The 66,396-nt window shown below is 52.5% G+C and overlaps 5 protein-coding genes and 6 long non-coding RNA genes across 13 annotated transcripts; all 11 read right to left on the reverse strand.

Annotated features, from left to right (window-relative positions):
* Nucleotides 1–19,574: 19,574 nt before the first annotated feature.
* LOC135280352 (ring-infected erythrocyte surface antigen-like) lies at nucleotides 19,575–20,460 on the reverse strand. 2 transcript variants are annotated; one of them, XR_010347341.1, is made up of 3 exons: nucleotides 20,344–20,460; nucleotides 20,011–20,233; nucleotides 19,575–19,736 (listed from the first exon to the last, which is right to left on the reverse strand). XR_010347341.1 is itself a non-coding variant. In XM_064388172.1 (2 exons), the coding sequence occupies exons 1-2, from the start codon at nucleotides 20,365–20,367 to the stop codon at nucleotides 20,027–20,029; spliced, it is 231 nt and encodes a 76-aa protein (XP_064244242.1). In that variant the 5' UTR covers nucleotides 20,368–20,460; the 3' UTR covers nucleotides 19,961–20,026. The 2 variants fall into 2 exon arrangements, 1 of the variants encoding a protein (XP_064244242.1); XM_064388172.1 differs by lacking the exon at nucleotides 19,575–19,736 and having other exon boundaries at nucleotides 19,961–20,233.
* Nucleotides 20,461–23,431: 2,971 nt separating this feature from the next.
* On the reverse strand, nucleotides 23,432–24,915 carry LOC135280328 (uncharacterized). Its single transcript, XR_010347330.1, has 3 exons — nucleotides 24,778–24,915; nucleotides 24,478–24,667; nucleotides 23,432–24,215 (listed from the first exon to the last, which is right to left on the reverse strand). It is a non-coding gene; the product is annotated as an uncharacterized LOC135280328 (long non-coding RNA).
* Nucleotides 24,916–27,333: 2,418 nt separating this feature from the next.
* Nucleotides 27,334–28,219, reverse strand: LOC135280349 (ring-infected erythrocyte surface antigen-like). Of its 2 annotated transcripts, XR_010347338.1 has the most exons (3): nucleotides 28,103–28,219; nucleotides 27,770–27,992; nucleotides 27,334–27,495 (listed from the first exon to the last, which is right to left on the reverse strand). XR_010347338.1 is itself a non-coding variant. In XM_064388163.1 (2 exons), exons 1-2 carry the CDS (start codon nucleotides 28,124–28,126, stop codon nucleotides 27,786–27,788), a joined length of 231 nt encoding a protein of 76 aa, XP_064244233.1. In that variant the 5' UTR covers nucleotides 28,127–28,219; the 3' UTR covers nucleotides 27,720–27,785. The 2 variants fall into 2 exon arrangements, 1 of the variants encoding a protein (XP_064244233.1); XM_064388163.1 differs by lacking the exon at nucleotides 27,334–27,495 and having other exon boundaries at nucleotides 27,720–27,992.
* Nucleotides 28,220–31,190: 2,971 nt separating this feature from the next.
* On the reverse strand, nucleotides 31,191–32,674 carry LOC135280329 (uncharacterized). Its single transcript, XR_010347331.1, has 3 exons — nucleotides 32,537–32,674; nucleotides 32,237–32,426; nucleotides 31,191–31,974 (listed from the first exon to the last, which is right to left on the reverse strand). It is a non-coding gene; the product is annotated as an uncharacterized LOC135280329 (long non-coding RNA).
* A 2,949-nt stretch (nucleotides 32,675–35,623) lies between these two features.
* Nucleotides 35,624–37,094, reverse strand: LOC135280326 (uncharacterized). Its single transcript, XR_010347328.1, has 3 exons — nucleotides 36,970–37,094; nucleotides 36,670–36,859; nucleotides 35,624–36,407 (listed from the first exon to the last, which is right to left on the reverse strand). It is a non-coding gene; the product is annotated as an uncharacterized LOC135280326 (long non-coding RNA).
* A 2,430-nt stretch (nucleotides 37,095–39,524) lies between these two features.
* On the reverse strand, nucleotides 39,525–40,401 carry LOC135280394 (ring-infected erythrocyte surface antigen-like). The gene is made up of 3 exons (XM_064388239.1): nucleotides 40,294–40,401; nucleotides 39,961–40,183; nucleotides 39,525–39,686 (listed from the first exon to the last, which is right to left on the reverse strand). Exons 1-2 carry the CDS (start codon nucleotides 40,315–40,317, stop codon nucleotides 39,977–39,979), a joined length of 231 nt encoding a protein of 76 aa, XP_064244309.1. The 5' UTR covers nucleotides 40,318–40,401; the 3' UTR covers nucleotides 39,525–39,686; nucleotides 39,961–39,976.
* Nucleotides 40,402–43,381: 2,980 nt separating this feature from the next.
* On the reverse strand, nucleotides 43,382–44,844 carry LOC135280335 (uncharacterized). The gene is made up of 3 exons (XR_010347335.1): nucleotides 44,728–44,844; nucleotides 44,428–44,617; nucleotides 43,382–44,165 (listed from the first exon to the last, which is right to left on the reverse strand). It is a non-coding gene; the product is annotated as an uncharacterized LOC135280335 (long non-coding RNA).
* A 2,832-nt stretch (nucleotides 44,845–47,676) lies between these two features.
* On the reverse strand, nucleotides 47,677–48,159 carry LOC135280353 (ring-infected erythrocyte surface antigen-like). Its single transcript, XM_064388173.1, has 2 exons — nucleotides 48,052–48,159; nucleotides 47,677–47,941 (listed from the first exon to the last, which is right to left on the reverse strand). The coding sequence occupies exons 1-2, from the start codon at nucleotides 48,073–48,075 to the stop codon at nucleotides 47,735–47,737; spliced, it is 231 nt and encodes a 76-aa protein (XP_064244243.1). The 5' UTR covers nucleotides 48,076–48,159; the 3' UTR covers nucleotides 47,677–47,734.
* A 2,980-nt stretch (nucleotides 48,160–51,139) lies between these two features.
* LOC135280327 (uncharacterized) lies at nucleotides 51,140–52,623 on the reverse strand. The gene is made up of 3 exons (XR_010347329.1): nucleotides 52,486–52,623; nucleotides 52,186–52,375; nucleotides 51,140–51,923 (listed from the first exon to the last, which is right to left on the reverse strand). It is a non-coding gene; the product is annotated as an uncharacterized LOC135280327 (long non-coding RNA).
* A 2,811-nt stretch (nucleotides 52,624–55,434) lies between these two features.
* On the reverse strand, nucleotides 55,435–55,917 carry LOC135280368 (ring-infected erythrocyte surface antigen-like). The gene is made up of 2 exons (XM_064388188.1): nucleotides 55,810–55,917; nucleotides 55,435–55,699 (listed from the first exon to the last, which is right to left on the reverse strand). Exons 1-2 carry the CDS (start codon nucleotides 55,831–55,833, stop codon nucleotides 55,493–55,495), a joined length of 231 nt encoding a protein of 76 aa, XP_064244258.1. The 5' UTR covers nucleotides 55,834–55,917; the 3' UTR covers nucleotides 55,435–55,492.
* A 2,980-nt stretch (nucleotides 55,918–58,897) lies between these two features.
* LOC135280324 (uncharacterized) lies at nucleotides 58,898–60,381 on the reverse strand. The gene is made up of 3 exons (XR_010347326.1): nucleotides 60,244–60,381; nucleotides 59,944–60,133; nucleotides 58,898–59,681 (listed from the first exon to the last, which is right to left on the reverse strand). It is a non-coding gene; the product is annotated as an uncharacterized LOC135280324 (long non-coding RNA).
* Between the last annotated feature and the right edge of the window lie 6,015 nt (nucleotides 60,382–66,396).

The raw sequence follows: 66,396 nt of genomic DNA on the forward strand, positions 1-66,396 counted from the left end.
GAGCACACTTGCTTCAAGTGCTGATGAACGAGGCCAGAGACGGGTCTTTGTGTGGAACTCCAAACACTGTGCATGGCGATGAAGAGGGTCCAGGGCCAGAGAGAAAATGAGGCTGGGGTCTGAGGGTTTCATATGGGGGGTGGAGAAGGGGCAAAGCCAGGACCAGCAGGGGAGAAGAGAGGGAAGAACATTCTCTGGAGAGTAGCTATAAGGAAAAAATGGCAGTTGAAGTGGGTGATAGCAAGAAAAGCTGCAGATTGCAAGAGGCTGCAAGTGGCCATGGGTGAGAGCCTTGCATTCATAGGGGTTTCTCTGTTTCACCTTGGTCCCCTTTGCCCTAAGGTATTACAGTTGCAATGAGAGGCCCCTGGGCCTCCACAAGTGCCCCCTTTTTGTTTTCAAGAATGAAGGCTTCTGCCATGGACTTTTGCAAGCGTTGAGCAAAACTGGATAGAATAAGCAACACAATGAATACAAGAAACAAAGTCCACAAAACAGTCTTAAGTAACGGTGAAAGCCAGCCTTTCATGCCCCAGTCTTTCAAAAGTCCAGTGAGCCAGTCGTTGTTGCCTTTTGTCTGGATCTTGTTGATTTGGTCTTTGAGCAGCTGGACGCTCTGGTATACTGAGTCCCTATGTGAGAAGAGGTTGACAAGCGTGGCCATGGGCAAGAAATTGTGGCTTGGCTGTGGAAGCAGCCAGCTGACGGCACGTGGCATAGTGAGGAGCTTTGCTGCTTGCGGCTGCCTGCTGCAGCGGCAACACAGGACAGCATCCTTGGACTTTAGCTAATTTAGTAGTGGGTGGAGGCTTGGGTGGCCTGAAAGTAAAGAGATAGGGAGATTGCAATGTGAAACTTAAATTCTGGTCCCACTAAACTTTCTCTTCTGTAAGGCAATGGTTTGAACTCAGCTTCTTAGAAGAATCAAATATAAATGCTACAATATAGTTTTTCCAAATGTTAAGTGATATATCCCGCTTAGTGGTGTCTGAGCTATCTTGGTGTTGGTCTGTGTGGTCCACGCTGCTTAGGAGATCTTCTTCTGTCCTTCTTCTTCTTCTTTTCCAGGCTGCTGCTGTCTCTCTTAGGCTTTCATTCTGTTCTTCTGATGGTGGCTCTGGTGTTTGCCTGGCCATTGGCAGAAGGGTTTGATGTTTTTTGCTGGGATCCATGTTGGGCCTGCTGCTGTAGAGACACAAGCGTATCCTCTCCCCCAAGTAATGAATGGGAAAGGGCCCATAATTTCTTTGGATTCAGGGTCTTTGATCAACACAGGCGGCTTTTCTTTTAACTGGGCTGCAGTCATATGAAATGCAAAAGGCCTGGTGACTGGGGGAGTTGGCTCCATAAATGAGGTGTTGAAAAAGTTGAGCACATCAAGGGCCTTGGCCAGTGTCTCAATGGGAGATATTATGTGGACTCCCTCTCTCGGCTGATCAAGGATCCTTTGGATGGAAGAGTGGGCCCTCTGGACTATGGAGTGTCCTGTGGCAGAGTGTGGTATGGCTGTGACATGTTTTGCAGCCCACTGGTGAGAAAATGTTTGGAATCAGTGGGAGGTATAAGCAGGACCAGGATCAGTTTTAATTTCCCGTGGAACTGGGAAGGTGGAATAGGCTCAAAAGGAACGTTTTACAGCATCTTTTGATTTCTCAACAGCATGGGCAGAGGCGAAAACCGCAGCATTGTCGGTGTGGATTGAGACAGGGTTGTATTTTAGTCTCCCAAAAGGGGCTTGGTGTGTGATGTGTGATTGCCCGATCTGGAGAGTCTTTAGTCCTCTTGGATTGAGTGCAGCTGTGACAGAAGCAAAGGCATGTTGCTGACAATTTGGGCAGGTGTTTGCCATGGATCTTGCCTGATCTTGGGTAATTTTAAAGATGCTGAGCGGTGCAGGAATGTTTGGATGGTAGAAGTGGTGGCGGGTCCTAGCCTGGTCAAAAACATTCCCTAGGGAGATTTGGAGAACCATTGCTGGGGCATCTGCTTTAGCATTGCCTACTATAAATGCAGGAAGGGTGGTATAAGATCTTGTGTGCATGATATAGTGTGGGTGTTGTCTGTGGGACAAAAGAGAAATGGAAGGGGAAAGCAAATGCTCTAGTTGGGGTTAGAAATGTCTTTGAAAATGGAATTTTCAGCCTGCTGCACTAGGCCATATATAGCTGCCGAATCAGTGATCAAATGAATAGGTTCTCTGAAAGTGGAGAAGGTCCTAAGGACTGCAGTCAATTCAGCAATTTGGGCAGGATGAGGATCCCCTGGCTTGGCTTTTGTCTCTTGAGCAATGCAGAGCCAGGGCAGTGCAGGGCAGGCTGGGAAGCAGAGCCCGGAGCCTTTGGAGGCTGCAAGCCTTAAACATAAGTCCCTGCAGCAGCCCAGATGCAGGTGCCAGAGTAGCCAAGGCTGCCATGGCCTTGAGAGCGGGAAGGTGGATTTTGCATCCCTGTGGCCTGATGGCGGCTCTGGAGCCAGGAGTGCCTGTGGCTGCAGCAGGAAGGGTGGCTGAAAGTTTCCTGCCTTGCTTTGGTGGCATGGCTGCAGGGATAACTGCAGTGAGAGCCCCCTCTGTGCTGGTGGCAGCTCAGCTCTTGGGGACGCCGCTGTGGCCCAGCCCAGGAGCAGCAGCAGTGCCCAGCGGCAGCAGTGGTGTCAGTGGGACCCCCTGTGCACAGGGACCCCCAGCCGTGGGGTGGCCGTGGCAGCAGCCCCAGGGAGCTCCAGCCCTGGGATCCTGGAACAAGTGGAAATCCCAAGTGTGCAAATGCTTCCTGTGCCCAAAGGAATGACAAAGAGAAGTGAGGTTTTAAAAAGAAGCAGTATTTATTTGCCAAAAATTGGCAAACTCTAGGGTTTACAGAACGCCTTTCATTAAAACAATCCTTGTAATAACAACAATAACAATAACAATCTAGAGGATTTATTTACATGGGATCCTAGGGACTAACAATCTTCAAAACATATTTACAGTGAAGTACTAAGGTGAACATATTTACAGAAATCTTCTACTATTTCAAACATATATACAGCGCCGTAATATCTACAGCCATCTTCTCCATCTGTCCTGGAAGAAAAGAAGAAGCAAAGTTGGAGTCTGCTGCCAGCACTGAGCCCAGCTGGGCTAGGATCAGGGCCCCAGGAGCTGGGACAGGGCTGGCAGGGCTGGTGTGGCCCCAGGCAAGTGCAGGGCAGGCCAGGGCTGGTGCTTGTGGCAGCACAATCCAGGCCCCCTGCGGGCAGCGTGTCCCTGAGCGGGGCCATCCAACCCAGCTGTGGGCAGGGCATAGGGAGCATCTGCCCGTCTTACTTGTGGGGCTCCATCTTCATCCAAGGACCATGGGCTCCTCCTCATCGTTCTCGTCAACTTCCATCTCCTCGATGTCATCCTCCACGTCTACTTCCATCTCCTCCACCAGCTCTTCCACGTCCACCTCCATCATTTCTTCCTCATCCTGCACCATGTCCACTTGCATCTCCTCCACAATGTCTCTGGCAGTCTGCAAGAGACAGCAAAATCTCGCAGTGGGGTTCCTGTCCCACACCATCCATTGCCACGTGGCTGCAGCCTGCTCAAGCAGGCTGCTTTCTGCCTGGAATGGCACTGTACCTCCACTGGCACAGCAGTGCTCATCCTGCTGGGATTGGCGCTCCAGAGCAGGCAGCAGGAAAATCCCAGGCGGCAGCAACAGCTCAGTAGTGACGGGCAGAGATCAGAGCGAGCGCCAACTGACCACTGGCAGCAGGCAGAGTGTCTGCTCTGCTGGTTTCCAGGTGCTGGACGTTCCACCTGGAACACTGTGGGAGCTGTGATGTCACAGAAGATTCAGGGCCGCTCCACACTGGGAGGTGGGCATGGTGGAATGATGAAATCCTTGAATGGTTTGGCTTGGAAGGGACCCTAAAGATCATCTGGTTCCTAGCTGAGCAAGCTGCCAGCACAGCAGGTTGTCTCGGCCCCTGTCCAAGCTGGCCTTGGATGTTCGTGGCCATGGGGTATGCACAGCCTCTCTGCACTGGTCCCAGTGTCAGGGACAAGCACCCTGACAGGAAAGAACTTCTTCCCATCATCAAATGGATTCCAGCTCTTGCAGTTTCATCCCATTCGCCCTTGTTCTGTCACTTCAGTTGCTGACAAAGAGTCCTGTCCCACTTCCCTGTGGGTCAGCCTGTTCCTGCAGGGTCACACATGTGGCTGAAGCTGCAGCCAGGAGAGAGAGAGAAGCCAAGCTGGCAGAGAGAGGAAATGGGGAAAGTGACATGAGAGATGAGCAAAGAACGAAAATGTAAAGACATGCAAGGCATTGGGTTGGGTGGGCTGTGGGATTCATGCCTTTTATTAGAGGCCAGGTTCTCTGGTGCACTCAATGACTGTGTGATTGCGGCGTGTCCACAGTGAGCCCGTGTGAGCGACCTGCACTGCCAGAGGCCGGAGCACACTTGCTTCAAGTGCTGATGAACGAGGCCAGAGACGGGTCTTTGTGTGCAACTCCAAAAGCTGTGCATTGCGATGAAGAGGGTCCAGGGCCAGAGAGAAAATGAGGCTGGGGTCTGAGGGTTTCATATGGGGGGGGGAGAAGGGGCAAAGCCAGGACCAGCAGGGGAGAAGAGAGGGAAGAACATTCTCTGGAGAGTAGATATAAGGAAAAAATGGCAGTTGAAGTGGGTGATAGCAAGAAAAGCTGCAGATTGCAAGAGGCTGCAAGTGGCCATGGGTGAGAGCCTTGCATTCAGAGGGGTTTCTCTGTTTCACCTTGGTCCCCTTTGCCCTAAGGTATTACAGTTGCAATGAGAGGCCCCTGGGCCTCCACAAGTGCCCCCTTTTTGTTTTCAAGAATGAAGGCTTCTGCCATGGACTTTTGCAAGCGTTGAGCAAAACTGGATAGAATAAGCAACACAATGAATACAAGAAACAAAGTCCACAAAAGAGTCTTAAGTAAAGGTGAAAGCCAGCCTTTCATGCCCCAGTCTTTCAAAAGTCCAGTGAGCCAGTCGTTGTTGCCTTTTGTCTGGATCTTGTTGATTTGGTCTTTGAGCAGCTGGACGCTCTGGTATACTGAGTCCCTATGTGAGAAGAGGTTGACAAGCGTGGCCATGGGCAAGAAATTGTGGCTTGGCTGTGGAAGCAGCCAGCTGAAGGCACGTGGCATAGTGAGGAGCTTTGCTGCTTGCGGCTGCCTGCTGCAGCGGCAACAAAGGACAGCATCCTTGGACTTTAGCTAATTTAGTAGTGGGTGGAGGCTTGGGTGGCCTGAAAGTAAAGAGATAGGGAGATTGCAATGTGAAACTTAAATTCTGGTCCCACTAAACTTCCTCTTCTGTAAGGCAATGGTTTGAACTCAACTTCTTAGAAGAATCAAATATAAATGCTACAATATAGTTTTTCCAAATGTTAAGTGATATATCCCGCTTAGTGGTGTCTGAGCTCTCTTGGTGTTGGTCTGTGTGGTCCACGCTGCTTAGGAGATCTTCTTCTGTCCTTCTTCTTCTTCTTTTCCAGGCTGCTGCTGTCTCTCTTAGGCTTTCATTCTGTTCTTCTGATGGTGGCTCTGGTGTTTGCCTGGCCATTGGCAGAAGGGTTTGATGTTTTTTGCTGGGATCCATGTTGGGCCTGCTGCTGTAGAGACACAAGCGTATCCTCTCCCCCAAGTAATGAATGGGAAAGGGCCCATAATTTCTTTGGATTCAGGGTCTTTGATCAACACAGGCGGCTTTTCTTTTAACTGGGCTGCAGTCATATGAAATGCAAAAGGCCTGGTGACTGGGGGAGTTGGCTCCATAAATGAGGTGTTGAAAAAGTTGAGCACATCAAGGGCCTTGGCCAGTGTCTCAATGGGAGATATTATGTGGACTCCCTCTCTCGGCTGATCAAGGATCCTTTGGATGGAAGAGTGGGCCCTCTGGACTATGGAGTGTCCTGTGGCAGAGTGTGGTATGGCTGTGACATGTTTTGCAGCCCACTGGTGAGAAAATGTTTGGAATCAGTGGGAGGTATAAGCAGGACCAGGATCAGTTTTAATTTCCTGTGGAACTGGGAAGGTGGAATAGGCTCAAAAGGAACGTTTTACAGCATCTTTTGATTTCTCAACAGCATGGGCAGAGGCGAAAACCGCAGCGTTGTCGGTGTGGATTGAGACAGGGTTGTATTTTAGTCTCCCAAAAGGGGCTTGGTGTGTGATGTGTGATTGCCCGATCTGGAGAGTCTTTAGTCCTCTTGGATTGAGTGCAGCTGTGACAGAAGCAAAGGCATGTTGCTGACAATTTGGGCAGGTGTTTGCCATGGATCTTGCCTGATCTTGGGTAATTTTAAAGATGCTGAGCGGTGCAGGAATGTTTGGATGGTAGAAGTGGTGGCGGGTCCTAGCCTGGTCAAAAACATTCCCTAGGGAGATTTGGAGAACCATTGCTGGGGCATCTGCTTTAGCATTGCCTACTATAAATGCAGGAAGGGTGGTATAAGATCTTGTGTGCGTGATATAGTGTGGGTGTTGTCTGTGGGACAAAAGAGAAATGAAAGGGGAAAGCAAATGCTCTAGTTGGGGTTAGAAATGTCTTTGAAAATGGAATATTCGGCCTGCTGCACTAGGCCATAGATATCTGCCGAAACAGTGATCAAATGAATAGGTTCTTTGAAAGTGGAGAAGGTCCTAAGGACTGCAGTCAATTCAGCAATTTGGGCAGGATGAGGATCCCCTGGCTTGGCTTTTGTCTTTTGAGCAATGCAGAGCCAGGGCAGTGCAGGGCAGGCTGGGAAGCAGAGCCCGGAGCCTTTGGAGGCTGCAAGCCTTAAACATCAGCCCCTGCAGCAGCCCAGATGCAGGTGCCACAGTTGCCAAGGCTGCCATGGCCTTGAGAGCGGGAAGGTGGATTTTGCATCCCTGTGGCCTGATGGCGGCTCTGGAGCCAGGAGTGCCTGTGGCTGCAGCAGGAAGGGTGGCTGAAAGTTTCCTGCCTTGCTTTGGTGGCATGGCTGCAGGGGCCAGTGCAGTGAGAGCCCCCTCTGTGCTGGTGACAGCTCAGCTCTTGGGGATGCCGCTGTGCCCCAGCCCAGGAGCAGCAGCAGTGCCCTGCGCCAGCAGTGGTGTCAGTGGGACCCCCTGTGCACAGGGACCCCCCAGCCGCGGGGTGGCCGTGGCAGCAGCCCCAGGGAGCTCCAGCCCCGGGATCCCAGAACAAGTGAAAATTCCAAGTGTGCAAATGCTTCCTGTGCCCAAAGGAATGGCAAAGAGAAGCAAGGTTTTAAAAAGAAGCAGTATTTATTTGCCAAAGATTGGCAAACTCTAGGATTTACAGAACACTTTTCATTACAACAATCCTTATAACAACAACAACGATCTACTGAACATATTTACATGGGATCCTATGGAGTCACAATCTTCAAAACATTTTTACAGAGAACTACTAACATGTGAACATATTTACAGTAATCTTCTAACTTTTCCAACATATATACAGCGCCGTCATATCTCCAGCCATCATCTCCATGATGATGTCCTGGAAGGAAGAAAGAAGCAAAGCTGGCCTCTGCTGCCAGCACTGGGCCCAGCTGGGCTGGGAGCCGGGCCCTAGGAGCTGGGACAGGGCTGGCAGGGCTGGTGTGGCCCCAGGCAAGTGCAGGGCAGGCCAGGGCTGGTGCTTGTGGCAGCACAATCCAGGCCCCCTGCGGGCAGCGTGTCCCTGAGCGGGGCCATCCAGCCCAGCCCCAGGCTGGCGTCAGGGCAGCCACTGTGTCTGTGGGCAGGGCATGGGGAGCATCTGCCTGTCTTACTTGTGGGGCTCCATCTTCATCCAAGGACCATGGGCTCCTCCTCATCGTTCTCGTCAACTTCCATCTCCTCAATGTTCTCCTCTTCGACTTCCATCTCCTCAATGTTATCCTCCATGTCGACTTCCATGTCCTCAAGTGGTTCTTCTATGTCTACCTCCATCCTTTCTTCCTCACCTAGCACCATGTCCACTTGCATCTCCTCCTCAGTGTCTCTGGCAGTCTGCAAGAGACAGCACAATCTGACAGTGGGGTTCCTGTCCCACAGCATCCATTCCCACATGGCTGCAGCCTGCTCAAGCAAGGTGGCCCCTCCCTGGAATGGCACTGTACCTCCACTGGAGCAGCAGTGCTCATCCTGCTGGGGTTGGTGCTCCAGAGGAGGCGTCAGGAAAATCCCAGGCAGCAGCAGCAAGAGAGCGCTGACGGGCAGAGCGCAGAGCGAGCGCCAACTGACCACTGGCAGCAGGCAGAGTGTCTGCTCTGCTGGTTTCCAGGTGCTGGACGTTCCACCTGGAACACTGTGGGAGCTGTGATGTCACAGAAGATTCAGGGCCGCTCCACACTGGGAGATGGGCATGGTGGAATGATGAAATCCTTGAATGCTTTGGCTTGGAAGGGACCCTAAAGATCATCTGGTTCCAAGCTGAGCAAGCTGCCAGCACAGCAGGTTGTCTCGGCCCCTGTCCAAGCTGGCCTTGGATGTTCCTTGGCATGGGGTATGCACAGCCTCTCTGCACTGGTCCCCGTGTCAGGGACAAGCACCCTGAGAGGAAAGAACTTCTTCCCATCATGGAATGGATTCCAGCTCTTGCAGTTGGATCCCATTCCCCCTTGTTCTGTCACTTCAGTTCCTGACAAAGAGTCCTGTCCCACTTCCCTGTAGGTCAGGGTGTTCCGGCATGGTCCCACACATGTGCTTGCAGCCAGGAGAGAGAGAGAAGCCAAGCTGGCAGAGAGAGGAAATGGGGAAAGTGACATGAGAGATGAGAGAAGAAGGAAAAAGTAGAGACATGCAAGGCATTGGGTCGTGTGATTTGTGGGATTCATGCCTTTTATTAGAGGCCAGGTTCTCTGGTGCACTCAATGACTGTGTGATTGCGGCGTGTCCACAGTGAGCCCGTGTGAGCGACCTGCAGTGCCAGAGCCCGGAGCACACTTGCTTCAAGTGCTGATGAACGAGGCCAGAGACGGGTCTTTGTGTGGAACTCCAAACACTGTGCATGGCGATGAAGAGGGTCCAGGGCCAGAGAGAAAATGAGGCTGGGGTCTGAGGGTTTCATATGGGGGGTGGAGAAGGGGCAAAGCCAGGACCAGCAGGGGAGAAGAGAGGGAAGAACATTCTCTGGAGAGTAGCTATAAGGAAAAAATGGCAGTTGAAGTGGGTGATAGCAAGAAAAGCTGCAGATTGCAAGAGGCTGCAAGTGGCCATGGGTGAGAGCCTTGCATTCATAGGGGTTTCTCTGTTTCACCTTGGTCCCCTTTGCCCTAAGGTATTACAGTTGCAATGAGAGGCCCCTGGGCCTCCACAAGTGCCCCCTTTTTGTTTTCAAGAATGAAGGCTTCTGCCATGGACTTTTGCAAGCGTTGAGCAAAACTGGATAGAATAAGCAACACAATGAATACAAGAAACAAAGTCCACAAAACAGTCTTAAGTAACGGTGAAAGCCAGCCTTTCATGCCCCAGTCTTTCAAAAGTCCAGTGAGCCAGTCGTTGTTGCCTTTTGTCTGGATCTTGTTGATTTGGTCTTTGAGCAGCTGGACGCTCTGGTATACTGAGTCCCTATGTGAGAAGAGGTTGACAAGCGTGGCCATGGGCAAGAAATTGTGGCTTGGCTGTGGAAGCAGCCAGCTGACGGCACGTGGCATAGTGAGGAGCTTTGCTGCTTGCGGCTGCCTGCTGCAGCGGCAACACAGGACAGCATCCTTGGACTTTAGCTAATTTAGTAGTGGGTGGAGGCTTGGGTGGCCTGAAAGTAAAGAGATAGGGAGATTGCAATGTGAAACTTAAATTCTGGTCCCACTAAACTTTCTCTTCTGTAAGGCAATGGTTTGAACTCAGCTTCTTAGAAGAATCAAATATAAATGCTACAATATAGTTTTTCCAAATGTTAAGTGATATATCCCGCTTAGTGGTGTCTGAGCTATCTTGGTGTTGGTCTGTGTGGTCCACGCTGCTTAGGAGATCTTCTTCTGTCCTTCTTCTTCTTCTTTTCCAGGCTGCTGCTGTCTCTCTTAGGCTTTCATTCTGTTCTTCTGATGGTGGCTCTGGTGTTTGCCTGGCCATTGGCAGAAGGGTTTGATGTTTTTTGCTGGGATCCATGTTGGGCCTGCTGCTGTAGAGACACAAGCGTATCCTCTCCCCCAAGTAATGAATGGGAAAGGGCCCATAATTTCTTTGGATTCAGGGTCTTTGATCAACACAGGCGGCTTTTCTTTTAACTGGGCTGCAGTCATATGAAATGCAAAAGGCCTGGTGACTGGGGGAGTTGGCTCCATAAATGAGGTGTTGAAAAAGTTGAGCACATCAAGGGCCTTGGCCAGTGTCTCAATGGGAGATATTATGTGGACTCCCTCTCTCGGCTGATCAAGGATCCTTTGGATGGAAGAGTGGGCCCTCTGGACTATGGAGTGTCCTGTGGCAGAGTGTGGTATGGCTGTGACATGTTTTGCAGCCCACTGGTGAGAAAATGTTTGGAATCAGTGGGAGGTATAAGCAGGACCAGGATCAGTTTTAATTTCCCGTGGAACTGGGAAGGTGGAATAGGCTCAAAAGGAACGTTTTACAGCATCTTTTGATTTCTCAACAGCATGGGCAGAGGCGAAAACCGCAGCATTGTCGGTGTGGATTGAGACAGGGTTGTATTTTAGTCTCCCAAAAGGGGCTTGGTGTGTGATGTGTGATTGCCCGATCTGGAGAGTCTTTAGTCCTCTTGGATTGAGTGCAGCTGTGACAGAAGCAAAGGCATGTTGCTGACAATTTGGGCAGGTGTTTGCCATGGATCTTGCCTGATCTTGGGTAATTTTAAAGATGCTGAGCGGTGCAGGAATGTTTGGATGGTAGAAGTGGTGGCGGGTCCTAGCCTGGTCAAAAACATTCCCTAGGGAGATTTGGAGAACCATTGCTGGGGCATCTGCTTTAGCATTGCCTACTATAAATGCAGGAAGGGTGGTATAAGATCTTGTGTGCATGATATAGTGTGGGTGTTGTCTGTGGGACAAAAGAGAAATGGAAGGGGAAAGCAAATGCTCTAGTTGGGGTTAGAAATGTCTTTGAAAATGGAATTTTCAGCCTGCTGCACTAGGCCATAGATAGCTGCCGAATCAGTGATCAAATGAATAGGTTCTCTGAAAGTGGAGAAGGTCCTAAGGACTGCAGTCAATTCAGCAATTTGGGCAGGATGAGGATCCCCTGGCTTGGCTTTTGTCTCTTGAGCAATGCGGAGCCAGGGCAGTGCAGAGCAGGCCCGGAAGCAGAGCCCGGAGCCTTTGGAGGTTGCAAGCCTTAAACATCAGCCCCTGCAGCAGCCCAGATGCAGGTGCCACAGTTGCCAAGGCTGCCGTGGCCTTGAGAGCGGGAAGGTGGATTTTGCATCCCTGTGGCCTGATGGCGGCTGTGGAGCCAGGAGTGCCTGTGGCTGCAGCAGGAAGGGTGGCTGAAAGTTTCCTGCCTTGCTTTGGTGGCATGGCTGCAGGGGCCAGTGCAGTGAGAGCCCCCTCTGTGCTGGTGACAGCTCAGCTCTTGGGGACGCCGCTGTGCCCCAGCCCAGGAGCAGCAGCAGTGCCCTGCACCAGCAGTGGTGTCAGTGGGACCCCCTGTGCACAGGGACCCCCAGCCGCGGGGTGGCCGTGGCAGCAGCCCCAGGGAGCTCCAGCCCCGGGATCCCAGAACAAGTGGAAATCCCAACTGTGCAAAGGCTGCCTGTGCCCAAAGGAATGACAAAGAGAAGTGAGGTTTAAAAAGAAGCCGTATTTATTTGCCAAAGATTGCCAAACTCTAGGATTTACAGAGCACCTTTCATTACAACAATCCTTAGAACAACAACAACAACAATAACAATCTACAGGATTTATTTACATGGGATCCTAGGGACTAACAATCTTCAAAACATATTTACAGAGAACTACTAACCTAAGAACATATTTACAAAAATCTTCTAACTATTCAAACATATATACACAGGCGTAATATCTCCAGCCATCATCTGCATCAGGCCTGGAAGAAAGGAAGAAGCAAAGCTGGACTCTGCTGCCAGCACGGGGCACAGCTGGGCTGGGAGCTGGGCCCCAGGGGCTGGGACAGGGCTGGCAGGGCTGCTGTGGCCCCAGGCAAGCGCAGGGCAGGCCAGGGCTGGTGCTTGTGGCAGCACAATCCAGGCCCCCTGCGGGCAGCGTGTCCCTGAGCGGGGCCATCCAGCCCAGCCCCAGGCTGGCGTCAGGGCAGCCACTGTGTCTGTGGGCAGGGCATGGGGAGCATCTGCCTGTCTTACTTGTGGGGCTCCATCTTCATCCAAGGACCATGGGCTCCTCCTCAACCTTCTCGTCCACTTCGATCTCCTCAATGTTCTCTTCTTCATCCACTTCCATGTCCTCGATGTTTTCCTCCGCATCTACATCCATATCCTCAACCTGCTCTTTCACATCCACCTCCATCTTTTCATCCTCATTCTGCCTCATGTCCACTTCCATCTCCTCCACATTGTCTCTGATAGTCTGCAAGAGACAGCAAAATCTCACAGTGGGGTTCCTGTCCCACACCATCCTTTGCCACGTGGCTGCAGCCTGCTCAAGCAGGCTGCCACTTCCCTGGAATGGCACTGCACCTCCACTGGAGCAGCAGTGCTCATCCTGCTGGGGTTGGTGCTCCAGAGCAGGCGTCAGGAAAATCCCAGGCAGCAGCAGCAACAGCTGAATGCTGACGGGCAGAGTGCAGAGCGAGCGCCAACTGACCACTGGCAGCAGGCAGAGTGTCTGCTGTGGTCGTTTCCAGGTGCTGGACGTTCCACCTGGAACACTCTGGGAGCTGTGATGTCACAGAAGTTTCAGGGCCGCGCCACACTGGGAGATGGGCATGGAAGGATGATCAAATCCTTGAATGGTTTGGCTTGGAAGGGACCCTAAAGATCATCTGGTTCCAAGCTGAGCAAGCTGCCAGCACAGCAGGTTGTCTCGGCCCCTGTCCAAGCTGGCCTTGGATGTTCGTGGCCATGGGGTATGCACAGCCTCTCTGCACTGGTCCCAGTGTCAGGGACAAGCACCCTGACAGGAAAGAACTTCTTCCCGTCATCAAATGGATTCCAGCTCTTGCAGTTTCATCTCATTCCCCCTTGTTCTGTCACTTCAGTTCCTGGCGGAGAGTCCTCTCCCACTTCCCTGTGGGTCAGGCTGTTCCTGCAGGGTCACACATGTGGCTGAAGCTGCAGCCAGGAGAGAGAGAGAAGCCAAGCTGGCAGAGAGAGGAAATGGGGAAAGTCACACAAGAGATGAGCAAAGAAGGAAAATGTAAAGACATGCAAGGCATTGGGTTGGGTGGGCTGTGGGATTCATGACTTCTTTTAGAGGCCAGGTTCTCTGCTGCACTCAATGACTGTGTGATTGCGGCGTGTCCACAGTGAGCCCGTGTGAGCGAGCTGCACTGCCAGAGGCCGGAGCACACTTGCTTCAAGTGCTGATGAACGAGGCCAGAGACGGGTCTTTGTGTGGAACTCCAAACGCTGTGCATTGCCATGAAGAGTGTCCAGGGCCAGAGAGAAAATGAGGCTGGGGACTGAGGGTTTTATATGGGGGGGAGAAGGGGCGAAGCCAAGGCCAGCAGGCGACAAGAGAGGGAAGAACATTCTCTGGAGAGTAGATATAAGGAAAAAATGGCAGTTGAAGTGGGTGATGGCAACAAAAGCTGCAGATTGCAAGAGGCTGCAAGTGGCCATGGGTGAGAGCCTTGCATTCAGAGGGGTTTCTCTCTTTCACCTTGGTCCCCTTTGCCCTAAGGTATTACAGTTTCAATGAGAGGCCCCTGGGCCTCCACAAGTGCCCCCTTTTTGTTTTCAAGAATGAAAGCTTCTGCCATGGACTTTTGCAAGCGTTGAGCAAAACTGGATAAAATAAGCAACACAATGAATACAATGTCTCTGCTGCTGTAGAGACACAAGCATATACTCTCCCCCAAGTAATGAATGGGAAAGGGCCCATAATTTTTTTAGATTCAGGGTCTTTGATCAACACAGGTGGCTTTTCTTTTCACTGGGCTGCAGTGAAATTAAATGCCAATTGCCTGATGACTGGGGGAGTTGGCTCCATAAATGAGGTGTTGAAAAAGTTGAGCACATCAAGGGCCTTGGCCAGTGTCTCAATGGGAGATAATATGCGGACTCCCTGTCTCTGTTGATCAAGGATCCTTTGGATGGAAGAGTGGGCCCTCTGGACTATGGAGTGTCCTGTGGCAGAGTGTGGTATGGCTGTGACATGTTTTATAGCCCACTGGTCAGAAAATGGTTGGAATCAGTGGGAGGTATAAGAAGGACCATGATCAGTTTTGATTTCCTGTGGAACAGGGAAGGTGGAAAAAGCTAAAAAGGAACGTTTTATAGCACCTTTTGATTACTCACCAGCATGGGCAAAGGCGAAAACCGCAGCGTTGTCGGCGTCGATTCAGACGGGGATGTATTTTAGTCTCCCAAAGGGGGTTGGTGTGTGATGTGTGATTGCCCGATCTGGAGAGTCTTTAGTCCTCTTGGGTTGACTCCAGCTGTGACAGAAGCAAAGGCATGTTGCTGACAATTTGGGCAGGTGTTTGCCATGGATCTTGCCTGATCTTGGGTAATTTTAAAGATGCTGAGCGGTGCAGGAATGTTTGGATGGTAGAAGCGGTGGCGGATCCTAGCCTGGTCAAAAACATTCCATAGGGAGGTTTGGACAACCATTGCTGGGGCATCTGCTCTAGCATTGCCTACTATAAATGCAGGAAGGGTGGTATGAGACCTTGTGTACATGATATAGTGTGGGTGTTGTCTGTGGGACAAAAGAGAAATGAAAGGGGAAAGCAAATGCTCTAGTTGGGGTTAGAAATGTCTTTGAAAATGGAATTTTCGGCCCGCTGCACTAGGCCTTAGACATCTGCCGAATCAGTGATCAAATGAATAGGTTCTTTGAAAGTGGAGAAGGTCCAAAGGACTGCAGTCAATTCAGCAATTTGGGTAGGATGAGGATCCCCTGGCTTGGCTTTTGTCTCTTGAGCAATGCGGGCCCAGGGCAGTGCAGAGCAGGTTGGGAAGCAGAGCCCGGAGCCTTTGGAGGCTGCAAGGCTTAAACATCAGCCCCTGCAGCAGCCCAGATGCAGGTGCCACAGTTGCCAAGGCTGTCAAGGCCTTGAGAGTGGGAAGGTGGATTTTGCATCCCTGTGGCCTGATGGCGGCTCTGGAGCCAGGAGTGCCTGTGGCTGCAGCAGGAAGGGTGGCTGAAAGTTTCCTGCCTTGCTTTGGTGGCATGGCTGCAGGGATAACTGCAGTGAGAGCCCCCTCTGTGCTGGTGGCAGCTCAGCTCTTGGGGACGCCGCTGTGGCCCAGCCCAGGAGCAGCAGCAGTGCCCAGTGCCAGCAGTGGTGTCAGTGGGACCCCCTGTGCACAGGGACCCCCAGCCGTGGGGTGGCCGTGGCAGCAGCCCCAGGGAGCTCCAGCCCCGGGATCCCGGAACAAGTGGAAATCCCAACTGTGCAAACTCTGCCTGTGCCTCTTGGGTTTTCTTTGGTTGAGAGGATTTCGAGGTATGTTAGAAGTCTCTTTTTCTAACTTAGCTGTCGAAGGAAGAGTTGAGAAGTATGTGGTTCACGCTCTTACGGTTGATTTTTATGTTTTCTCTAAAACATTTTTTGTCTGGCCTGCTGAGGTTTGTTCAGCAGGGCTGCTTAAGGCACTCTTTTTGCCTCTCGGGTTGGTGTTATCTTTTATATTAAAAAGTGCGTATACTATGTTTAGAATAATGTTTTAATACCTATTACTTAAGTTAGATAGTGACTTTCTACTTGAAACCAATTTGTGGATGCTAACATCATCTTTCATGTGGATGCTAGGGAGAAGAAAGAGGAAGGACAGGGTACGCCCAAATTTTCTATCTTAGAACCTTTGACTTCTATGTAGAGAATTCCAGACTCTTTCGCACAAGGTTTAAAACCTCTTTGTACAGTGCTCTAAATGTTTTCCGTTAACTTTGTGATTACTATTACTAGACTATCTAAATTTTTGTGACTTTTAATTCTTGACATAAAGGTGGTAACTTGCTTTATGAGTTAAATTCAAAGGCACAGGGGTCTTTGGCTACATGCCAGGGTCTCCGAACCACCTGCCAGGGATTTAAAGCCCCCTGGCTGGGGCTGGAATCATTTAGGATGGTCAGGGGGACGTCCGGGTTTCTGACAGTGCCCAAAGGAATGAGAAAGAGAAGTGAAGTTTTATAAAGAAGTAGTATTTATTTGGCGAAGATCGGCAAACACGAGGATTTACAGAACACCTTTCATTACAACAATCCTTAGAACAACAACAAAAATCCACAGCACATATTTACATGGGATCCTATGGACTAACAATCTTCAAAATATATTGGCAGTGAACTACTAACCTAAGAACATATTTACAAAAATATTCTAACTTTTGAAACGTATATACACAGGCGTAATATGTACGGCCGTCATCTCCAGCAGTCCTGGAAGGAAGAAAGAAGCAAAGCTGGAGTCAGCTGCCAGCACTGGGCCCAGCTGGGCCCCAGGAGCTGGGACAGGGCTGGCAGGGCTGCTGTGGCCCCAGGCAAGTACAGGGCAGGCCAGGGCTGGTGCTTGTGCCAGCACAATCCAGGCCTCCTGCGGGCACCATGTCCCTGAGCGGGGCCATCCAGCCCAGCCCCAGCCTGGCGTCAGGGCAGCCACTGTGTCTGTGGGCAGGACATGGGGAGCATCTGCCTGTCTTACTTGTGGGGCTCCATCTTCATCCAAGGACCATGGGCTCCTCCTCATCCTTCTCGTCCACTTCCATCTCCTCGATGTCATCCTCCACATCTACTTCCATGTCCTCAACCTGCTCTTTCACATCCACCTCCATCTTTTCATCCTCATTCTGCCCCATGTCCACTTCCATCTCCTCCACATTGTCTCTGATAGTCTGCAAGAGACAGCACAATCTCACAGTGGGGTTCCTGTCCCACACCATCCTTTGCCACGTGGCTGCAGCCTGCTCAAGCAGGCTACCCCCTCCCTGGAATGGCACAGTACCTCCACTGGAGCAGCAGTGCTCATCCTGCTGGGGTTGGTGCTCCAGAGCAGGCGTCAGGAAAATCCCAGGCAGCAGCAGCAACAGCTGAGTGCTGACGGGCAGAGCGCAGAGCGAGCGACAACTGAGCGCTGGCAGCAGGCAGAGTGTCTGCTCTGCTGGTTTCCAGGTGCTGGACGTTCCACCTGGAACACTCTGGGAGCTGTGATGTCACAGAAGTTTCAGGGCCGCGCCACACTGGGAGATGGGCATGGAAGAATGATCAAATCCTTGAATGGTTTGGCTTGGAAGGGACCCTAAAGATCATCTGGTTCCAAGCTGAGCAAGCTGCCAGCACAGCAGGTTGCTGCGGCCCCAGTCCAGCCTGGCCTTGGATGTTCCTTGGCATGGGGTATGCACAGCCTCTCTGCACTGGTCCCAGTGTCAGGGACAAGCACCCTGACAGGAAAGAACTTCTTCCCATCATGGAATGGATTCCAGCTCTTGCAGTTTGATCCCATTCCTCCTTGTTCTGTCACTTCAGTTCCTGGCGGAGAGTCCTCTCCCACTTCCCTGTAGGTCAGGCTGTTCCTGCAGGGTCACACATGTGGCTGAAGCTGCAGGCAGGAGAGAGAGAAGCCAAGCTGCCAGCCAGAGCAAATGGGGAAAGTGACATGAAAGATGAGCAAAGAAGGAAAAAGTAGAGACATGCAAGGCATTGGGTTGGGTGGGCTGTGGGATTCATGCCTTTCATTAGAGGCCAGGTTCTCTGGTGCACTCAATGACTGTGTGATTGCGGCGTGTCCACAGTGAGCCCGTGTGAGCGAGCTGCACTCCCAGAGCCCAGAGCACACTTGCTTCAAGTGCTGATGAACGAGGCCAGAGACGGGTCTTTGTGTGGATCTCCAAACGCTGTGCATTGCGATGAAGAGGGTCCAGGGCCAGAGAGAAAATGAGGCTGGGGACTGAGGGTTTCATTCGCTGGGGAGAAGGGGTGAAGCACTGTAGTAAGCCAGGAGCAACAGGGGAGAAGAGAGGGGAGAACGTTCTCTGGAGAGTACATATAAGGTAAACACAAAGTTGATGATACCAAGAAAACCTGTTGCATCATCATGAGCCTGCAAATGTCCGAGGGCAAGATCATTGCATTCAGAGGGGAGTGTCTCACTTTGGTCATCTTTGCCCTGAGATATTAGAGTTCCAATGGCAGGCCCCTGGACCTCCACCAGACTGCCTCTTCCTGAGACTTCATTGCTGTGTTAGGAGCTCAGCAGTGCTGAAAGCAGAGCCCTGTCCTTTGGGATGGCAGTGGAAGTGGCCTGAGTGCACATTCAGAGCCACCTTCCAGGCTTCTGATGCCCCGACACCGCAAGGAAATTGGCAACGTGGCTTCTTTGAATGACATGTAGTCCTGTTTAATATCTGCAGCAAGTGGTGTGAAAGTGCTTTCTGAGGCTGCTCCTAGGGATCAGCTGTGAGGGGCTGAGGGCTGGCGTGAGCCCAGTGCTGTGTCCCACTGGGAGCAGCCCCACAGCCTCACGTGCACAGCAGGCAGTGCCAGAGGCCCTGGAGATCACAGCTGCCCTGCAGCCACCTTTGCAAAGGTGCTTTAAACATCAGCGGGTGCTGACTTTCCCCATGGAACCCTTGGTTCACTTCCTCTGGGGAATTTCTTTAGTCACGTATGTGGGATTTCCCACTGCCACCAGTGATGGGGATGCTCAGGGTGTGTGGGGCTTTGGGGGCAGCTGCCCGGGCAGGGGCTGAGCTGGGGGCCCTGTTGGGCCCATGGTCCCCAGCAGCAGCACCCACAGGGCCCAAAGCCTCCCACCCCCTGCCCAGCAGAGCCTGCCCTGTCTGTCCTGCTGTCACCCGAGTGGGGGACAGGAGCCAGTGGCCGCTGCCAGCAGTAGGAATGAGGGCAGGGTGAGGATCCCCTGGCTTGGCTTTTGTCTCTTGAGCAATGCGGGCCCAGGGCAGTGCAGAGCAGGCCCGGAAGCAGAGCCCGGAGCCTTTGGAGGCTGCAAGCCTTAAACATCAGCCCCTGCAGCAGCCCAGATGCAGGTGCCACAGTTGCCAAGGCTGCCGTGGCCTTGAGAGCGGGAAGGTGGATTTTGCATCCCTGTGGCCTGATGGCGGCTCTGGAGCCAGGAGTGGCTGTGGCTGCAGCAGGAAGGGTGGCTGAAAGTTTCCTGCCTTGCTTTGGTGGCATGGCTGCAGGGGCCAGTGCAGTGAGAGCCCCCTCTGTGCTGGTGGCAGCTCAGCTCTTGGGGATGCCGCTGTGCCCCAGCCCAGGAGCAGCAGCAGTGCCCAGTGCCAGCATTGGTGTCAGTGGGACCCCCTGTGCACAGGGACCCCCAGCCGTGGGGTGGCCGTGGCAGCAGCCCCAGGGAGCTCCAGCCCCGGGATCCCGGAACAAGTGGAAATCCCAAGTGTGCAAACGCTGCCTGTGCCCAAAGGAATGACAAAGAGAAGTGAGGTTTAAAAAGAAGCCGTATTTATTTGCCAAAGATTGCCAAACTCTAGGATTTACAGAGCACCTTTCATTACAACAATCCTTAGAACAACAACAACAACAATAACAATCTACAGGATTTATTTACATGGGATCCTAGGGACTAACAATCTTCAAAACATATTTACAGAGAGCTACTAACCTAAGAACATATTTACAAAAATCTTCTAACTATTCAAACATATATACACAGGCGTAATATCTCCAGCCATCATCTGCATCAGGCCTGGAAGAAAGGAAGAAGCAAAGCTGGACTCTGCTGCCAGCACGGGGCACAGCTGGGCTGGGAGCTGGGCCCCAGGGGCTGGGACAGGGCTGGCAGGGCTGCTGTGGCCCCAGGCAAGCGCAGGGCAGGCCAGGGCTGGTGCTTGTGGCAGCACAATCCAGGCCCCCTGCGGGCAGCGTGTCCCTGAGCGGGGCCATCCAGCCCAGCCCCAGCCTGGCGTCAGGGCAGCCACTGTGTCTGTGGGCAGGGCATGGGGAGCATCTGCCTGTCTTACTTGTGGGGCTCCATCTTCATCCAAGGACCATGGGCTCCTCCTCAACCTTCTCGTCCACTTCCATCTCCTCAATGTTCTCTTCTTCATCCACCTCCATGTCCTCGATGTTTTCCTCCGCATCTACATCCATGTCCTCAACCTGCTCTTTCACATCCACCTCCATCTTTTCATCCTCATTCTGCCCCATGTCCACTTCCATCTCCTCCACATTGTCTCTGATAGTCTGCAAGAGACAGCAAAATCTCACAGTGGGGTTCCTGTCCCACACCATCCTTTGCCACGTGGCTGCAGCCTGCTCAAGCAGGCTGCCACTTCCCTGGAATGGCACTGCACCTCCACTGGAGCAGCAGTGCTCATCCTGCTGGGGTTGGTGCTCCAGAGCAGGCGTCAGGAAAATCCCAGGCAGCAGCAGCAACAGCTGAATGCTGACGGGCAGAGTGCAGAGCGAGCGCCAACTGACCACTGGCAGCAGGCAGAGTGTCTGCTCTGCTGGTTTCCAGGTGCTGGACATTCCACCTGGAACACTCTGGGAGCTGTGATGTCACAGAAGTTTCAGGGCCGCGCCACACTGGGAGATGGGCATGGAAGGATGATCAAATCCTTGAATGGTTTGGCTTGGAAGGGACCCTAAAGATCATCTGGTTCCAAGCTGAGCAAGCTGCCAGCACAGCAGGTTGCTGCGGCCCCTGTCCAAGGTGGCCTTGGATGCTCCTTGGCATGGGGTATGCACAGCCTCTCTGCACTGGTCCCAGTGTCAGGGACAAGCACCCTGACAGGAAAGAACTTCTTCCCGTCATCAAATGGATTCCAGCTCTTGCAGTTTCATCCCATTCCCCCTTGTTCTGTCACTTCAGTTCCTGGCGGAGAGTCCTCTCCCACTTCCCTGTGGGTCAGGCTGTTCCTGCAGGGTCACACATGTGGCTGAAGCTGCAGGCAGGAGAGAGAGAAGCCAAGGTCCCAGAGAGAGGAAATGGGGAAAGTCACACGAGAGATGAGCAAAGAAGGAAAATGTAAAGACATGCAAGGCATTGGCTTGGGTGGGCTGCGGGATTCATGACTTCTTTTAGAGGCCAGCTTCTCTGGTGCACTCAATGACTGTGTGATTGCGGCGTGTCCACAGTGAGCCCGTGTGAGCGAGCTGCACTGCCAGAGGCCGGAGCACACTTGCTTCAAGTGCTGATGAACGAGGCCAGAGACGGGTCTTTGTGTGGAACTCCAAACGCTGTGCATTGCCATGAAGAGGGTCCAGGGCCAGAGAGAAAATGACGCTGGGGACTGAGGGTTTTATAAGGGGGGGAGAAGGGGCGAAGCCAGGGCCTGCAGGCGACAAGAGAGGGAAGAACATTCTCTGGAGAGTAGATATAAGGAAAAAATGGCAGTTGAAGTGGGTGATGGCAACAAAAGCTGCAGATTGCAAGAGCCTGCAAGTGGCCATGGGTGAGAGCCCTGCATTCAGAGGGGTTTCTCTGTTTCACCTTGGTCCCCTTTGCCCTAAGGTATTACAGTTTCAATGAGAGGCCCCTGGGCCTCCACAAGTGCCCCCTTTTTGTTTTCAAGAATGAAAGCTTCTGCCATGGACTTTTGCAAGCGTTGAGCAAAACTGGATAAAATAAGCAACACAATGAATACAATGTCTCTGCTGCTGTAGAGACACAAGCATATCCTCTCCCCCAAGTAATGAATGGGAAAGGGCCCATAATTTTTTTAGATTCAGGGTCTTTGATCAACACAGGTGGCTTTTCTTTTCACTGGGCTGCAGTGAAATTAAATGCCAATCGCCTGATGACTGGGGGAGTTGGCTCCATAAATGAGGTGTTGAAAAAGTTGAGCACATCAAGGGCCTTGGCCAGTGTCTCAATGGGAGATAATATGCGGACTCCCTGTCTCTGTTGATCAAGGATCCTTTGGATGGAAGAGTGGGCCCTCTGGACTATGGAGTGTCCTGTGGCAGAGTGTGGTATGGCTGTGACATGTTTTATAGCCCACTGGTCAGAAAATGGTTGGAATCAGTGGGAGGTATAAGCAGGACCATGATCAGTTTTGATTTCCTGTGGAACAGGGAAGGTGGAAAAAGCTAAAAAGGAACGTTTTATAGCACCTTTTGATTACTCACCAGCATGGGCAAAGGCGAAAACCGCAGCGTTGTCGGCGTCGATTCAGACGGGGATGTATTTTAGTCTCCCAACGGGGGTTGGTGTGTGATGTGTGATTGCCCGATCTGGAGAGTCTTTAGTCCTCTTGGGTTGACTCCAGCTGTGACAGAAGCAAAGGCATGTTGCTGACAATTTGGGCAGGTGTTTGCCATGGATCTTGCCTGATCTTGGGTAATTTTAAAGATGCTGAGCGGTGCAGGAATGTTTGGATGGTAGAAGCGGTGGCGGATCCTAGCCTGGTCAAAAACATTCCATAGGGAGGTTTGGACAACCATTGCTGGGGCATCTGCTTTAGCATTGCCTACTATAAATGCAGGAAGGGTGGTATGAGACCTTGTGTACATGATATAGTGTGGGTGTTGTCTGTGGGACAAAAGAGAAATGGAAGGGGAAAGCAAATGCTCTAGTTGGGGTTAGAAATGTCTTTGAAAATGGAATTTTCGGCCCGCTGCACTAGGCCTTAGACATCTGCCGAATCAGTGATCAAATGAATAGGTTCTTTGAAAGTGGAGAAGGTCCAAAGGACTGCAGTCAATTCAGCAGTTTGGGTAGGATGAGGATCCCCTGGCTTGGCTTTTGTCTCTTGAGCAATGCGGGCCCAGGGCAGTGCAGAGCAGGTTGGGAAGCAGAGCCCAGAGCCTTTGGAGGCTGCAAGCCTTAAACATCAGCCCCTGCAGCAGCCCAGATGCAGGTGCCACAGTTGCCAAGGCTGTCAAGGCCTTGAGAGCGGGAAGGTGGATTTTGCATCCCTGTGGCCTGATGGCGGCTCTGGAGCCAGGAGTCCCTGTGGCTGCAGCAGGAAGGGTGGCTGAAAGTTTCCTGCCTTGCTTTGGTGGCATGGCTGCAGGGGCCAGTGCAGTGAGAGCCCCCTCTGTGCTGGTGGCAGCTCAGCTCTTGGGGACGCCGCTGTGGCCCAGCCCAGGAGCAGCAGCAGTGCCCAGTGCCAGCAGTGGTGTCAGTGGGACCCCCTGTGCACAGGGACCCCCAGCCGTGGGGTGGCCGTGGCAGCAGCCCCAGGGAGCTCCAGCCCCGGGATCCCGGAACAAGTGGAAATCCCAACTGTGCAAACTCTGCCTGTGCCTCTTGGGTTTTCTTTGGTTGAGAGGATTTCGAGGTATGTTAGAAGTCTCTTTTTCTAACTTAGCTGTCGAAGGAAGAGTTGAGAAGTATGTGGTTCACGCTCTTACGGTTGATTTTTATGTTTTCTCTAAAACATTTTTTGTCTGGCCTGCTGAGGTTTGTTCAGCAGGGCTGCTTAAGGCACTCTTTTTGCCTCTCGGGTTGGTGTTATCTTTTATATTAAAAAGTGCGTATACTATGTTTAGAATAATGTTTTAATACCTATTACTTAAGTTAGATAGTGACTTTCTACTTGAAACCAATTTGTGGATGCTAACATCATCTTTCATGTGGATGCTAGGGAGAAGAAAGAGGAAGGACAGGGTACGCCCAAATTTTCTATCTTAGAACCTTTGACTTCTATGTAGAGAATTCCAGACTCTTTCGCACAAGGTTTAAAACCTCTTTGTACAGTGCTCTAAATGTTTTCCGTTAACTTTGTGATTACTATTACTAGACTATCTAAATTTTTGTGACTTTTAATTCTTGACATAAAGGTGGTAACTTGCTTTATGAGTTAAATTCAAAGGCACAGGGGTCTTTGGCTACATGCCAGGGTCTCCGAACCACCTGCCAGGGATTTAAAGCCCCCTGGCTGGGGCTGGAATCATTTAGGATGGTCAGGGGGACGTCCGGGTTTCTGACAGTGCCCAAAGGAATGAGAAAGAGAAGTGAAGTTTTATAAAGAAGTAGTATTTATTTGGCGAAGATCGGCAAACACGAGGATTTACAGAACACCTTTCATTACAACAATCCTTAGAACAACAACAACAACAATCCACAGCACATATTTACATGGGATCCTATGGACTAACAATCTTCAAAACATATTGGCAGTGAACTACTAACCTAAGAACATATTTACAAAAATATTCTAACTTTTGAAACGTATATACACAGGCGTAATATGTACGGCCGTCATCTCCAGCAGTCCTGGAAGGAAGAAAGAAGCAAAGCTGGAGTCAGCTGCCAGCACTGGGCCCAGCTGGGCCCCAGGAGCTGGGACAGGGCTGGCAGGGCTGCTGTGGCCCCAGGCAAGTACAGGGCAGGCCAGGGCTGGTGCTTGTGCCAGCACAATCCAGGCCTCCTGCGGGCACCATGTCCCTGAGCAGGGCCATCCAGCCCAGCCCCAGCCTGGCGTCAGGGCAGCCACTGTGTCTGTGGGCAGGACATGGGGAGCATCTGCCTGTCTTACTTGTGGGGCTCCATCTTCATCCAAGGACCATGGGCTCCTCCTCATCCTTCTCGTCCACTTCCATCTCCTCGATGTCATCCTCCACATCTACTTCCATGTCCTCAACCTGCTCTTTCACATCCACCTCCATCTTTTCATCCTCATTCTGCCCCATGTCCACTTCCATCTCCTCCACATTGTCTCTGATAGTCTGCAAGAGACAGCACAATCTCACAGTGGGGTTCCTGTCCCACACCATCCATTGCCACGTGGCTGCAGCCTGCTCAAGCAGGCTACCCCCTCCCTGGAATGGCACAGTACCTCCACTGGAGCAGCAGTGCTCATCCTGCTGGGGTTGGTGCTCCAGAGCAGGCGTCAGGAAAATCCCAGGCAGCAGCAGCAACAGCTGAGTGCTGACGGGCAGAGCGCAGAGCGAGCGACAACTGAGCGCTGGCAGCAGGCAGAGTGTCTGCTCTGCTGGTTTCCAGGTGCTGGACGTTCCACCTGGAACACTCTGGGAGCTGTGATGTCACAGAAGTTTCAGGGCCGCGCCACACTGGGAGATGGGCATGGAAGAATGATCAAATCCTTGAATGGTTTGGCTTGGAAGGGACCCTAAAGATCATCTGGTTCCAAGCTGAGCAAGCTGCCAGCACAGCAGGTTGCTGCGGCCCCAGTCCAGCCTGGCCTTGGATGTTCCTTGGCATGGGGTATGCACAGCCTCTCTGCACTGGTCCCAGTGTCAGGGACAAGCACCCTGACAGGAAAGAACTTCTTCCCATCATGGAATGGATTCCAGCTCTTGCAGTTTGATCCCATTCCTCCTTGTTCTGTCACTTCAGTTCCTGGCGGAGAGTCCTCTCCCACTTCCCTGTAGGTCAGGCTGTTCCTGCAGGGTCACACATGTGGCTGAAGCTGCAGGCAGGAGAGAGAGAAGCCAAGCTGCCAGCCAGAGCAAATGGGGAAAGTGACATGAAAGATGAGCAAAGAAGGAAAAAGTAGAGACATGCAAGGCATTGGGTTGGGTGGGCTGTGGGATTCATGCCTTTCATTAGAGGCCAGGTTCTCTGGTGCACTCAATGACTGTGTGATTGCGGCGTGTCCACAGTGAGCCCGTGTGAGCGAGCTGCACTCCCAGAGCCCAGAGCACACTTGCTTCAAGTGCTGATGAACGAGGCCAGAGACGGGTCTTTGTGTGGATCTCCAAACGCTGTGCATTGCGATGAAGAGGGTCCAGGGCCAGAGAGAAAATGAGGCTGGGGACTGAGGGTTTCATTCGCTGGGGAGAAGGGGTGAAGCACTGTAGTAAGCCAGGAGCAACAGGGGAGAAGAGAGGGGAGAACGTTCTCTGGAGAGTACATATAAGGTAAACACAAAGTTGATGATACCAAGAAAACCTGTTGCATCATCATGAGCCTGCAAATGTCCGAGGGCAAGATCATTGCATTCAGAGGGGAGTGTCTCACTTTGGTCATCTTTGCCCTGAGATATTAGAGTTCCAATGGCAGGCCCCTGGACCTCCACCAGACTGCCTCTTCCTGAGACTTCATTGCTGTGTTAGGAGCTCAGCAGTGCTGAAAGCAGAGCCCTGTCCTTTGGGATGGCAGTGGAAGTGGCCTGAGTGCACATTCAGAGCCACCTTCCAGGCTTCTGATGCCCCGACACCGCAAGGAAATTGGCAACGTGGCTTCTTTGAATGACATGTAGTCCTGTTTAATATCTGCAGCAAGTGGTGTGAAAGTGCTTTCTGAGGCTGCTCCTAGGGATCAGCTGTGAGGGGCTGAGGGCTGGCGTGAGCCCAGTGCTGTGTCCCACTGGGAGCAGCCCCACAGCCTCACGTGCACAGCAGGCAGTGCCAGAGGCCCTGGAGATCACAGCTGCCCTGCAGCCACCTTTGCAAAGGTGCTTTAAACATCAGCGGGTGCTGACTTTCCCCATGGAACCCTTGGTTCACTTCCTCTGGGGAATTTCTTTAGTCACGTATGTGGGATTTCCCACTGCCACCAGTGATGGGGATGCTCAGGGTGTGTGGGGCTTTGGGGGCAGCTGCCCGGGCAGGGGCTGAGCTGGGGGCCCTGTTGGGCCCATGGTCCCCAGCAGCAGCACCCACAGGGCCCAAAGCCTCCCACCCCCTGCCCAGCAGAGCCTGCCCTGTCTGTCCTGCTGTCACCCGAGTGGGGGACAGGAGCCAGTGGCCGCTGCCAGCAGTAGGAATGAGGGCAGGGTGAGGATCCCCTGGCTTGGCTTTTGTCTCTTGAGCAATGCGGGCCCAGGGCAGTGCAGAGCAGGCCCGGAAGCAGAGCCCGGAGCCTTTGGAGGCTGCAAGCCTTAAACATCAGCCCCTGCAGCAGCCCAGATGCAGGTGCCACAGTTGCCAAGGCTGCCGTGGCCTTGAGAGCGGGAAGGTGGATTTTGCATCCCTGTGGCCTGATGGCGGCTCTGGAGCCAGGAGTGGCTGTGGCTGCAGCAGGAAGGGTGGCTGAAAGTTTCCTGCCTTGCTTTGGTGGCATGGCTGCAGGGGCCAGTGCAGTGAGAGCCCCCTCTGTGCTGGTGGCAGCTCAGCTCTTGGGGATGCCGCTGTGCCCCAGCCCAGGAGCAGCAGCAGTGCCCAGTGCCAGCATTGGTGTCAGTGGGACCCCCTGTGCACAGGGACCCCCAGCCGTGGGGTGGCCGTGGCAGCAGCCCCAGGGAGCTCCAGCCCCGGGATCCCGGAACAAGTGGAAATCCCAACTGTGCAAACGCTGCCTGTGCCCAAAGGAATGACAAAGAGAAGTGAGGTTTAAAAAGAAGCCGTATTTATTTGCCAAAGATTGCCAAACTCTAGGATTTACAGAGCACCTTTCATTACAACAATCCTTAGAACAACAACAACAACAATAACAATCTACAGGATTTATTTACATGGGATCCTAGGGACTAACAATCTTCAAAACATATTTACAGAGAGCTACTAACCTAAGAACATATTTACAAAAATCTTCTAACTATTCAAACATATATACACAGGCGTAATATCTCCAGCCATCATCTGCATCAGGCCTGGAAGAAAGGAAGAAGCAAAGCTGGACTCTGCTGCCAGCACGGGGCACAGCTGGGCTGGGAGCTGGGCCCCAGGGGCTGGGACAGGGCTGGCAGGGCTGCTGTGGCCCCAGGCAAGCGCAGGGCAGGCCAGGGCTGGTGCTTGTGGCAGCACAATCCAGGCCCCCTGCGGGCAGCGTGTCCCTGAGCGGGGCCATCCAGCCCAGCCCCAGCCTGGCGTCAGGGCAGCCACTGTGTCTGTGGGCAGGGCATGGGGAGCATCTGCCTGTCTTACTTGTGGGGCTCCATCTTCATCCAAGGACCATGGGCTCCTCCTCAACCTTCTCGTCCACTTCCATCTCCTCAATGTTCTCTTCTTCATCCACCTCCATGTCCTCGATGTTTTCCTCCGCATCTACATCCATGTCCTCAACCTGCTCTTTCACATCCACCTCCATCTTTTCATCCTCATTCTGCCCCATGTCCACTTCCATCTCCTCCACATTGTCTCTGATAGTCTGCAAGAGACAGCAAAATCTCACAGTGGGGTTCCTGTCCCACACCATCCTTTGCCACGTGGCTGCAGCCTGCTCAAGCAGGCTGCCACTTCCCTGGAATGGCACTGCACCTCCACTGGAGCAGCAGTGCTCATCCTGCTGGGGTTGGTGCTCCAGAGCAGGCGTCAGGAAAATCCCAGGCAGCAGCAGCAACAGCTGAATGCTGACGGGCAGAGTGCAGAGCGAGCGCCAACTGACCACTGGCAGCAGGCAGAGTGTCTGCTCTGCTGGTTTCCAGGTGCTGGACATTCCACCTGGAACACTCTGGGAGCTGTGATGTCACAGAAGTTTCAGGGCCGCGCCACACTGGGAGATGGGCATGGAAGGATGATCAAATCCTTGAATGGTTTGGCTTGGAAGGGACCCTAAAGATCATCTGGTTCCAAGCTGAGCAAGCTGCCAGCACAGCAGGTTGCTGCGGCCCCTGTCCAAGGTGGCCTTGGATGCTCCTTGGCATGGGGTATGCACAGCCTCTCTGCACTGGTCCCAGTGTCAGGGACAAGCACCCTGACAGGAAAGAACTTCTTCCCGTCATCAAATGGATTCCAGCTCTTGCAGTTTCATCCCATTCCCCCTTGTTCTGTCACTTCAGTTCCTGGCGGAGAGTCCTCTCCCACTTCCCTGTGGGTCAGGCTGTTCCTGCAGGGTCACACATGTGGCTGAAGCTGCAGGCAGGAGAGAGAGAAGCCAAGGTCCCAGAGAGAGGAAATGGGGAAAGTCACACGAGAGATGAGCAAAGAAGGAAAATGTAAAGACATGCAAGGCATTGGCTTGGGTGGGCTGCGGGATTCATGACTTCTTTTAGAGGCCAGCTTCTCTGGTGCACTCAATGACTGTGTGATTGCGGCGTGTCCACAGTGAGCCCGTGTGAGCGAGCTGCACTGCCAGAGGCCGGAGCACACTTGCTTCAAGTGCTGATGAACGAGGCCAGAGACGCGTCTTTGTGTGGAACTCCAAACGCTGTGCATTGCCATGAAGAGGGTCCAGGGCCAGAGAGAAAATGACGCTGGGGACTGAGGGTTTTATAAGGGGGAGAGAAGGGGCGAAGCCAAGGCCTGCAGGCGACAAGAGAGGGAAGAACATTCTCTGGAGAGTAGATATAAGGAAAAAATGGCAGTTGAAGTGGGTGATGGCAACAAAAGCTGCAGATTGCAAGAGGCTGCAAGTGGCCATGGGTGAGAGCCCTGCATTCAGAGGGGTTTCTCTCTTTCACCTTGGTCCCCTTTGCCCTAAGGTATTACAGTTTCAATGAGAGGCCCCTGGGCCTCCACAAGTGCCCCCTTTTTGTTTTCAAGAATGAAAGCTTCTGCCATGGACTTTTGCAAGCGTTGAGCAAAACTGGATAAAATAAGCAACACAATGAATACAATGTCTCTGCTGCTGTAGAGACACAAGCATATCCTCTCCCCCAAGTAATGAATGGGAAAGGGCCCATAATTTTTTTAGATTCAGGGTCTTTGATCAACACAGGTGGCTTTTCTTTTCACTGGGCTGCAGTGAAATTAAATGCCAATCGCCTGATGACTGGGGGAGTTGGCTCCATAAATGAGGTGTTGAAAAAGTTGAGCACATCAAGGGCCTTGGCCAGTGTCTCAATGGGAGATAATATGCGGACTCCCTGTCTCTGTTGATCAAGGATCCTTTGGATGGAAGAGTGGGCCCTCTGGACTATGGAGTGTCCTGTGGCAGAGTGTGGTATGGCTGTGACATGTTTTATAGCCCACTGGTCAGAAAATGGTTGGAATCAGTGGGAGGTATAAGCAGGACCATGATCAGTTTTGATTTCCTGTGGAACAGGGAAGGTGGAAAAAGCTAAAAAGGAACGTTTTATAGCACCTTTTGATTACTCACCAGCATGGGCAAAGGCGAAAACCGCAGCGTTGTCGGCGTCGATTCAGACGGGGATGTATTTTAGTCTCCCAACGGGGGTTGGTGTGTGATGTGTGATTGCCCGATCTGGAGAGTCTTTAGTCCTCTTGGGTTGACTCCAGCTGTGACAGAAGCAAAGGCATGTTGCTGACAATTTGGGCAGGTGTTTGCCATGGATCTTGCCTGATCTTGGGTAATTTTAAAGATGCTGAGCGGTGCAGGAATGTTTGGATGGTAGAAGCGGTGGCGGATCCTAGCCTGGTCAAAAACATTCCATAGGGAGGTTTGGACAACCATTGCTGGGGCATCTGCTTTAGCATTGCCTACTATAAATGCAGGAAGGGTGGTATGAGACCTTGTGTACATGATATAGTGTGGGTGTTGTCTGTGGGACAAAAGAGAAATGGAAGGGGAAAGCAAATGCTCTAGTTGGGGTTAGAAATGTCTTTGAAAATGGAATTTTCGGCCCGCTGCACTAGGCCTTAGACATCTGCCGAATCAGTGATCAAATGAATAGGTTCTTTGAAAGTGGAGAAGGTCCAAAGGACTGCAGTCAATTCAGCAGTTTGGGTAGGATGAGGATCCCCTGGCTTGGCTTTTGTCTCTTGAGCAATGCGGGCCCAGGGCAGTGCAGAGCAGGTTGGGAAGCAGAGCCCAGAGCCTTTGGAGGCTGCAAGCCTTAAACATCAGCCCCTGCAGCAGCCCAGATGCAGGTGCCACAGTTGCCAAGGCTGTCAAGGCCTTGAGAGCGGGAAGGTGGATTTTGCATCCCTGTGGCCTGATGGCGGCTCTGGAGCCAGGAGTCCCTGTGGCTGCAGCAGGAAGGGTGGCTGAAAGTTTCCTGCCTTGCTTTGGTGGCATGGCTGCAGGGGCCAGTGCAGTGAGAGCCCCCTCTGTGCTGGTGGCAGCTCAGCTCTTGGGGACGCCGCTGTGGCCCAGCCCAGGAGCAGCAGCAGTGCCCAGTGCCAGCAGTGGTGTCAGTGGGACCCCCTGTGCACAGGGACCCCCAGCCGTGGGGTGGCCGTGGCAGCAGCCCCAGGGAGCTCCAGCCCCGGGATCCCGGAACAAGTGGAAATCCCAACTGTGCAAACTCTGCCTGTGCCTCTTGGGTTTTCTTTGGTTGAGAGGATTTCGAGGTATGTTAGAAGTCTCTTTTTCTAACTTAGCTGTCGAAGGAAGAGTTGAGAAGTATGTGGTTCACGCTCTTACGGTTGATTTTTATGTTTTCTCTAAAACATTTTTTGTCTGGCCTGCTGAGGTTTGTTCAGCAGGGCTGCTTAAGGCACTCTTTTTGCCTCTCGGGTTGGTGTTATCTTTTATATTAAAAAGTGCGTATACTATGTTTAGAATAATGTTTTAATACCTATTACTTAAGTTAGATAGTGACTTTCTACTTGAAACCAATTTGTGGATGCTAACATCATCTTTCATGTGGATGCTAGGGAGAAGAAAGAGGAAGGACAGGGTACGCCCAAATTTTCTATCTTAGAACCTTTGACTTCTATGTAGAGAATTCCAGACTCTTTCGCACAAGGTTTAAAACCTCTTTGTACAGTGCTCTAAATGTTTTCCGTTAACTTTGTGATTACTATTACTAGACTATCTAAATTTTTGTGACTTTTAATTCTTGACATAAAGGTGGTAACTTGCTTTATGAGTTAAATTCAAAGGCACAGGGGTCTTTGGCTACATGCCAGGGTCTCCGAACCACCTGCCAGGGATTTAAAGCCCCCTGGCTGGGGCTGGAATCATTTAGGATGGTCAGGGGGACGTCCGGGTTTCTGACAGTGCCCAAAGGAATGAGAAAGAGAAGTGAAGTTTTATAAAGAAGTAGTATTTATTTGGCGAAGATCGGCAAACACGAGGATTTACAGAACACCTTTCATTACAACAATCCTTAGAACAACAACAACAACAATCCACAGCACATATTTACATGGGATCCTATGGACTAACAATCTTCAAAACATATTGGCAGTGAACTACTAACCTAAGAACATATTTACAAAAATATTCTAACTTTTGAAACGTATATACACAGGCGTAATATGTACGGCCGTCATCTCCAGCAGTCCTGGAAGGAAGAAAGAAGCAAAGCTGGAGTCAGCTGCCAGCACTGGGCCCAGCTGGGCCCCAGGAGCTGGGACAGGGCTGGCAGGGCTGCTGTGGCCCCAGGCAAGTGCAGGGCAGGCCAGGGCTGGTGCTTGTGCCAGCACAATCCAGGCCTCCTGCGGGCACCATGTCCCTGAGCAGGGCCATCCAGCCCAGCCCCAGCCTGGCGTCAGGGCAGCCACTGTGTCTGTGGGCAGGACATGGGGAGCATCTGCCTGTCTTACTTGTGGGGCTCCATCTTCATCCAAGGACCATGGGCTCCTCCTCATCCTTCTCGTCCACTTCCATCTCCTCGATGTCATCCTCCACATCTACTTCCATGTCCTCAACCTGCTCTTTCACATCCACCTCCATCTTTTCATCCTCATTCTGCCCCATGTCCACTTCCATCTCCTCCACATTGTCTCTGATAGTCTGCAAGAGACAGCACAATCTCACAGTGGGGTTCCTGTCCCACACCATCCATTGCCACGTGGCTGCAGCCTGCTCAAGCAGGCTACCCCCTCCCTGGAATGGCACAGTACCTCCACTGGAGCAGCAGTGCTCATCCTGCTGGGGTTGGTGCTCCAGAGCAGGCGTCAGGAAAATCCCAGGCAGCAGCAGCAACAGCTGAGTGCTGACGGGCAGAGCGCAGAGCGAGCGACAACTGAGCGCTGGCAGCAGGCAGAGTGTCTGCTCTGCTGGTTTCCAGGTGCTGGACGTTCCACCTGGAACACTCTGGGAGCTGTGATGTCACAGAAGTTTCAGGGCTGCGCCACACTGGGAGATGGGCATGGAAGAATGATCAAATCCTTGAATGGTTTGGCTTGGAAGGGACCCTAAAGATCATCTGGTTCCAAGCTGAGCAAGCTGCCAGCACAGCAGGTTGCTGCGGCCCCAGTCCAGCCTGGCCTGGATGTTCCTTGGCATGGGGTATGCACAGCCTCTCTGCACTGGTCCCAGTGTCAGGGACAAGCACCCTGACAGGAAAGAACTTCTTCCCATCATGGAATGGATTCCAGCTCTTGCAGTTTGATCCCATTCCTCCTTGTTCTGTCACTTCAGTTCCTGACAAAGAGTCCTCTCCCACTTCCCTGTGGGTCAGGCTGTTCCTGCAGGGTCACACATGTGGCTGAAGCTGCAGGCAGGAGAGAGAGAAGCCAAGCTGCCAGCCAGAGCAAATGGGGAAAGTGACATGAAAGATGAGCAAAGAAGGAAAAAGTAGAGACATGCAAGGCATTGGGTTGGGTGGGCTGTGGGATTCATGCCTTTCATTAGAGGCCAGGTTCTCTGGTGCACTCAATGACTGTGTGATTGCGGCGTGTCCACAGTGAGCCCGTGTGAGCGAGCTGCACTGCCAGAGGCCGGAGCACACTTGCTTCAAGTGCTGATGAACGAGGCCAGAGACGGGTCTTTGTGTGGAACTCCAAACGCTGTGCATTGCCATGAAGAGGGTCCAGGGCCAGAGAGAAAATGACGCTGGGGACTGAGGGTTTTATAAGGGGGAGAGAAGGGGCGAAGCCAAGGCCTGCAGGCGACAAGAGAGGGAAGAACATTCTCTGGAGAGTAGATATAAGGAAAAAATGGCAGTTGAAGTGGGTGATGGCAACAAAAGCTGCAGATTGCAAGAGGCTGCAAGTGGCCATGGGTGAGAGCCCTGCATTCAGAGGGGTTTCTCTCTTTCACCTTGGTCCCCTTTGCCCTAAGGTATTACAGTTTCAATGAGAGGCCCCTGGGCCTCCACAAGTGCCCCCTTTTTGTTTTCAAGAATGAAAGCTTCTGCCATGGACTTTTGCAAGCGTTGAGCAAAACTGGATAAAATAAGCAACACAATGAATACAATGTCTCTGCTGCTGTAGAGACACAAGCATATCCTCTCCCCCAAGTAATGAATGGGAAAGGGCCCATAATTTTTTTAGATTCAGGGTCTTTGATCAACACAGGTGGCTTTTCTTTTCACTGGGCTGCAGTGAAATTAAATGCCAATCGCCTGATGACTGGGGGAGTTGGCTCCATAAATGAGGTGTTGAAAAAGTTGAGCACATCAAGGGCCTTGGCCAGTGTCTCAATGGGAGATAATATGTGGACTCCCTGTCTCTGTTGATCAAGGATCCTTTGGATGGAAGAGTGGGCCCTCTGGACTATGGAGTGTCCTGTGGCAGAGTGTGGTATGGCTGTGACATGTTTTATAGCCCACTGGTCAGAAAATGGTTGGAATCAGTGGGAGGTATAAGCAGGACCATGATCAGTTTTGATTTCCTGTGGAACAGGGAAGGTGGAAAAAGCTAAAAAGGAACGTTTTATAGCACCTTTTGATTACTCACCAGCATGGGCAAAGGCGAAAACCGCAGCGTTGTCGGCGTCGATTCAGACGGGGATGTATTTTAGTCTCCCAACGGGGGTTGGTGTGTGATGTGTGATTGCCCGATCTGGAGAGTCTTTAGTCCTCTTGGGTTGACTCCAGCTGTGACAGAAGCAAAGGCATGTTGCTGACAATTTGGGCAGGTGTTTGCCATGGATCTTGCCTGATCTTGGGTAATTTTAAAGATGCTGAGCGGTGCAGGAATGTTTGGATGGTAGAAGCGGTGGCGGATCCTAGCCTGGTCAAAAACATTCCATAGGGAGGTTTGGACAACCATTGCTGGGGCATCTGCTTTAGCATTGCCTACTATAAATGCAGGAAGGGTGGTATGAGACCTTGTGTACATGATATAGTGTGGGTGTTGTCTGTGGGACAAAAGAGAAATGAAAGGGGAAAGCAAATGCTCTAGTTGGGGTTAGAAATGTCTTTGAAAATGGAATTTTCGGCCCGCTGCACTAGGCCTTAGACATCTGCCGAATCAGTGATCAAATGAATAGGTTCTTTGAAAGTGGAGAAGGTCCAAAGGACTGCAGTCAATTCAGCAGTTTGGGTAGGATGAGGATCCCCTGGCTTGGCTTTTGTCTCTTGAGCAATGCGGGCCCAGGGCAGTGCAGAGCAGGTTGGGAAGCAGAGCCCAGAGCCTTTGGAGGCTGCAAGCCTTAAACATCAGCCCCTGCAGCAGCCCAGATGCAGGTGCCACAGTTGCCAAGGCTGTCAAGGCCTTGAGAGCGGGAAGGTGGATTTTGCATCCCTGTGGCCTGATGGCGGCTCTGGAGCCAGGAGTGCCTGTGGCTGCAGCAGGAAGGGTGGCTGAAAGTTTCCTGCCTTGCTTTGGTGGCATGGCTGCAGGGATAACTGCAGTGAGAGCCCCCTCTGTGCTGGTGGCAGCTCAGCTCTTGGGGACGCCGCTGTGGCCCAGCCCAGGAGCAGCAGCAGTGCCCAGTGCCAGCAGTGGTGTCAGTGGGACCCCCTGTGCACAGGGACCCCCAGCCGTGGGGTGGCCGTGGCAGCAGCCCCAGGGAGCTCCAGCCCCGGGATCCCGGAACAAGTGGAAATCCCAACTGTGCAAACTCTGCCTGTGCCTCTTGGGTTTTCTTTGGTTGAGAGGATTTCGAGGTATGTTAGAAGTCTCTTTTTCTAACTTAGCTGTCGAAGGAAGAGTTGAGAAGTATGTGGTTCACGCTCTTACGGTTGATTTTTATGTTTTCTCTAAAACATTTTTTGTCTGGCCTGCTGAGGTTTGTTCAGCAGGGCTGCTTAAGGCACTCTTTTTGCCTCTCGGGTTGGTGTTATCTTTTATATTAAAAAGTGCGTATACTATGTTTAGAATAATGTTTTAATACCTATTACTTAAGTTAGATAGTGACTTTCTACTTGAAACCAATTTGTGGATGCTAACATCATCTTTCATGTGGATGCTAGGGAGAAGAAAGAGGAAGGACAGGGTACGCCCAAATTTTCTATCTTAGAACCTTTGACTTCTATGTAGAGAATTCCAGACTCTTTCGCACAAGGTTTAAAACCTCTTTGTACAGTGCTCTAAATGTTTTCCGTTAACTTTGTGATTACTATTACTAGACTATCTAAATTTTTGTGACTTTTAATTCTTGACATAAAGGTGGTAACTTGCTTTATGAGTTAAATTCAAAGGCACAGGGGTCTTTGGCTACATGCCAGGGTCTCCGAACCACCTGCCAGGGATTTAAAGCCCCCTGGCTGGGGCTGGAATCATTTAGGATGGTCAGGGGGACGTCCGGGTTTCTGACAGTGCCCAAAGGAATGAGAAAGAGAAGTGAAGTTTTATAAAGAAGTAGTATTTATTTGGCGAAGATCGGCAAACACGAGGATTTACAGAACACCTTTCATTACAACAATCCTTAGAACAACAACAACAACAATCCACAGCACATATTTACATGGGATCCTATGGACTAACAATCTTCAAAACATATTGGCAGTGAACTACTAACCTAAGAACATATTTACAAAAATATTCTAACTTTTGAAACGTATATACACAGGCGTAATATGTACGGCCGTCATCTCCAGCAGTCCTGGAAGGAAGAAAGAAGCAAAGCTGGAGTCAGCTGCCAGCACTGGGCCCAGCTGGGCCCCAGGAGCTGGGACAGGGCTGGCAGGGCTGCTGTGGCCCCAGGCAAGTACAGGGCAGGCCAGGGCTGGTGCTTGTGCCAGCACAATCCAGGCCTCCTGCGGGCACCATGTCCCTGAGCAGGGCCATCCAGCCCAGCCCCAGCCTGGCGTCAGGGCAGCCACTGTGTCTGTGGGCAGGACATGGGGAGCATCTGCCTGTCTTACTTGTGGGGCTCCATCTTCATCCAAGGACCATGGGCTCCTCCTCATCCTTCTCGTCCACTTCCATCTCCTCGATGTCATCCTCCACATCTACTTCCATGTCCTCAACCTGCTCTTTCACATCCACCTCCATCTTTTCATCCTCATTCTGCCCCATGTCCACTTCCATCTCCTCCACATTGTCTCTGATAGTCTGCAAGAGACAGCACAATCTCACAGTGGGGTTCCTGTCCCACACCATCCATTGCCACGTGGCTGCAGCCTGCTCAAGCAGGCTACCCCCTCCCTGGAATGGCACAGTACCTCCACTGGAGCAGCAGTGCTCATCCTGCTGGGGTTGGTGCTCCAGAGCAGGCGTCAGGAAAATCCCAGGCAGCAGCAGCAACAGCTGAGTGCTGACGGGCAGAGCGCAGAGCGAGCGACAACTGAGCGCTGGCAGCAGGCAGAGTGTCTGCTCTGCTGGTTTCCAGGTGCTGGACGTTCCACCTGGAACACTCTGGGAGCTGTGATGTCACAGAAGTTTCAGGGCCGCGCCACACTGGGAGATGGGCATGGAAGAATGATCAAATCCTTGAATGGTTTGGCTTGGAAGGGACCCTAAAGATCATCTGGTTCCAAGCTGAGCAAGCTGCCAGCACAGCAGGTTGCTGCGGCCCCAGTCCAGCCTGGCCTGGATGTTCCTTGGCATGGGGTATGCACAGCCTCTCTGCACTGGTCCCAGTGTCAGGGACAAGCACCCTGACAGGAAAGAACTTCTTCCCATCATGGAATGGATTCCAGCTCTTGCAGTTTGATCCCATTCCTCCTTGTTCTGTCACTTCAGTTCCTGACAAAGAGTCCTCTCCCACTTCCCTGTAGGTCAGGCTGTTCCTGCAGGGTCACACATGTGGCTGAAGCTGCAGGCAGGAGAGAGAGAAGCCAAGCTGCCAGCCAGAGCAAATGGGGAAAGTGACATGAAAGATGAGCAAAGAAGGAAAAAGTAGAGACATGCAAGGCATTGGGTTGGGTGGGCTGTGGGATTCATGCCTTTGATTAGAGGCCAGGTTCTCTGGTGCACTCAATGACTGTGTGATTGCGGCGTGTCCACAGTGAGCCCGTGTGAGCGAGCTGCACTCCCAGAGCCCAGAGCACACTTGCTTCAAGTGCTGATGAACGAGGCCAGAGACGGGTCTTTGTGTGGATCTCCAAACGCTGTGCATTGCGATGAAGAGGGTCCAGGGCCAGAGAGAAAATGAGGCTGGGGACTGAGGGTTTCATTCGCTGGGGAGAAGGGGTGAAGCACTGTAGTAAGCCAGGAGCAACAGGGGAGAAGAGAGGGGAGAACGTTCTCTGGAGAGTACATATAAGGTAAACACAAAGTTGATGATACCAAGAAAACCTGTTGCATCATCATGAGCCTGCAAATGTCCGAGGGCAAGATCATTGCATTCAGAGGGGAGTGTCTCACTTTGGTCATCTTTGCCCTGAGATATTAGAGTTCCAATGGCAGGCCCCTGGACCTCCACCAGACTGCCTCTTCCTGAGACTTCATTGCTGTGTTAGGAGCTCAGCAGTGCTGAAAGCAGAGCCCTGTCCTTTGGGATGGCAGTGGAAGTGGCCTGCGTGCACATTCAGAGCCACCTTCCAGGCTTCTGATGCCCCGACACCGCAAGGAAATTGGCAACGTGGCTTCTTTGAATGACATGTAGTCCTGTTTAATATCTGCAGCAAGTGGTGTGAAAGTGCTTTCTGAGGCTGCTCCTAGGGATCAGCTGTGAGGGGCTGAGGGCTGGCGTGAGCCCAGTGCTGTGTCCCACTGGGAGCAGCCCCACAGCCTCACGTGCACAGCAGGCAGTGCCAGAGGCCCTGGAGATCACAGCTGCCCTGCAGCCACCTTTGCAAAGGTGCTTTAAACATCAGCGGGTGCTGACTTTCCCCATGGAACCCTTGGTTCACTTGCTCTGGGGAATTTCTTTAGTCACATATGTGGGATTTCCCACTGCCACCAGTGATGGGGATGCTCAGGGTGTGTGGGGCTTTGGGGGCAGCTGCCCGGGCAGGGGCTGAGCTGGGGGCCCTGTTGGGCCCATGGTCCCCAGCAGCAGCACCCACAGGGCCCAAAGCCTCCCACCCCCTGCCCAGCAGAGCCTGCCCTGTCTTTCCTGCTGTCACCCGAGTGGGGGACAGGAGCCAGTGGCCGCTGCCAGCAGTAGGAATGAGGGCAGGGTGAGGATCCCCTGGCTTGGCTTTTGTCTCTTGAGCAATGCGGGCCCAGGGCAGTGCAGAGCAGGCCCGGAAGCAGAGCCCGGAGCCTTTGGAGGCTGCAAGCCTTAAACATCAGCCCCTGCAGCAGCCCAGATGCAGGTGCCACAGTTGCCAAGGCTGCCGTGGCCTTGAGAGCGGGAAGGTGGATTTTGCATCCCTGTGGCCTGATGGCGGCTCTGGAGCCAGGAGTGGCTGTGGCTGCAGCAGGAAGGGTGGCTGAAAGTTTCCTGCCTTGCTTTGGTGGCATGGCTGCAGGGGCCAGTGCAGTGAGAGCCCCCTCTGTGCTGGTGGCAGCTCAGCTCTTGGGGATGCCGCTGTGCCCCAGCCCAGGAGCAGCAGCAGTGCCCAGTGCCAGCATTGGTGTCAGTGGGACCCCCTGTGCACAGGGACCCCCAGCCGTGGGGTGGCCGTGGCAGCAGCCCCAGGGAGCTCCAGCCCCGGGATCCCGGAACAAGTGGAAATCCCAAGTGTGCAAACGCTGCCTGTGCCCAAAGGAATGACAAAGAGAAGTGAGGTTTAAAAAGAAGCCGTATTTATTTGCCAAAGATTGCCAAACTCTAGGATTTACAGAGCACCTTTCATTACAACAATCCTTAGAACAACAACAACAACAATAACAATCTACAGGATTTATTTACATGGGATCCTAGGGACTAACAATCTTCAAAACATATTTACAGAGAGCTACTAACCTAAGAACATATTTACAAAAATCTTCTAACTATTCAAACATATATACACAGGCGTAATATCTCCAGCCATCATCTGCATCAGGCCTGGAAGAAAGGAAGAAGCAAAGCTGGACTCTGCTGCCAGCACGGGGCACAGCTGGGCTGGGAGCTGGGCCCCAGGGGCTGGGACAGGGCTGGCAAGGCTGCTGTGGCACCAGGCAAGCGCAGGGCAGGCCAGGGCTGGTGCTTGTGGCAGCACAATCCAGGCCCCCTGCGGGCAGCGTGTCCCTGAGCGGGGCCATCCAGCCCAGCCCCAGCCTGGCGTCAGGGCAGCCACTGTGTCTGTGGGCAGGGCATGGGGAGCATCTGCCCGTCTTACTTGTGGGGCTCCATCTTCATCCAAGGACCATGGGCTCCTCCTCAACCTTCTCGTCCACTTCCATCTCCTCAATGTTCTCTTCTTCATCCACCTCCATGTCCTCGATGTTTTCCTCCGCATCTACATCCATGTCCTCAACCTGCTCTTTCACATCCACCTCCATCTTTTCATCCTCATTCTGCCCCATGTCCACTTCCATCTCCTCCACATTGTCTCTGATAGTCTGCAAGAGACAGCAAAATCTCACAGTGGGGTTCCTGTCCCACACCATCCTTTGCCACGTGGCTGCAGCCTGCTCAAGCAGGCTGCCACTTCCCTGGAATGGCACTGCACCTCCACTGGAGCAGCAGTGCTCATCCTGCTGGGGTTGGTGCTCCAGAGCAGGCGTCAGGAAAATCCCAGGCAGCAGCAGCAACAGCTGAGTGCTGACGGGCAGAGTGCAGAGCGAGCGCCAACTGACCACTGGCAGCAGGCAGAGTGTCTGCTCTGCTGGTTTCCAGGTGCTGGACATTCCACCTGGAACACTCTGGGAGCTGTGATGTCACAGAAGTTTCAGGGCCGCGCCACACTGGGAGATGGGCATGGAAGGATGATCAAATCCTTGAATGGTTTGGCTTGGAAGGGACCCTAAAGATCATCTGGTTCCAAGCTGAGCAAGCTGCCAGCACAGCAGGTTGCTGCGGCCCCTGTCCAAGGTGGCCTTGGATGCTCCTTGGCATGGGGTATGCACAGCCTCTCTGCACTGGTCCCAGTGTCAGGGACAAGCACCCTGACAGGAAAGAACTTCTTCCCGTCATCAAATGGATTCCAGCTCTTGCAGTTTCATCTCATTCCCCCTTGTTCTGTCACTTCAGTTCCTGGCGGAGAGTCCTCTCCCACTTCCCTGTGGGTCAGGCTGTTCCTGCAGGGTCACACATGTGGCTGAAGCTGCAGGCAGGAGAGAGAGAAGCCAAGGTCCCAGAGAGAGGAAATGGGGAAAGTCACACGAGAGATGAGCAAAGAAGGAAAATGTAAAGACATGCAAGGCATTGGCTTGGGTGGGCTGCGGGATTCATGACTTCTTTTAGAGGCCAGCTTCTCTGGTGCACTCAATGACTGTGTGATTGCGGCGTGTCCACAGTGAGCCCGTGTGAGCGAGCTGCACTGCCAGAGGCCGGAGCACACTTGCTTCAAGTGCTGATGAACGAGGCCAGAGACGGGTCTTTGTGTGGAACTCCAAACGCTGTGCATTGCCATGAAGAGGGTCCAGGGCCAGAGAGAAAATGACGCTGGGGACTGAGGGTTTTATAAGGGGGGGAGAAGGGGCGAAGCCAGGGCCTGCAGGCGACAAGAGAGGGAAGAACATTCTCTGGAGAGTAGATATAAGGAAAAAATGGCAGTTGAAGTGGGTGATGGCAACAAAAGCTGCAGATTGCAAGAGGCTGCAAGTGGCCATGGGTGAGAGCCCTGCATTCAGAGGGGTTTCTCTCTTTCACCTTGGTCCCCTTTGCCCTAAGTTATTACAGTTTCAATGAGAGGCCCCTGGGCCTCCACAAATGCCCCCTTTTTGTTTTCAAGAATGAAAGCTTCTGCCATGGACTTTTGCAAGCGTTGAGCAAAATTGGATAAAATAAGCAACACAATGAATACAATGTCTCTGCTGCTGTAGAGACACAAGCATATCCTCTCCCCCAAGTAATGAATGGGAAAGGGCCCATAATTTTTTTAGATTCAGGGTCTTTGATCAACACAGGTGGCTTTTCTTTTCACTGGGCTGCAGTGAAATTAAATGCCAATCGCCTGATGACTGGGGGAGTTGGCTCCATAAATGAGGTGTTGAAAAAGTTGAGCACATCAAGGGCCTTGGCCAGTGTCTCAATGGGAGATAATATGCGGACTCCCTGTCTCTGTTGATCAAGGATCCTTTGGATGGAAGAGTGGGCCCTCTGGACTATGGAGTGTCCTGTGGCAGAGTGTGGTATGGCTGTGACATGTTTTATAGCCCACTGGTCAGAAAATGGTTGGAATCAGTGGGAGGTATAAGCAGGACCATGATCAGTTTTGATTTCCTGTGGAACAGGGAAGGTGGAAAAAGCTAAAAAGGAACGTTTTATAGCACCTTTTGATTACTCACCAGCATGGGCAAAGGCGAAAACCGCAGCGTTGTCGGCGTCGATTCAGACGGGGATGTATTTTAGTCTCCCAACGGGGGTTGGTGTGTGATGTGTGATTGCCCGATCTGGAGAGTCTTTAGTCCTCTTGGGTTGACTCCAGCTGTGACAGAAGCAAAGGCATGTTGCTGACAATTTGGGCAGGTGTTTGCCATGGATCTTGCCTGATCTTGGGTAATTTTAAAGATGCTGAGCGGTGCAGGAATGTTTGGATGGTAGAAGCGGTGGCGGATCCTAGCCTGGTCAAAAACATTCCATAGGGAGGTTTGGACAACCATTGCTGGGGCATCTGCTTTAGCATTGCCTACTATAAATGCAGGAAGGGTGGTATGAGACCTTGTGTACATGATATAGTGTGGGTGTTGTCTGTGGGACAAAAGAGAAATGAAAGGGGAAAGCAAATGCTCTAGTTGGGGTTAGAAATGTCTTTGAAAATGGAATTTTCGGCCCGCTGCACTAGGCCTTAGACATCTGCCGAATCAGTGATCAAATGAATAGGTTCTTTGAAAGTGGAGAAGGTCCAAAGGACTGCAGTCAATTCAGCAGTTTGGGTAGGATGAGGATCCCCTGGCTTGGCTTTTGTCTCTTGAGCAATGCGGGCCCAGGGCAGTGCAGAGCAGGTTGGGAAGCAGAGCCCAGAGCCTTTGGAGGCTGCAAGCCTTAAACATCAGCCCCTGCAGCAGCCCAGATGCAGGTGCCACAGTTGCCAAGGCTGTCAAGGCCTTGAGAGTGGGAAGGTGGATTTTGCATCCCTGTGGCCTGATGGCGGCTCTGGAGCCAGGAGTGCCTGTGGCTGCAGCAGGAAGGGTGGCTGAAAGTTTCCTGCCTTGCTTTGGTGGCATGGCTGCAGGGATAACTGCAGTGAGAGCCCCCTCTGTGCTGGTGGCAGCTCAGCTCTTGGGGACGCCGCTGTGGCCCAGCCCAGGAGCAGCAGCAGTGCCCAGTGCCAGCAGTGGTGTCAGTGGGACCCCCTGTGCACAGGGACCCCCAGCCGTGGGGTGGCCGTGGCAGCAGCCCCAGGGAGCTCCAGCCCCGGGATCCCGGAACAAGTGGAAATCCCAACTGTGCAAACTCTGCCTGTGCCTCTTGGGTTTTCTTTGGTTGAGAGGATTTCGAGGTATGTTAGAAGTCTCTTTTTCTAACTTAGCTGTCGAAGGAAGAGTTGAGAAGTATGTGGTTCACGCTCTTACGGTTGATTTTTATGTTTTCTCTAAAACATTTTTTGTCTGGCCTGCTGAGGTTTGTTCAGCAGGGCTGCTTAAGGCACTCTTTTTGCCTCTCGGGTTGGTGTTATCTTTTATATTAAAAAGTGCGTATACTATGTTTAGAATAATGTTTTAATACCTATTACTTAAGTTAGATAGTGACTTTCTACTTGAAACCAATTTGTGGATGCTAACATCATCTTTCATGTGGATGCTAGGGAGAAGAAAGAGGAAGGACAGGGTACGCCCAAATTTTCTATCTTAGAACCTTTGACTTCTATGTAGAGAATTCCAGACTCTTTCGCACAAGGTTTAAAACCTCTTTGTACAGTGCTCTAAATGTTTTCCGTTAACTTTGTGATTACTATTACTAGACTATCTAAATTTTTGTGACTTTTAATTCTTGACATAAAGGTGGTAACTTGCTTTATGAGTTAAATTCAAAGGCACAGGGGTCTTTGGCTACATGCCAGGGTCTCCGAACCACCTGCCAGGGATTTAAAGCCCCCTGGCTGGGGCTGGAATCATTTAGGATGGTCAGGGGGACGTCCGGGTTTCTGACAGTGCCCAAAGGAATGAGAAAGAGAAGTGAAGTTTTATAAAGAAGTAGTATTTATTTGGCGAAGATCGGCAAACACGAGGATTTACAGAACACCTTTCATTACAACAATCCTTAGAACAACAACAACAACAATCCACAGCACATATTTACATGGGATCCTATGGACTAACAATCTTCAAAACATATTGGCAGTGAACTACTAACCTAAGAACATATTTACAAAAATATTCTAACTTTTGAAACGTATATACACAGGCGTAATATGTACGGCCGTCATCTCCAGCAGTCCTGGAAGGAAGAAAGAAGCAAAGCTGGAGTCAGCTGCCAGCACTGGGCCCAGCTGGGCCCCAGGAGCTGGGACAGGGCTGGCAGGGCTGCTGTGGCCCCAGGCAAGTACAGGGCAGGCCAGGGCTGGTGCTTGTGCCAGCACAATCCAGGCCTCCTGCGGGCACCATGTCCCTGAGCAGGGCCATCCAGCCCAGCCCCAGCCTGGCGTCAGGGCAGCCACTGTGTCTGTGGGCAGGACATGGGGAGCATCTGCCTGTCTTACTTGTGGGGCTCCATCTTCATCCAAGGACCATGGGCTCCTCCTCATCCTTCTCGTCCACTTCCATCTCCTCGATGTCATCCTCCACATCTACTTCCATGTCCTCAACCTGCTCTTTCACATCCACCTCCATCTTTTCATCCTCATTCTGCCCCATGTCCACTTCCATCTCCTCCACATTGTCTCTGATAGTCTGCAAGAGACAGCACAATCTCACAGTGGGGTTCCTGTCCCACACCATCCATTGCCACGTGGCTGCAGCCTGCTCAAGCAGGCTACCCCCTCCCTGGAATGGCACAGTACCTCCACTGGAGCAGCAGTGCTCATCCTGCTGGGGTTGGTGCTCCAGAGCAGGCGTCAGGAAAATCCCAGGCAGCAGCAGCAACAGCTGAGTGCTGACGGGCAGAGCGCAGAGCGAGCGACAACTGACCACTGGCAGCAGGCAGAGTGTCTGCTCTGCTGGTTTCCAGGTGCTGGACGTTCCACCTGGAACACTCTGGGAGCTGTGATGTCACAGAAGTTTCAGGGCCGCGCCACACTGGGAGATGGGCATGGAAGAATGATCAAATCCTTGAATAGTTTGGCTTGGAAGGGACCCTAAAGATCATCTGGTTCCAAGCTGAGCAAGCTGCCAGCACAGCAGGTTGCTGCGGCCCCAGTCCAGCCTGGCCTGGATGTTCCTTGGCATGGGGTATGCACAGCCTCTCTGCACTGGTCCCAGTGTCAGGGACAAGCACCCTGAGAGGAAAGAACTTCTTCCCATCATGGAATGGATTCCAGCTCTTGCAGTTTGATCCCATTCCTCCTTGTTCTGTCACTTCAGTTCCTGACAAAGAGTCCTCTCCCACTTCCCTGTAGGTCAGGCTGTTCCTGCAGGGTCACACATGTGGCTGAAGCTGCAGGCAGGAGAGAGAGAAGCCAAGCTGCCAGCCAGAGCAAATGGGGAAAGTGACATGAAAGATGAGCAAAGAAGGAAAAAGTAGAGACATGCAAGGCATTGGGTTGGGTGGGCTGTGGGATTCATGCCTTTCATTAGAGGCCAGGTTCTCTGGTGCACTCAATGACTGTGTGATTGCGGCGTGTCCACAGTGAGCCCGTGTGAGCGAGCTGCACTCCCAGAGCCCAGAGCACACTTGCTTCAAGTGCTGATGAACGAGGCCAGAGACGGGTCTTTGTGTGGATCTCCAAACGCTGTGCATTGCGATGAAGAGGGTCCAGGGCCAGAGAGAAAATGAGGCTGGGGACTGAGGGTTTCATTCGCTGGGGAGAAGGGGTGAAGCACTGTAGTAAGCCAGGAGCAACAGGGGAGAAGAGAGGGGAGAACGTTCTCTGGAGAGTACATATAAGGTAAACACAAAGTTGATGATACCAAGAAAACCTGTTGCATCATCATGAGCCTGCAAATGTCCGAGGGCAAGATCATTGCATTCAGAGGGGAGTGTCTCACTTTGGTCATCTTTGCCCTGAGATATTAGAGTTCCAATGGCAGGCCCCTGGACCTCCACCAGACTGCCTCTTCCTGAGACTTCATTGCTGTGTTAGGAGCTCAGCAGTGCTGAAAGCAGAGCCCTGTCCTTTGGGATGGCAGTGGAAGTGGCCTGAGTGCACATTCAGAGCCACCTTCCAGGCTTCTGATGCCCCGACACCGCAAGGAAATTGGCAACGTGGCTTCTTTGAATGACATGTAGTCCTGTTTAATATCTGCAGCAAGTGGTGTGAAAGTGCTTTCTGAGGCTGCTCCTAGGGATCAGCTGTGAGGGGCTGAGGGCTGGCGTGAGCCCAGTGCTGTGTCCCACTGGGAGCAGCCCCACAGCCTCACGTGCACAGCAGGCAGTGCCAGAGGCCCTGGAGATCACAGCTGCCCTGCAGCCACCTTTGCAAAGGTGCTTTAAACATCAGCGGGTGCTGACTTTCCCCATGGAACCCTTGGTTCACTTGCTCTGGGGAATTTCTTTAGTCACGTATGTGGGATTTCCCACTGCCACCAGTGATGGGGATGCTCAGGGTGTGTGGGGCTTTGGGGGCAGCTGCCCGGGCAGGGGCTGAGCTGGGGGCCCTGTTGGGCCCATGGTCCCCAGCAGCAGCACCCACAGGGCCCAAAGCCTCCCACCCCCTGCCCAGCAGAGCCTGCCCTGTCTGTCCTGCTGTCACCCGAGTGGGGGACAGGAGCCAGTGGCCGCTGCCAGCAGTAGGAATGAGGGCAGGGTGAGGATCCCCTGGCTTGGCTTTTGTCTCTTGAGCAATGCGGGCCCAGGGCAGTGCAGAGCAGGCCCGGAAGCAGAGCCCGGAGCCTTTGGAGGCTGCAAGCCTTAAACATCAGCCCCTGCAGCAGCCCAGATGCAGGTGCCACAGTTGCCAAGGCTGCCGTGGCCTTGAGAGCGGGAAGGTGGATTTTGCATCCCTGTGGCCTGATGGCGGCTCTGGAGCCAGGAGTGGCTGTGGCTGCAGCAGGAAGGGTGGCTGAAAGTTTCCTGCCTTGCTTTGGTGGCATGGCTGCAGGGGCCAGTGCAGTGAGAGCCCCCTCTGTGCTGGTGGCAGCTCAGCTCTTGGGGATGCCGCTGTGCCCCAGCCCAGGAGCAGCAGCAGTGCCCAGTGCCAGCATTGGTGTCAGTGGGACCCCCTGTGCACAGGGACCCCCAGCCGTGGGGTGGCCGTGGCAGCAGCCCCAGGGAGCTCCAGCCCCGGGATCCCGGAACAAGTGGAAATCCCAACTGTGCAAACGCTGCCTGTGCCCAAAGGAATGACAAAGAGAAGTGAGGTTTAAAAAGAAGCCGTATTTATTTGCCAAAGATTGCCAAACTCTAGGATTTACAGAGCACCTTTCATTACAACAATCCTTAGAACAACAACAACAACAATAACAATCTACAGGATTTATTTACATGGGATCCTAGGGACTAACAATCTTCAAAACATATTTACAGAGAGCTACTAACCTAAGAACATATTTACAAAAATCTTCTAACTATTCAAACATATATACACAGGCGTAATATCTCCAGCCATCATCTGCATCAGGCCTGGAAGAAAGGAAGAAGCAAAGCTGGACTCTGCTGCCAGCACGGGGCACAGCTGGGCTGGGAGCTGGGCCCCAGGGGCTGGGACAGGGCTGGCAGGGCTGCTGTGGCCCCAGGCAAGCGCAGGGCAGGCCAGGGCTGGTGCTTGTGGCAGCACAATCCAGGCCCCCTGCGGGCAGCGTGTCCCTGAGCGGGGCCATCCAGCCCAGCCCCAGCCTGGCGTCGGGGCAGCCACTGTGTCTGTGGGCAGGGCATGGGGAGCATCTGCCTGTCTTACTTGTGGGGCTCCATCTTCATCCAAGGACCATGGGCTCCTCCTCAACCTTCTCGTCCACTTCCATCTCCTCAATGTTCTCTTCTTCATCCACCTCCATGTCCTCGATGTTTTCCTCCGCATCTACATCCATGTCCTCAACCTGCTCTTTCACATCCACCTCCATCTTTTCATCCTCATTCTGCCCCATGTCCACTTCCATCTCCTCCACATTGTCTCTGATAGTCTGCAAGAGACAGCAAAATCTCACAGTGGGGTTCCTGTCCCACACCATCCTTTGCCACGTGGCTGCAGCCTGCTCAAGCAGGCTGCCACTTCCCTGGAATGGCACTGCACCTCCACTGGAGCAGCAGTGCTCATCCTGCTGGGGTTGGTGCTCCAGAGCAGGCGTCAGGAAAATCCCAGGCAGCAGCAGCAACAGCTGAGTGCTGACGGGCAGAGTGCAGAGCGAGCGCCAACTGACCACTGGCAGCAGGCAGAGTGTCTGCTCTGCTGGTTTCCAGGTGCTGGACATTCCACCTGGAACACTCTGGGAGCTGTGATGTCACAGAAGTTTCAGGGCCGCGCCACACTGGGAGATGGGCATGGAAGGATGATCAAATCCTTGAATGGTTTGGCTTGGAAGGGACCCTAAAGATCATCTGGTTCCAAGCTGAGCAAGCTGCCAGCACAGCAGGTTGCTGCGGCCCCTGTCCAAGGTGGCCTTGGATGCTCCTTGGCATGGGGTATGCACAGCCTCTCTGCACTGGTCCCAGTGTCAGGGACAAGCACCCTGACAGGAAAGAACTTCTTCCCGTCATCAAATGGATTCCAGCTCTTGCAGTTTCATCTCATTCCCCCTTGTTCTGTCACTTCAGTTCCTGGCGGAGAGTCCTCTCCCACTTCCCTGTGGGTCAGGCTGTTCCTGCAGGGTCACACATGTGGCTGAAGCTGCAGGCAGGAGAGAGAGAAGCCAAGGTCCCAGAGAGAGGAAATGGGGAAAGTCACACGAGAGATGAGCAAAGAAGGAAAATGTAAAGACATGCAAGGCATTGGCTTGGGTGGGCTGCGGGATTCATGACTTCTTTTAGAGGCCAGCTTCTCTGGTGCACTCAATGACTGTGTGATTGCGGCGTGTCCACAGTGAGCCCGTGTGAGCGAGCTGCACTGCCAGAGGCCGGAGCACACTTGCTTCAAGTGCTGATGAACGAGGCCAGAGACGGGTCTTTGTGTGGAACTCCAAACGCTGTGCATTGCCATGAAGAGGGTCCAGGGCCAGAGAGAAAATGACGCTGGGGACTGAGGGTTTTATAAGGGGGAGAGAAGGGGCGAAGCCAAGGCCTGCAGGCGACAAGAGAGGGAAGAACATTCTCTGGAGAGTAGATATAAGGAAAAAATGGCAGTTGAAGTGGGTGATGGCAACAAAAGCTGCAGATTGCAAGAGGCTGCAAGTGGCCATGGGTGAGAGCCCTGCATTCAGAGGGGTTTCTCTCTTTCACCTTGGTCCCCTTTGCCCTAAGGTATTACAGTTTCAATGAGAGGCCCCTGGGCCTCCACAAGTGCCCCCTTTTTGTTTTCAAGAATGAAAGCTTCTGCCATGGACTTTTGCAAGCGTTGAGCAAAACTGGATAAAATAAGCAACACAATGAATACAATGTCTCTGCTGCTGTAGAGACACAAGCATATCCTCTCCCCCAAGTAATGAATGGGAAAGGGCCCATAATTTTTTTAGATTCAGGGTCTTTGATCAACACAGGTGGCTTTTCTTTTCACTGGGCTGCAGTGAAATTAAATGCCAATCGCCTGATGACTGGGGGAGTTGGCTCCATAAATGAGGTGTTGAAAAAGTTGAGCACATCAAGGGCCTTGGCCAGTGTCTCAATGGGAGATAATATGCGGACTCCCTGTCTCTGTTGATCAAGGATCCTTTGGATGGAAGAGTGGGCCCTCTGGACTATGGAGTGTCCTGTGGCAGAGTGTGGTATGGCTGTGACATGTTTTATAGCCCACTGGTCAGAAAATGGTTGGAATCAGTGGGAGGTATAAGCAGGACCATGATCAGTTTTGATTTCCTGTGGAACAGGGAAGGTGGAAAAAGCTAAAAAGGAACGTTTTATAGCACCTTTTGATTACTCACCAGCATGGGCAAAGGCGAAAACCGCAGCGTTGTCAGCGTCGATTCAGACGGGGATGTATTTTAGTCTCCCAACGGGGGTTGGTGTGTGATGTGTGATTGCCCGATCTGGAGAGTCTTTAGTCCTCTTGGGTTGACTCCAGCTGTGACAGAAGCAAAGGCATGTTGCTGACAATTTGGGCAGGTGTTTGCCATGGATCTTGCCTGATCTTGGGTAATTTTAAAGATGCTGAGCGGTGCAGGAATGTTTGGATGGTAGAAGCGGTGGCGGATCCTAGCCTGGTCAAAAACATTCCATAGGGAGGTTTGGACAACCATTGCTGGGGCATCTGCTTTAGCATTGCCTACTATAAATGCAGGAAGGGTGGTATGAGACCTTGTGTACATGATATAGTGTGGGTGTTGTCTGTGGGACAAAAGAGAAATGAAAGGGGAAAGCAAATGCTCTAGTTGGGGTTAGAAATGTCTTTGAAAATGGAATTTTCGGCCCGCTGCACTAGGCCTTAGACATCTGCCGAATCAGTGATCAAATGAATAGGTTCTTTGAAAGTGGAGAAGGTCCAAAGGACTGCAGTCAATTCAGCAGTTTGGGTAGGATGAGGATCCCCTGGCTTGGCTTTTGTCTCTTGAGCAATGCGGGCCCAGGGCAGTGCAGAGCAGGTTGGGAAGCAGAGCCCAGAGCCTTTGGAGGCTGCAAGCCTTAAACATCAGCCCCTGCAGCAGCCCAGATGCAGGTGCCACAGTTGCCAAGGCTGTCAAGGCCTTGAGAGTGGGAAGGTGGATTTTGCATCCCTGTGGCCGGATGGCGGCTCTGGAGCCAGGAGTGCCTGTGGCTGCAGCAGGAAGGGTGGCTGAAAGTTTCCTGCCTTGCTTTGGTGGCATGGCTGCAGGGATAACTGCAGTGAGAGCCCCCTCTGTGCTGGTGGCAGCTCAGCTCTTGGGGACGCCGCTGTGGCCCAGCCCAGGAGCAGCAGCAGTGCCCAGTGCCAGCATTGGTGTCAGTGGGACCCCCTGTGCACAGGGACCCCCAGCCGTGGGGTGGCCGTGGCAGCAGCCCCAGGGAGCTCCAGCCCCGGGATCCCGGAACAAGTGGAAATCCCAACTGTGCAAACTCTGCCTGTGCCTCTTGGGTTTTCTTTGGTTGAGAGGATTTCGAGGTATGTTAGAAGTCTCTTTTTCTAACTTAGCTGTCGAAGGAAGAGTTGAGAAGTATGTGGTTCACGCTCTTACGGTTGATTTTTATGTTTTCTCTAAAACATTTTTTGTCTGGCCTGCTGAGGTTTGTTCAGCAGGGCTGCTTAAGGCACTCTTTTTGCCTCTCGGGTTGGTGTTATCTTTTATATTAAAAAGTGCGTATACTATGTTTAGAATAATGTTTTAATACCTATTACTTAAGTTAGATAGTGACTTTCTACTTGAAACCAATTTGTGGATGCTAACATCATCTTTCATGTGGATGCTAGGGAGAAGAAAGAGGAAGGACAGGGTACGCCCAAATTTTCTATCTTAGAACCTTTGACTTCTATGTAGAGAATTCCAGACTCTTTCGCACAAGGTTTAAAACCTCTTTGTACAGTGCTCTAAATGTTTTCCGTTAACTTTGTGATTACTATTACTAGACTATCTAAATTTTTGTGACTTTTAATTCTTGACATAAAGGTGGTAACTTGCTTTATGAGTTAAATTCAAAGGCACAGGGGTCTTTGGCTACATGCCAGGGTCTCCGAACCACCTGCCAGGGATTTAAAGCCCCCTGGCTGGGGCTGGAATCATTTAGGATGGTCAGGGGGACGTCCGGGTTTCTGACAGTGCCCAAAGGAATGAGAAAGAGAAGTGAAGTTTTATAAAGAAGTAGTATTTATTTGGCGAAGATCGGCAAACACGAGGATTTACAGAACACCTTTCATTACAACAATCCTTAGAACAACAACAACAACAATCCACAGCACATATTTACATGGGATCCTATGGACTAACAATCTTCAAAACATATTGGCAGTGAACTACTAACCTAAGAACATATTTACAAAAATATTCTAACTTTTGAAACGTATATACACAGGCGTAATATGTACGGCCGTCATCTCCAGCAGTCCTGGAAGGAAGAAAGAAGCAAAGCTGGAGTCAGCTGCCAGCACTGGGCCCAGCTGGGCCCCAGGAGCTGGGACAGGGCTGGCAGGGCTGCTGTGGCCCCAGGCAAGTACAGGGCAGGCCAGGGCTGGTGCTTGTGCCAGCACAATCCAGGCCTCCTGCGGGCACCATGTCCCTGAGCGGGGCCATCCAGCCCAGCCCCAGCCTGGCGTCAGGGCAGCCACTGTGTCTGTGGGCAGGACATGGGGAGCATCTGCCTGTCTTACTTGTGGGGCTCCATCTTCATCCAAGGACCATGGGCTCCTCCTCATCCTTCTCGTCCACTTCCATCTCCTCGATGTCATCCTCCACATCTACTTCCATGTCCTCAACCTGCTCTTTCACATCCACCTCCATCTTTTCATCCTCATTCTGCCCCATGTCCACTTCCATCTCCTCCACATTGTCTCTGATAGTCTGCAAGAGACAGCACAATCTCACAGTGGGGTTCCTGTCCCACACCATCCATTGCCACGTGGCTGCAGCCTGCTCAAGCAGGCTACCCCCTCCCTGGAATGGCACAGTACCTCCACTGGAGCAGCAGTGCTCATCCTGCTGGGGTTGGTGCTCCAGAGCAGGCGTCAGGAAAATCCCAGGCAGCAGCAGCAACAGCTGAGTGCTGACGGGCAGAGCGCAGAGCGAGCGACAACTGAGCGCTGGCAGCAGGCAGAGTGTCTGCTCTGCTGGTTTCCAGGTGCTGGACGTTCCACCTGGAACACTCTGGGAGCTGTGATGTCACAGAAGTTTCAGGGCCGCGCCACACTGGGAGATGGGCATGGAAGAATGATCAAATCCTTGAATGGTTTGGCTTGGAAGGGACCCTAAAGATCATCTGGTTCCAAGCTGAGCAAGCTGCCAGCACAGCAGGTTGCTGCGGCCCCAGTCCAGCCTGGCCTGGATGTTCCTTGGCATGGGGTATGCACAGCCTCTCTGCACTGGTCCCAGTGTCAGGGACAAGCACCCTGACAGGAAAGAACTTCTTCCCGTCATCAAATGGATTCCAGCTCTTGCAGTTTGATCCCATTCCTCCTTGTTCTGTCACTTCAGTTCCTGACAAAGAGTCCTCTCCCACTTCCCTGTAGGTCAGGCTGTTCCTGCAGGGTCACACATGTGGCTGAAGCTGCAGGCAGGAGAGAGAGAAGCCAAGCTGCCAGCCAGAGCAAATGGGGAAAGTGACATGAAAGATGAGCAAAGAAGGAAAAAGTAGAGACATGCAAGGCATTGGGTTGGGTGGGCTGTGGGATTCATGCCTTTCATTAGAGGCCAGGTTCTCTGGTGCACTCAATGACTGTGTGATTGCGGCGTGTCCACAGTGAGCCCGTGTGAGCGAGCTGCACTCCCAGAGCCCAGAGCACACTTGCTTCAAGTGCTGATGAACGAGGCCAGAGACGGGTCTTTGTGTGGATCTCCAAACGCTGTGCATTGCGATGAAGAGGGTCCAGGGCCAGAGAGAAAATGAGGCTGGGGACTGAGGGTTTCATTCGCTGGGGAGAAGGGGTGAAGCACTGTAGTAAGCCAGGAGCAACAGGGGAGAAGAGAGGGGAGAACGTTCTCTGGAGAGTACATATAAGGTAAACACAAAGTTGATGATACCAAGAAAACCTGTTGCATCATCATGAGCCTGCAAATGTCCGAGGGCAAGATCATTGCATTCAGAGGGGAGTGTCTCACTTTGGTCATCTTTGCCCTGAGATATTAGAGTTCCAATGGCAGGCCCCTGGACCTCCACCAGACTGCCTCTTCCTGAGACTTCATTGCTGTGTTAGGAGCTCAGCAGTGCTGAAAGCAGAGCCCTGTCCTTTGGGATGGCAGTGGAAGTGGCCTGAGTGCACATTCAGAGCCACCTTCCAGGCTTCTGATGCCCCGACACCGCAAGGAAATTGGCAACGTGGCTTCTTTGAATGACATGTAGTCCTGTTTAATATCTGCAGCAAGTGGTGTGAAAGTGCTTTCTGAGGCTGCTCCTAGGGATCAGCTGTGAGGGGCTGAGGGCTGGCGTGAGCCCAGTGCTGTGTCCCACTGGGAGCAGCCCCACAGCCTCACGTGCACAGCAGGCAGTGCCAGAGGCCCTGGAGATCACAGCTGCCCTGCAGCCACCTTTGCAAAGGTGCTTTAAACATCAGCGGGTGCTGACTTTCCCCATGGAACCCTTGGTTCACTTCCTCTGGGGAATTTCTTTAGTCACGTATGTGGGATTTCCCACTGCCACCAGTGATGGGGATGCTCAGGGTGTGTGGGGCTTTGGGGGCAGCTGCCCGGGCAGGGGCTGAGCTGGGGGCCCTGTTGGGCCCATGGTCCCCAGCAGCAGCACCCACAGGGCCCAAAGCCTCCCACCCCCTGCCCAGCAGAGCCTGCCCTGTCTTTCCTGCTGTCACCCGAGTGGGGGACAGGAGCCAGTGGCCGCTGCCAGCAGTAGGAATGAGGGCAGGGTGAGGATCCCCTGGCTTGGCTTTTGTCTCTTGAGCAATGCGGGCCCAGGGCAGTGCAGAGCAGGCCCGGAAGCAGAGCCCGGAGCCTTTGGAGGCTGCAAGCCTTAAACATCAGCCCCTGCAGCAGCCCAGATGCAGGTGCCACAGTTGCCAAGGCTGCCGTGGCCTTGAGAGCGGGAAGGTGGATTTTGCATCCCTGTGGCCTGATGGCGGCTCTGGAGCCAGGAGTGGCTGTGGCTGCAGCAGGAAGGGTGGCTGAAAGTTTCCTGCCTTGCTTTGGTGGCATGGCTGCAGGGGCCAGTGCAGTGAGAGCCCCCTCTGTGCTGGTGGCAGCTCAGCTCTTGGGGATGCCGCTGTGCCCCAGCCCAGGAGCAGCAGCAGTGCCCAGTGCCAGCATTGGTGTCAGTGGGACCCCCTGTGCACAGGGACCCCCAGCCGTGGGGTGGCCGTGGCAGCAGCCCCAGGGAGCTCCAGCCCCGGGATCCCGGAACAAGTGGAAATCCCAACTGTGCAAACGCTGCCTGTGCCCAAAGGAATGACAAAGAGAAGTGAGGTTTAAAAAGAAGCCGTATTTATTTGCCAAAGATTGCCAAACTCTAGGATTTACAGAGCACCTTTCATTACAACAATCCTTAGAACAACAACAACAACAATAACAATCTACAGGATTTATTTACATGGGATCCTAGGGACTAACAATCTTCAAAACATATTTACAGAGAGCTACTAACCTAAGAACATATTTACAAAAATCTTCTAACTATTCAAACATATATACACAGGCGTAATATCTCCAGCCATCATCTGCATCAGGCCTGGAAGAAAGGAAGAAGCAAAGCTGGACTCTGCTGCCAGCACGGGGCACAGCTGGGCTGGGAGCTGGGCCCCAGGGGCTGGGACAGGGCTGGCAGGGCTGCTGTGGCCCCAGGCAAGCGCAGGGCAGGCCAGGGCTGGTGCTTGTGGCAGCACAATCCAGGCCCCCTGCGGGCAGCGTGTCCCTGAGCGGGGCCATCCAGCCCAGCCCCAGCCTGGCGTCGGGGCAGCCACTGTGTCTGTGGGCAGGGCATGGGGAGCATCTGCCTGTCTTACTTGTGGGGCTCCATCTTCATCCAAGGACCATGGGCTCCTCCTCAACCTTCTCGTCCACTTCCATCTCCTCAATGTTCTCTTCTTCATCCACCTCCATGTCCTCGATGTTTTCCTCCGCATCTACATCCATGTCCTCAACCTGCTCTTTCACATCCACCTCCATCTTTTCATCCTCATTCTGCCCCATGTCCACTTCCATCTCCTCCACATTGTCTCTGATAGTCTGCAAGAGACAGCAAAATCTCACAGTGGGGTTCCTGTCCCACACCATCCTTTGCCACGTGGCTGCAGCCTGCTCAAGCAGGCTGCCACTTCCCTGGAATGGCACTGCACCTCCACTGGAGCAGCAGTGCTCATCCTGCTGGGGTTGGTGCTCCAGAGCAGGCGTCAGGAAAATCCCAGGCAGCAGCAGCAACAGCTGAGTGCTGACGGGCAGAGTGCAGAGCGAGCGCCAACTGACCACTGGCAGCAGGCAGAGTGTCTGCTCTGCTGGTTTCCAGGTGCTGGACATTCCACCTGGAACACTCTGGGAGCTGTGATGTCACAGAAGTTTCAGGGCCGCGCCACACTGGGAGATGGGCATGGAAGGATGATCAAATCCTTGAATGGTTTGGCTTGGAAGGGACCCTAAAGATCATCTGGTTCCAAGCTGAGCAAGCTGCCAGCACAGCAGGTTGCTGCGGCCCCTGTCCAAGGTGGCCTTGGATGCTCCTTGGCATGGGGTATGCACAGCCTCTCTGCACTGGTCCCAGTGTCAGGGACAAGCACCCTGACAGGAAAGAACTTCTTCCCGTCATCAAATGGATTCCAGCTCTTGCAGTTTCATCTCATTCCCCCTTGTTCTGTCACTTCAGTTCCTGGCGGAGAGTCCTCTCCCACTTCCCTGTGGGTCAGGCTGTTCCTGCAGGGTCACACATGTGGCTGAAGCTGCAGGCAGGAGAGAGAGAAGCCAAGGTCCCAGAGAGAGGAAATGGGGAAAGTCACACGAGAGATGAGCAAAGAAGGAAAATGTAAAGACATGCAAGGCATTGGCTTGGGTGGGCTGCGGGATTCATGACTTCTTTTAGAGGCCAGCTTCTCTGGTGCACTCAATGACTGTGTGATTGCGGCGTGTCCACAGTGAGCCCGTGTGAGCGAGCTGCACTGCCAGAGGCCGGAGCACACTTGCTTCAAGTGCTGATGAACGAGGCCAGAGACGCGTCTTTGTGTGGAACTCCAAACGCTGTGCATTGCCATGAAGAGGGTCCAGGGCCAGAGAGAAAATGACGCTGGGGACTGAGGGTTTTATAAGGGGGAGAGAAGGGGCGAAGCCAAGGCCTGCAGGCGACAAGAGAGGGAAGAACATTCTCTGGAGAGTAGATATAAGGAAAAAATGGCAGTTGAAGTGGGTGATGGCAACAAAAGCTGCAGATTGCAAGAGGCTGCAAGTGGCCATGGGTGAGAGCCCTGCATTCAGAGGGGTTTCTCTCTTTCACCTTGGTCCCCTTTGCCCTAAGGTATTACAGTTTCAATGAGAGGCCCCTGGGCCTCCACAAGTGCCCCCTTTTTGTTTTCAAGAATGAAAGCTTCTGCCATGGACTTTTGCAAGCGTTGAGCAAAACTGGATAAAATAAGCAACACAATGAATACAATGTCTCTGCTGCTGTAGAGACACAAGCATATCCTCTCCCCCAAGTAATGAATGGGAAAGGGCCCATAATTTTTTTAGATTCAGGGTCTTTGATCAACACAGGTGGCTTTTCTTTTCACTGGGCTGCAGTGAAATTAAATGCCAATCGCCTGATGACTGGGGGAGTTGGCTCCATAAATGAGGTGTTGAAAAAGTTGAGCACATCAAGGGCCTTGGCCAGTGTCTCAATGGGAGATAATATGCGGACTCCCTGTCTCTGTTGATCAAGGATCCTTTGGATGGAAGAGTGGGCCCTCTGGACTATGGAGTGTCCTGTGGCAGAGTGTGGTATGGCTGTGACATGTTTTATAGCCCACTGGTCAGAAAATGGTTGGAATCAGTGGGAGGTATAAGCAGGACCATGATCAGTTTTGATTTCCTGTGGAACAGGGAAGGTGGAAAAAGCTAAAAAGGAACGTTTTATAGCACCTTTTGATTACTCACCAGCATGGGCAAAGGCGAAAACCGCAGCGTTGTCGGCGTCGATTCAGACGGGGATGTATTTTAGTCTCCCAACGGGGGTTGGTGTGTGATGTGTGATTGCCCGATCTGGAGAGTCTTTAGTCCTCTTGGGTTGACTCCAGCTGTGACAGAAGCAAAGGCATGTTGCTGACAATTTGGGCAGGTGTTTGCCATGGATCTTGCCTGATCTTGGGTAATTTTAAAGATGCTGAGCGGTGCAGGAATGTTTGGATGGTAGAAGCGGTGGCGGATCCTAGCCTGGTCAAAAACATTCCATAGGGAGGTTTGGACAACCATTGCTGGGGCATCTGCTTTAGCATTGCCTACTATAAATGCAGGAAGGGTGGTATGAGACCTTGTGTACATGATATAGTGTGGGTGTTGTCTGTGGGACAAAAGAGAAATGAAAGGGGAAAGCAAATGCTCTAGTTGGGGTTAGAAATGTCTTTGAAAATGGAATTTTCGGCCCGCTGCACTAGGCCTTAGACATCTGCCGAATCAGTGATCAAATGAATAGGTTCTTTGAAAGTGGAGAAGGTCCAAAGGACTGCAGTCAATTCAGCAGTTTGGGTAGGATGAGGGTCCCCTGGCTTGGCTTTTGTCTCTTGAGCAATGCGGGCCCAGGGCAGTGCAGAGCAGGTTGGGAAGCAGAGCCCAGAGCCTTTGGAGGCTGCAAGCCTTAAACATCAGCCCCTGCAGCAGCCCAGATGCAGGTGCCACAGTTGCCAAGGCTGTCAAGGCCTTGAGAGTGGGAAGGTGGATTTTGCATCCCTGTGGCCGGATGGCGGCTCTGGAGCCAGGAGTGCCTGTGGCTGCAGCAGGAAGGGTGGCTGAAAGTTTCCTGCCTTGCTTTGGTGGCATGGCTGCAGGGATAACTGCAGTGAGAGCCCCCTCTGTGCTGGTGGCAGCTCAGCTCTTGGGGACGCCGCTGTGGCCCAGCCCAGGAGCAGCAGCAGTGCCCAGTGCCAGCAGTGGTGTCAGTGGGACCCCCTGTGCACAGGGACCCCCAGCCGTGGGGTGGCCGTGGCAGCAGCCCCAGGGAGCTCCAGCCCCGGGATCCCGGAACAAGTGGAAATCCCAACTGTGCAAACTCTGCCTGTGCCTCTTGGGTTTTCTTTGGTTGAGAGGATTTCGAGGTATGTTAGAAGTCTCTTTTTCTAACTTAGCTGTCGAAGGAAGAGTTGAGAAGTATGTGGTTCACGCTCTTACGGTTGATTTTTATGTTTTCTCTAAAACATTTTTTGTCTGGCCTGCTGAGGTTTGTTCAGCAGGGCTGCTTAAGGCACTCTTTTTGCCTCTCGGGTTGGTGTTATCTTTTATATTAAAAAGTGCGTATACTATGTTTAGAATAATGTTTTAATACCTATTACTTAAGTTAGATAGTGACTTTCTACTTGAAACCAATTTGTGGATGCTAACATCATCTTTCATGTGGATGCTAGGGAGAAGAAAGAGGAAGGACAGGGTACGCCCAAATTTTCTATCTTAGAACCTTTGACTTCTATGTAGAGAATTCCAGACTCTTTCGCACAAGGTTTAAAACCTCTTTGTACAGTGCTCTAAATGTTTTCCGTTAACTTTGTGATTACTATTACTAGACTATCTAAATTTTTGTGACTTTTAATTCTTGACATAAAGGTGGTAACTTGCTTTATGAGTTAAATTCAAAGGCACAGGGGTCTTTGGCTACATGCCAGGGTCTCCGAACCACCTGCCAGGGATTTAAAGCCCCCTGGCTGGGGCTGGAATCATTTAGGATGGTCAGGGGGACGTCCGGGTTTCTGACAGTGCCCAAAGGAATGAGAAAGAGAAGTGAAGTTTTATAAAGAAGTAGTATTTATTTGGCGAAGATCGGCAAACACGAGGATTTACAGAACACCTTTCATTACAACAATCCTTAGAACAACAACAACAACAATCCACAGCACATATTTACATGGGATCCTATGGACTAACAATCTTCAAAACATATTGGCAGTGAACTACTAACCTAAGAACATATTTACAAAAATATTCTAACTTTTGAAACGTATATACACAGGCGTAATATGTACGGCCGTCATCTCCAGCAGTCCTGGAAGGAAGAAAGAAGCAAAGCTGGAGTCAGCTGCCAGCACTGGGCCCAGCTGGGCCCCAGGAGCTGGGACAGGGCTGGCAGGGCTGCTGTGGCCCCAGGCAAGTACAGGGCAGGCCAGGGCTGGTGCTTGTGCCAGCACAATCCAGGCCTCCTGCGGGCACCATGTCCCTGAGCGGGGCCATCCAGCCCAGCCCCAGCCTGGCGTCAGGGCAGCCACTGTGTCTGTGGGCAGGACATGGGGAGCATCTGCCTGTCTTACTTGTGGGGCTCCATCTTCATCCAAGGACCATGGGCTCCTCCTCATCCTTCTCGTCCACTTCCATCTCCTCGATGTCATCCTCCACATCTACTTCCATGTCCTCAACCTGCTCTTTCACATCCACCTCCATCTTTTCATCCTCATTCTGCCCCATGTCCACTTCCATCTCCTCCACATTGTCTCTGATAGTCTGCAAGAGACAGCACAATCTCACAGTGGGGTTCCTGTCCCACACCATCCATTGCCACGTGGCTGCAGCCTGCTCAAGCAGGCTACCCCCTCCCTGGAATGGCACAGTACCTCCACTGGAGCAGCAGTGCTCATCCTGCTGGGGTTGGTGCTCCAGAGCAGGCGTCAGGAAAATCCCAGGCAGCAGCAGCAACAGCTGAGTGCTGACGGGCAGAGCGCAGAGCGAGCGACAACTGAGCGCTGGCAGCAGGCAGAGTGTCTGCTCTGCTGGTTTCCAGGTGCTGGACGTTCCACCTGGAACACTCTGGGAGCTGTGATGTCACAGAAGTTTCAGGGCCGCGCCACACTGGGAGATGGGCATGGAAGAATGATCAAATCCTTGAATGGTTTGGCTTGGAAGGGACCCTAAAGATCATCTGGTTCCAAGCTGAGCAAGCTGCCAGCACAGCAGGTTGCTGCGGCCCCAGTCCAGCCTGGCCTTGGATGTTCCTTGGCATGGGGTATGCACAGCCTCTCTGCACTGGTCCCTGTGTCAGGGACAAGCACCCTGAGAGGAAAGAACTTCTTCCCATCATGGAATGGATTCCAGCTCTTGCAGTTTGATCCCATTCCTCCTTGTTCTGTCACTTCAGTTCCTGACAAAGAGTCCTCTCCCACTTCCCTGTAGGTCAGGCTGTTCCTGCAGGGTCACACATGTGGCTGAAGCTGCAGGCAGGAGAGAGAGAAGCCAAGCTGCCAGCCAGGGTCACACATGTGGCTGAAGCTGCAGGCAGGAGAGAGAGAAGCCAAGCTGCCAGCCAGAGCAAATGGGGAAAGTGACATGAAAAATGAGAGAAGAAGGAAAAAGTAGAGACATGCAAGGCATTGGGTTGGGTGGGCTGTGGCATTCATGCCTTTCATTAGAGGCCAGGTTCTCTGCTGCACTCAATGACTGTGTGATTGCGGCGTGTCCACAGTGAGCCCGTGTGAGCGAGCTGCACTCCCAGAGCCCAGAGCACACTTGCTTCATGTGCTGATGAACGAGGTCAGAGACGGGTCTTTGTGTGGAACTCCAAACGCTGTGCATTGCGATGAAGAGGGTCCAGGGCCAGAGAGAAAATGAGGCTGGGGACTGAGGGTTTCATTCGCTGGGGAGAAGGGGTGAAGCACTGTAGTAAGCCAGGAGCAACAGGGGAGAAGAGAGGGGAGAACGTTCTCTGGAGAGTACATATAAGGTAAACACAAAGTTGATGATACCAAGAAAACCTGTTGCATCATCATGAGCCTGCAAATGTCCGAGGGCAAGATCATTGCATTCAGAGGGGAGTGTCTCACTTTGGTCATCTTTGCCCTGAGATATTAGAGTTCCAATGGCAGGCCCCTGGACCTCCACCAGACTGCCTCTTCCTGAGACTTCATTGCTGTGTTAGGAGCTCAGCAGTGCTGAAAGCAGAGCCCTGTCCTTTGGGATGGCAGTGGAAGTGGCCTGAGTGCACATTCAGAGCCACCTTCCAGGCTTCTCATGCTCCGACACCGCAAGGAAATTGGCAACGTGGCTTCTTTGAATGACATGTAGTCCTGTTTAATATTTGCAGCAAGTGGTGTGAAAGTGCTTTCTGAGGCTGCTCCTTGGGATCAGCTGTGAGGGGCTGAGGGCTGGCGTGAGCCCAGTGCTGTGTCCCACTGGGAGCAGCCCCACAGCCTCACGTGCACAGCAGGCAGTGCCAGAGGCCCTGGAGATCACAGCTGCCCTGCAGCCACCTTTGCAAAGGTGCTTTAAACATCAGCGGGTGCTGACTTTCCCCATGGAACCCTTGGTTCACTTGCTCTGGGGAATTTCTTTAGTCACGTATGTGGGATTTCCCACTGCCACCAGTGATGGGGATGCTCAGGGTGTGTGGGGCTTTGGGGGCAGCTGCCCGGGCAGGGGCTGAGCTGGGGGCCCTGTTGGGCCCATGGTCCCCAGCAGCAGCACCCACAGGGCCCAAAGCCTCCCACCCCCTGCCCAGCAGAGCCTGCCCTGTCTGTCCTGCTGTCACCCGAGTGGGGGACAGGAGCCAGTGGCCGCTGCCAGCAGTAGGAATGAGGGCAGGGTGAGGATCCCCTGGCTTGGCTTTTGTCTCTTGAGCAATGCGGGCCCAGGGCAGTGCAGAGCAGGCCCGGAAGCAGAGCCCGGAGCCTTTGGAGGCTGCAAGCCTTAAACATCAGCCCCTGCAGCAGCCCAGATGCAGGTGCCACAGTTGCCAAGGCTGTCGTGGCCTTGAGAGCGGGAAGGTGGATTTTGCATCCCTGTGGCCGGATGGCGGCTCTGGAGCCAGGAGTGCCTGTGGCTGCAGCAGGAAGGGTGGCTGAAAGTTTCCTGCCTTGCTTTGGTGGCATGGCTGCAGGGGCCAGTGCAGTGAGAGCCCCCTCTGTGCTGGTGGCAGCTCAGCTCTTGGGGACGCCGCTGTGGCCCAGCCCAGGAGCAGCAGCAGTGCCCAGCGGCAGCAGTGGTGTCAGTGGGACCCCCTGTGCACAGGGACCCCCAGCCGCGGGGTGGCCGTGGCAGCAGCCCCAGGGAGCTCCAGCCCCGGGATCCCGGAACAAGTGGAAATCCCAACTGTGCAAACGCTGCCTGTGCCCAAAGGAATGACAAAGAGAAGTGAGGTTTAAAAAGAAGCCGTATTTATTTGCCAAAGATTGCCAAACTCTAGGATTTACAGAACACCTTTCATTAAAACAATCCTTAGAACAACAACAACAACAATAACAATCTACAGGATTTATTTACATGGGATCCTAGGGACTAACAATCTTCAAAACATATTTACAGAGAACTACTAACCTAAGAACATATTCACAAAAATCTTCTAACTATTCAAACATATATACACAGGCGTAATATCTACGGCCGTCATCTCCATCAGTCCTGGAAGAAAGGAAGAAGCAAAGCTGGTCTCTGCTGACAGCACTGGGCCCAGCTGGGCTGGGAGCTGGGCCCCAGGAGCAGAGACAGGGATGGCAGGGCTGCTGTGGCCCCAGGCAAGTGCAGGGCAGGCCAGGGCTGGTGCTTGTGGCAGCACAATCCAGGCCCCCTGCGGGCACCGTGTCCCTGAGCGGGGCCATCCAGCCCAGCCTCAGCCTGGCGTCAGGGAAGCCACTGTGTCTGTGGGCAGGGCATGGGGAGGATCTGCCTTTCTTACTTGTGGGACTCCATCTTCATCCAAGGACCATGGGCTCCTCCTCATCTTTCTCATCCACTTCCATCGCCTCGATATTTTCCTCCTCATCAATTTCCATCTCCTCAATGTTATCCTCCATGTCGACTTCCATCTCCTCAACTTGCTCATCTGTGTCCACCGCATCCCTTCTTCCTCACCTAGCACCATGTCCACTTGCATCTCCTCCACAATGTCTCTGGCAGTCTGCAAGAGACAGCAAAATCTCACAGTGGGCTTCCTGTCCCACACCATCCATTGCCACGTGGCTGCAGCCTGCTCAAGCAGGCTGCTTTCTCCCTGGAATGGCACTGTACCTCCACTGGCACAGCAGTGCTCATCCTGCTGGGGTTGGCGGTCGGGTCCAGGCGTCAGGAAAAGCCCAGGCAGCAGCAGCAACAGCTCAGTAGTGACGGGCAGAGCGCAGAGCGGGCGAGAACTGAGCGCTGGCAGCAGGCAGAGTGTCTGCTCTGCTGGTTTCCAGGTGCTGGACGTTCCACCTGGAACACTGTGGGAGCTGTGATGTCACAGAAGTTTCAGGGCCGCTCCACACTGGGAGGTGGGCATGGTGGAATGATGAAATCCTTGAATGGTTTGGCTTGGAAGGGACCCTAAAGATCATCTGGTTCCAAGCTGAGCAAGCTGCCAGCACAGCAGGTTGTCTCGGCCCCTGTCCAAGCTGGCTTGGATGTTCGTGGCCATGGGGTATGCACAGCCTCTCTGCACTGGTCCCAGTGTCAGGGACAAGCACCCTGACAGGAAAGAACTTCTTCCCATCATCAAATGGATTCCAGCTCTTGCAGTTTCATCCCATCCCCCTTGTTCTGTCACTTCAGTTGCTGACAAAGAGTCCTGTCCCACTTCCCTGTGGGTCAGCCTGTTCCTGCAGGGTCACACATGTGGCTGAAGCTGCAGCCAGGAGAGAGAGAAGCCAAGCTGGCAGAGAGAGGAAATGGGGAAAGTGACATGAGAGATGAGAGAAGAAGGAAAAAGTAGAGACATGCAAGGCATTGGTTTGGGTGGGCTGTGGGATTCATGCCTTTTATTAGAGGCCAGGTTCTCTGGTGCACTCAATGACTGTGTGATTGCGGCATGTCCACAGTGAGCCCGTGTGAGCGACCTGCACTCCCAGAGGCCGGAGCACACTTGCTTCAAGTGCTGATGAACGAGGCCAGAGACGGGTCTTTGTGTGCAACTCCAAACACTGTGCATGGCGATGAAGAGGGTCCAGGGCCAGAGAGAAAATGAGGCTGGGGTCTGAGGGTTTCATATGGGGGGGGGAGAAGGGGCAAAGCCAGGACCAGCAGGGGAGAAGAGAGGGAAGAACATTCTCTGGAGAGTAGATATAAGGAAAAAATGGCAGTTGAAGTGGGTGATAACAAGAAAAGCTGCAGATTGCAAGAGGCTGCAAGTGGCCATGGGTGAGAGCCTTGCATTCAGAGGGGTTTCTCTGTTTCACCTTGGTCCCCTTTGCCCTAAGGTATTACAGTTGCAATGAGAGGCCCCTGGGCCTCCACAAGTGCCCCCTTTTTGTTTTCAAGAATGAAGGCTTCTGCCATGGACTTTTGCAAGCGTTGAGCAAAACTGGATAGAATAAGCAACACAATGAATACAAGAAACAAAGTCCACAAAAGAGTCTTAAGTAAAGGTGAAAGCCAGCCTTTCATGCCCCAGTCTTTCAAAAGTCCAGTGAGCCAGTCGTTGTTGCCTTTTGTCTGGATCTTGTTGATTTGGTCTTTGAGCAGCTGGACGCTCTGCTATACTGAGTCCCTATGTGAGAAGAGGTTGACAAGCGTGGCCATGGGCAAGAAATTGTAGCTTGGCCGTGGAAGCAGCCAGCTGAAGGCACGTGGCATAGTGAGGAGCTTTGCTGCTTGCGGCTGCCTGCTGCAGCGGCAACAAAGGACAGCATCCTTTGACTTTAGCTAATTTAGTAGTGGGTGGAGGCTTGGGTGGCCTGAAAGTAAAGAGATAGGGAGATTGCAATGTGAAACTTAAATTCTGGTCCCACTAAACTTCCTCTTCTGTAAGGCAATGGTTTGAACTCAGCTTCTTAGAAGAATCAAATATAAATGCTACAATATAGTTTTTCCAAATGTTAAGTGATATATCCCGCTTAGTGGTGTCTGAGCTATCTTGGTGTTGGTCTGTGTGGTCCACGCTGCTTAGGAGATCTTCTTCTGTCCTTCTTCTTCTTCTTTTCCAGGCTGCTGCTGTCTCTCTTAGGCTTTCATTCCGTTCTTCTGATGGTGGCTCTGGTGTTTGCCTGGCCATTGGCAGAAGGGTTTGATGTTTTTTGCTGGGATCCATGTTGGGCCTGCTGCTGTAGAGACACAAGCGTATCCTCTCCCCCAAGTAATGAATGGGAAAGGGCCCATAATTTCTTTGGATTCAGGGTCTTTGATCAACACAGGCGGCTTTTCTTTTAACTGGGCTGCAGTCACATGAAATGCAAAAGGCCTGGTGACTGGGGGAGTTGGCTCCATAAATGAGGTGTTGAAAAAGTTGAGCACATCAAGGGCCTTGGCCAGTGTCTCAATGGGAGATAATATGTGGACTCCCTGTCTCTGTTGATCAAGGATCCTTTGGATGGAAGAGTGGGCCCTCTGGACTATGGAGTGTCCTGTGGCAGAGTGTGGTATGGCTGTGACATGTTTTGCAGCCCACTGGTCAGAAAATGGTTGGAATCAGTGGGAGGTATAAGCAGGACCATGATCAGTTTTAATTTCCTGTGGAACTGGGAAGGTGGAATTGGCTCAAAAGGAACGTTTTACAGCATCTTTTGATTTCTCACCAGCATGGGCAGAGGCGGAAACCGCAGCGTTGTCGGTGTGGACTGAGACGGGGTTGTATTTTAGTCTCCCAGAAGGGGCTTGTTGTGTGATGTGTGATTGCCCGATCTGGAGAGTCTTTAGTCCTCTTGGATTGAGTGCAGCTGTGACAGAAGCAAAGGCATGTTGCTGACAATTTGGGCAGGTGTTTGCCATGGATCTTGCCTGATCTTGGGTAATTTTAAAGATGCTGAGCGGTGCAGGAATGTTTGGATGGTGGAAGTGGTGGCGGGTCCTAGCCTGGTCAAAAAGATTCC

Source organism: Passer domesticus, chromosome 13 (genome assembly GCF_036417665.1).
Source record: "Passer domesticus isolate bPasDom1 chromosome 13, bPasDom1.hap1, whole genome shotgun sequence".
NCBI lineage: Eukaryota > Metazoa > Chordata > Aves > Passeriformes > Passeridae > Passer > Passer domesticus.

Bases quoted from the DNA above. Each gene is read 5' to 3' on its own strand.
- LOC135280353 (XM_064388173.1), bottom strand. From the start codon at position 48,075: ATGAGCACTGCTGCTCCAGTGGAG. The intron at 47,942-48,051 runs GTGCAGTGCCAT...TGTCTCTTGCAG, and splicing joins GCACTGCTGCTCCAGTGGAG to ACTATCAGAGACAATGTGGA.
- LOC135280394 (XM_064388239.1), bottom strand. From the start codon at position 40,317: ATGAGCACTGCTGCTCCAGTGGAG. The intron at 40,184-40,293 runs GTGCAGTGCCAT...TGTCTCTTGCAG, and splicing joins GCACTGCTGCTCCAGTGGAG to ACTATCAGAGACAATGTGGA.
- LOC135280352 (XM_064388172.1), bottom strand. From the start codon at position 20,367: ATGAGCACTGCTGCTCCAGTGGAG. The intron at 20,234-20,343 runs GTGCAGTGCCAT...TGTCTCTTGCAG, and splicing joins GCACTGCTGCTCCAGTGGAG to ACTATCAGAGACAATGTGGA.
- LOC135280368 (XM_064388188.1), bottom strand. From the start codon at position 55,833: ATGAGCACTGCTGCTCCAGTGGAG. The intron at 55,700-55,809 runs GTGCAGTGCCAT...TGTCTCTTGCAG, and splicing joins GCACTGCTGCTCCAGTGGAG to ACTATCAGAGACAATGTGGA.
- LOC135280349 (XM_064388163.1), bottom strand. From the start codon at position 28,126: ATGAGCACTGCTGCTCCAGTGGAG. The intron at 27,993-28,102 runs GTGCAGTGCCAT...TGTCTCTTGCAG, and splicing joins GCACTGCTGCTCCAGTGGAG to ACTATCAGAGACAATGTGGA.